This window comes from Camellia sinensis, chromosome 5 (assembly GCF_055761805.1).
Source record: "Camellia sinensis isolate YWXY chromosome 5, ASM5576180v1, whole genome shotgun sequence".
NCBI lineage: Eukaryota > Viridiplantae > Streptophyta > Magnoliopsida > Ericales > Theaceae > Camellia > Camellia sinensis.
In genome coordinates this window covers 124760-196848 of record NC_138965.1, presented here as the reverse complement: position 1 = coordinate 196848, position 72089 = coordinate 124760, and positions in this window count along the sequence as shown.

Below are 72089 nucleotides of genomic sequence, written 5' to 3'. Positions count from 1 at the left end.
GTTTACACAGAGAGACTTGAATCTGAGGCAGAGGAGATGGATGGAGTTCATCGAGGATTATGATTTTGAGCTGCATTATCATCCGGGAAAGGCCAATGTTGTGGCCGATGCCCTTAGTAGGAAAACCATTAGTGATGTAGCTTGTATAGCCATCCGGGAATGGGTGATGTTGGGAGCACTTGGCGAGTTTGATTTGCTACTGGGCGAATCTGTCGAGGCTGCGGCCTTGTTTTCTGTTGTTGCACAGCCTACACTTGTGATTAGAGTGTTAGAGGCACAGAGAGGTGACCTTGAGGTAGAATCCCTTCGAGAGAAGATCTCCAGTGGGAAAGTTGAGAAGGGTTTGACGGTGTATCCCGACCTGAGTGTGAGATACCGAAACCGTTTGTTTGTACCGGAGTCTTGCCGAGAGGAAGTACTCCGAGAGTTTCATCATTCGCGCCTTACGGTGCATCCGGGAGGTACTAAGATGTATCAGGATTTGGGTCGCCAATTTTGGTGGCGGGGTATGAAGAGAGATGTGGCTGTTTTCGTATCGAAGTGCCTTACTTGCCAGCAAGTGAAGGCCGAGCATCAGAGGCCAGCGGGTTTGTTGCAACCCTTGCCTATTGCCGAGTGGAAGTGGGAGCATGTCACTATGGACTTCGTTGTAGGTCTTCCGAGGACTCAGCGGGGTAGTGATGCTATTTGGGTGGTTGTAGACCGGTTGACTAAGTCGGCGCACTTTATTCCTATGCGCGTGAGAGATTCGGTAGATCATCTTGCCGATTTGTATATTCGGGATGTAGTGAGATTGCACGGGGTCCCAGCGACGATCGTCTCAGATAGAGATCCTCGTTTTACTGCTAGGTTGTGGCAGAGTTTGCAGAGTGCCTTGGGCACTAAGTTGACCTTTAGTACGGCTTATCATCCTCAGACTAACGGGCAGTCCGAGCGTACTATTCAAATCCTCGAGGATATGCTTCGGGGTTGTGTCCTGGATTTCAGTGGGACGTGGGAGAGGCACTTGCCATTGGTAGAGTTTGCCTACAACAACAGTTTTCAGTCTAGCATCGGTATGGCACCGTTTGAGGCCTTGTATGGCCGACCGTGTAGGTCTCCAGTTTGTTGGGCCGAGGTGGGTGATGCACCTTTGTTGGGTCCGGAGTTGGTTAGGGAGACGACGGAGAAAGTTGAGCTTATCCGTAGGAGGCTTGTTACAGCCCAGAGTCGACAAAAGAGTTATGCCGACCGTAGGAGGAGGCCTTTGGCGTTTGAGGTAGGTGATCATGTCTTTCTGAAAATATCACCTAGGCGAGGCCTGATGAGGTTTGGGAAGAGTGGGAAATTATCCCCTCGGTTTATTGGTCCTTTTGAGATCCTTGAGAAGATAGGTGAGGTTGCTTATCGGTTAGCCTTACCGCCGCAGTTGTCCGGAGTGCATGACGTGTTTCATGTGAGTATGCTTCGGAAGTATGAGCCAGATCCATCACATGTGCTGGATTGGAGCGATTTAGAGGTAGATGAGGATGCCTCGTATGAGGAGAGACCGGTTCGGGTCATGGATAGGCGGGATCAGGTCCTGCGTGGCAAGACCATTCCTTTGGTGAAAGTCTTGTGGAAACATCACGGAGTGGAGGAAGCCACTTGGGAACGTGAGTTGGAAGTCCGTGAGAAATATCCGGACTTGTTTGTTGATGTGTGATATTGTATTTAAATTTTACATTATGTTGAACTTAAGAGCTTTTATATATGTCCTAAGTTGTGAAACATTGAGAATGTTTTGATTATTGGAAGCATGTCTTGGAACTTGCCTCATATGGTAGTTGGATGTAACACTATATATGTTGAATATATTGTTGACATTGGAAAGTTAGTGCATAATGTTGGTGCATGTTAATAATACATATGTTGTTTACATATTGTGATATGTCTCTTGTTAAAGGGATGGGATGACCGGTAATGGGTCGAATTGTTGAATGTTCAAGTGTAACGTTGTTTAAAATGAAGAAAAACTTGTTTTTGAAAACTTGTGCTTAATTTCGGGGACGAAATTCTTTAAGGGGGGGAGGTTATAGTGATCCCAGGCTTACCCTTGTTGTACAGTGATCCGGACATGTGTCCGTGAATGTTGATAGTTGTTTATTTTCTAGTTTGCATCCTCTTCCTTTGTATATTGAGTTATAAGATGCGTTGGGCAGGTTTGTTTCAGGTTGGTTGCGTTTGGGAGCCTAGTGTTGCTGCCCAGATTTTTGGTCCTTCGCTCGAGCGAGGAGTATGTCGCTCGAGCGAGAGTGGTGTTGCGTCTGGTTCTGGACCTGAGAGTTGCATTTCCTGGCTCGAGCGAGCTTTTCGTGGCTCGAGCGGTCTGGGTTTTTCTTCGCTCGATCGAGAACTTCTTGGCTCGAGCGAGAGTTTTCTGTGTCTGGTCGCTCGAGCGACCAATCCTTCGCTCGAGCGAGCGTGTTTTATATCAGCGCACAGCAGCGTCTAAAACATCACTTTTTCACTTCTTTTCTTTGAGCAAACCCTTAATCCGACACTCTCTCTCTCTCTAAACTTGCACTCTCTCTAAGGTTTGATCTCCCTAGGGTGTGAATCTAGCCTAGGGCCCTTGTTAAAAAGATAGAGGGCGTTGAGAGCTTCGATTTAATCTGAAAAAGTTTGGATTTGGAGCAAGTTGATCTTGGAGTCTTCATCTCCTTTTGGGCTAAAACTTCAAGGTAGGGATATCCTACTCCTCTCTATGGGTTTTGTCTTTAAATTTTGGTATTTTGAGATGTTGGTCTTGGTTTGGTAATTTTGTGAAAGTTTGGGGCTTTTGTGTAATTTTACAAAAGTTGGGGTTTTATTCATAATAAACCTAGATGCATGTTTGGCATAGAAAAATGGAATGATTGTTGAATCATTGATGAAAATGGGACCTAAGGGTTGAAATGGTAATTATGGAAAATGGCCTAATTACATTGTTTAATTAATTGGGATAATTAATTGTTGAGAAATGAGGAAATGAAATGTTGATTGAATATCCATTTGCGCATTTATTTTCTGTTTTAGAAATAACTGCTTTGGGCTATCGGTGGAGGATAGTCGAGATTGTTGTAGACAATGCATGATGATTACGTAAACGGAAACTAATCAATGGAATGTGTCATGGAACTTGACGGTTGATAGAATACATTAATTGTGTGTATTGTATGATTGTATATAGAACCAATGTGTTTATATACGTTATGTGTAGAGGAGGAGATAGGGGATGTACTCCGCGGTTTAGGGGAAGATAGGGGATGTACCTCTAAACCGGATAGGTATTGGGAGGAGATAGGGGATGAACTCCGTAGACAGAGCTCATATGCTTGTCTAGAGAAGTGAAGATTGAGCTCATATGCTTATCTTTGTGAAGTGTGGATACAGCTTGTATGCTTATCTGTTGTAGAGTGTGGATACAGCTTGAATGCTTATCTGTGGATATTGTTGATATACATATCTGTTGAGAATGTGGATATAGCTTTTATGCTTATCTGAATGTAAGATATAGTTTTTATACATATCTGTGGAAATGATGATAGAGCTAGCATGCTTATCTGTTGAAAAAGGGAAAATGAAAAGTAATTGGGACTTGTAAGTCGTTGACATAAATATGTAGTTTATGTGATTGTATCAGTGTTGACCAACTATCAATTGCTAATGTTTTAGTCATTGTCCATGGTTGGTTTAGTGTATTTCTACTGGGCTGTGGCTCACCCTATATGGGAATATCATTTTCAGGTACATGAAGCATGCCACCTCCAAGGACATAGCTGGGAGGCTAGTGGCGGGCATAGTTTTGTCGTTTTACTTTTGATGTATTACATGTAATTTCAAGCCAAGGGCTTAATGTGTAAACGAGTTAGAACTCTTTGTTGTAACCAAGTGTTAACTTGGAAAGCTGTAAGCCCGTAGGGCATTTTGTTATGAGATTAACATGTAATACTTATGTCTTGGAATTCTAATGAATGAAAGGGATGCGGTTAGATTAAATGTAAATGCATGTCTTATCTGATGGGTTTATTGTTTTTATTTTGAGGGCGTTACACAAGTAATTTGCAGAAAACTGTGCGATGAGGTGCGCAAGACAGGGGGATAAAATGCATGCAAAATGAAAGTAATGTGCCGAAAAAAGTGCGATGAGGTGCGCAAGATAGCGCGACAAAATGCATGTAAAATGCAAGTAATGTGCAGAAAACAGTGCGATGAGGTGCGCAAGATAGCGCGATAAAATGCATGCAAAATGCAAGTAATGTGCCGAAAAAAGTGCGATGAGGTGCGCAAGATAGCGCGATAAAATGCATGCAAAATGCAAGTAATGTTCAGAAAACAGTGCGATGACGTGCGCAAGATAGCGCGATAAAATGCATGGAAAATCCAAGGAATGTGCAGAAAGCTGTGCGATGAGGTGCGCAAGATAGCGCGACAAAATGCATGCACAATGCAAGTAACGTGCAGAAAATAGTGCGATGAGGTGCGCAAGATAGCGCGAGAAAATGCATGCAAAATGCAAGTAATATGCAGAAAACAATGCGATGAGGGGCGCAAGATAGCGCGATAAAGTGCATGCAAAATGTAAGTAATGGTCACAGCGCAAAATAGCGCGATGCGCAAGATAGTGCGACAAAATGCATGCAAAATGCAAGTAATGCACAGAAAACAGTGCGATGAGGTGCGCAAGATAGCGCGACAAAATGCATGCAAAATGCAAGTAATGTGCAGAAAACAGTGCGACGAGGAGCGCAAGATACCGCGATAAAGTGCATGCAAAATGTAAGTAATGGTCACAGCGCAAAATAGCGCGATGCGCAAGATAGCGCGATAAAATGCATGCAAAATGCAAGTAATGTGCAGAAAACAGTGCGATGAGGTGCGCAAGATAGCGCGATAAAATGCATGCAAAATGCAAGTAATGTGCAGAAAAAAGTGCGATGAGGTGCGCAAGATAGGGCGATATAATGCATGCAAAATGCAAGTAATGTGTCGAAAAAAGTGTGATGAGGTGCGTAAGATAGCGCGACAAAATGCATGCAAAATGCAAGTAATGTGCAGAAAACAGTGCGATGAGGTGCGCAAGATAGGGCGATAAAATGAATGCAAAATGCAAGTAATGTGCCGAAAAAAGTGCGATGAGGTGCGCAAGATAGCGCGATAAAATGCATGCAAAATGCAAGAAATGTGCAAAAAATATTGCGATAAGGTGCGCAAGATAGCGCGATAAAATGCATGCAAAATGCAAGTAATGTGCCGAAAAAAGTGCGATGAGGTGCGCAAGATAGCGCGACAAAATGCATGCAAAATGCAAGTAATGGCCACAGCGCAAAATAGCGCGATGCGCAAGATAGCGCGATAAAATGCATGCAAAATGCAAGTAATGTCCAGAAAACAGTGCGATGAGGGGCGCAAGATAGCGCGATAAAATGCAAGCGAAATGCAAGTAATGTGCAGGAAACAGTGCGATGTGGTGCGCAAGATAGCGCGATAAAATGCATGCAAAATGCGAGTAATGTGTAGAAAACAGTGCGATGAGGTGCGCAAGATAGCGCGATAAAATGCATGGAAAATGCAAGCAATGTGCAGAAAACAGTGCGATGAGGTGCACAAGATAGCGCGATAAAATACATTCAAAATGCAAGTAATGTGGAGAAAACAATGCGATGAGGTGCGCAAGATAGCGCGATAAAATGCAAGCAAAATACATGTAATGTGCAGAAAACAGTGCGATGAGGTGCGCAAGATAGCGCGACAAAATGCACGCAAAATGCAAGTAATGTGCCGAAAAAAGTGCGATGAGGTGCGCAAGATAGCGCGACAAAATACATGCAAAATGCAAGTAATGTGCAGAAAACAGTGCGATGAGGTGCGCAAGATAGCGCGATAAAATGCATGCAAAATGCAAGTAATGTGTAGAAAACAGTGCGATGAGGTACGCAAGATAAGGCGATAAATTGCATGCAAAATGCAAGTAATGTGCCGAAAAAAGTGTGATGAGGTGCGCAAGATAGCGCGACAAAATGCATGCAAAATGCAAGTAATGTGCAGAAAACAGTGCGATGAGGTGCGCAAGATAGCGCGTTAAAATGCGTGGAAAATGAAAGTAATGGTCATAGCGCAAAATAGCCCGATAAAATACATGCAAAATGCATGTAATGTGCAGAAAAAAGTGGGATGAGGTGCGCAAGATAGCGCGACAAAATGCATGCAAAATGCAAGTAATGTGCAGAAAACAATGCGGTGAGGTGCGCAAGATAGCGCGACAAAATGCATGCAAAATGCAAGTAATGGTCACTGCGCAAAATAGCGCGATGCGCAAGATAGAGCGATAAAATGCATGCAAAATGCAAGTAATGTGCAGAAAACAGTGCAATGAGGTACGCAAGATAGCGCGATAAAATGCACGCAAAATGCAAGTAATGTGCAGAAAACAGTGCGATGAGGTGCGCAAGATTGCGCGATAAAATACATGCAAAATGCAATTAATGGTCACAGCGCAAAATAGCGCGATGCGCAAGATAGCGCGATAAAATGCATGCAAAATGCAAGTAATGTGCAGAAAACAGTGCGATGAGGTGCGCAAGATAGCGCGATAAAATGCATGCAAAATGTAAGTAGTGTGCAGAAAACAGTGCGATGAGGTGCGCAAGATAGCGCGATAAAATGCATGCAAAATGCAAGTAATGGTCACAGCGCAAAATAGAGCGATGCACAAGATAGCGCTATAAAATGAATGCAAAATGCAAGTAATGTGCAGAAAACAGTGCGATGAGGTGCGCAAGATAGCGCGACAAAATGCATGCAAAATGCAAGTAAGGGTCACAGCGCAAAATAGCGCGATGCGCAAGATAGCGCGATAAAATGCATGCAAAATGCAAGTAATGTGCAGAAAACAGTGTGATGTGGTCCGCAAGATAGCGCGATAAAATGCAGGCAAAATGCAAGTAATTTGCAGAAAACTGTGCGATGAGGTGCGCAAGACAGGGTGATAAAATGCATGCAAAATGAAAGTAATGTGCCGAAAAAAGTGCGATGAGGTGCGCAAGATAGAGCGACAAAATGCATGCAAAATGCAAGTAATGTGCAGAAAACAGTGCGATGAGGTGCACAAGATAGCGCGATAAAATGCATGCAAAATGCAAGTAATGTGCCGAAAAAAGTGCGATGAGGTGCGCAAGATAGCGCGACAAAATGCATGCAAAATGCAAGTAATGTGCAGAAAACAGTGCGATGAGGTACGCAAGATAGCGCGATAAAATGCATGCAAAATGCAAGTAATGTTCAGAAAACAGTGCGATGAGGTGCGCAAGATAGCGCGATAAAATGCGTGGAAAATCCAAGGAATGTGCCGAAAGCTGTGCGATGAGGTGCGCAAGATAGCGCGAGAAAATGCATGCAAAATGCAAGTAATGTGCAGAAAACAGTGCGATGAGGTGCGCAAGATAGCGCGATAAAGTGCATGCAAAATGTAAGTAGTGGTCACAGCGCAAAATAGCGCGATGCGCAAGATAGTGTGACAAAATGCATGCAAAATGCAAGTAATGTGCAGAAAACCGTGTGATGAGTTGCGCAAGATAGCGCGACAAAATGCATGCAAAATGCAAGTAATGTGCAGAAAACAGTGCGATGAGGTGCGCAAGATAGCGCGACAAAATGCATGGAAAATGCAAGTAATGTGCAGAAAACAGTACGATGAGGAGCGCAAGATACCGTGATAAAGTGCATGCAAAATGTAAGTAATGGTCACAGCGCAAAATAGCGCGATGCGCAAGATAGCGCGATAAAATGCATGCAAAAGGCAAGTAATGTGCAGAAAACAGTGCGATGAGGTGCGCAAGATAGCGCGATAAAATGCATGCAAAATGCAAGTAATGTGCAGAAAACAGTGCGATGAGGTGCGCAAGATAGGGCGATAAAATGCATGCAAAATGCAAGTAATGTGCCGAAGAAAGTGTGATGAGGTGCGCAAGATAGCGCGACAAAATGCATGCAAAATGCAAGTAATGTGCAGAAAACAGTGCGATGAGGTGCGCAAGATAGCGTGATAAAATGCATGCAAAATGCAAGTAATGTGCCCAAAAAAGTGCGATGAGGTGCGCAAGATAGCGCGATAAAATGCATGGAAAATGCAAGTAATGTGCAGAAAACAGTGCGATGAGGTGCACAAGATAGCGCGATAAAATACATTCAAAATGCAAGTAATGTGGAGAAAACAATGCGATGAGGTGCGCAAAATAGCGCGATAAAATGCAAGCAAAATACATGTAATGTGCAGAAAACAGTGCGATGAGGTGCGCAAGATAGCGGGACAAAATGCATGCAAAATGCAAGTAATGGTCACTGCGCAAAATAGCGCGATGCGCAAGATAGCGCGATAAAATGCATGCAAAATGCAAGTAATGTGCAGAAAACAGTGCAATGAGGTACGCAAGATAGCGCGATAAAATGCACGCAAAATGCAAGTAATGTGCAGAAAACAGTGCGATGAGGTGCGCAAGATTGCGCGATAAAATACATGCAAAATGCAATTAATGGTCACAACGCAAAATAGCGCGATGCGCAAGATAGCGCGATAAAATGCATGCAAAATGCAAGTAATGTGCAGAAAACAGTGCGATGAGGTGCGCAAGATAGCGCGATAAAATGCATGCAAAATGTAAGTAGTGTGCAGAAAACAGTGCGATGAGGTGCGCAAGATAGCGCGATAAAATGCATGCAAAATGCAAGTAATGGTCACAGCGCAAAATAGCGCGATGCACAAGATAGCGCTATAAAATGAATGCAAAATGCAAGTAATGTGCAGAAAACAGTGCGATGAGGTGCGCAAGATAGCGCGACAAAATGCATGCAAAATGCAAGTAAGGGTCACAGCGCAAAATAGCGCGATGCGCAAGATAGCGCGATAAAATGCATGCAAAATGCAAGTAATGTGCAGAAAACAGTGTGATGTGGTCCGCAAGATAGCGCGATAAAATGCATGCAAAATGCAAGTAATTTGCAGAAAACTGTGCGATGAGGTGCGCAAGACAGGGTGATAAAATGCATGCAAAATGAAAGTAATGTGCCGAAAAAAGTGCGATGAGGTGCGCAAGATAGAGCGACAAAATGCATGCAAAATGCAAGTAATGTGCAGAAAACAGTGCGATGAGGTGCACAAGATAGCGCGATAAAATGCATGCAAAATGCAAGTAATGTGCCGAAAAAAGTGCGATGAGGTGCGCAAGATAGCGCGACAAAATGCATGCAAAATGCAAGTAATGTGCAGAAAACAGTGCGATGAGGTACGCAAGATAGCGCGATAAAATGCGTGGAAAATCCAAGGAATGTGCCGAAAGCTGTGCGATGAGGTGCGCAAGATAGCGCGATAAAATGCATGCAAAATGCAAGTAATGTTCAGAAAACAGTGCGATGAGGTGCGTAAGATAGCGCGATAAAATGCGTGGAAAATCCAAGGAATGTGCCGAAAGCTGTGCGATGAGGTGCGCAAGATAGCGCGACAAAATGCATGCAAAATGCAAGTGATGTGCAGAAAATAGTGCGATGAGGTGCGCAAGATAGCGCGAGAAAATGCATGCAAAATGCAAGTAATGTGCAGAAAACAGTGCGATGAGGTGCGCAAGATAGCGCGATAAAGTGCATTCAAAATGTAAGTAGTGGTCACAGCGCAAAATAGCGCGATGCGCAAGATAGTGTGACAAAATGCATGCAAAATGCAAGTAATGTGCAGAAAACCGTGTGATGAGTTGCGCAAGATAGCGCGACAAAATGCATGCAAAATGCAAGTAATGTGCAGAAAACAGTGCGATGAGGTGCGCAAGATAGCGCGACAAAATGCATGCAAAATGCAAGTAATGTGCAGAAAACAGTGCGATGAGGAGCGCAAGATACCGTGATAAAGTGCACGCAAAATGTAAGTAATGGTCACAGCGCAAAATAGCGCGATGCGCAAGATAGCGCGATAAAATGCATGCAAAAGGCAAGTAATGTGCCGAAGAAAGTGCGATGAGGTGCGCAAGATAGCGCGATAAAATGCATGCAAAATGCAAGTAATGTGCCCAAAAAAGTGCGATGAGGTGCGCAAGATAGCGCGATAAAATGCATGGAAAATGCAAGTAATGTGCAGAAAACAGTGCGATGAGGTGCACAAGATAGCGCGATAAAATACATTCAAAATGCAAGTAATGTGGAGAAAACAATGCGATGAGGTGCGCAAGATAGCGCGATAAAATGCATGCAAAATGCAAGTAATGTGCAGAAAACAGTGCGATGAGGAGCGCAAGATACCGTGATAAAGTGCATGCAAAATGTAAGTAATGGTCACAGCGCAAAATAGCGCGATGCGCAAGATAGCGCGATAAAATGCATGCAAAAGGCAAGTAATGTGCAGAAAACAGTGCGATGAGGTGCGCAAGATAGCGCGATAAAATGCATGCAAAATGCAAGTAATGTGCAGAAAACAGTGCGATGAGGTGCGCAAGATAGGGCGATAAAATGCATGCAAAATGCAAGTAATGTGCCGAAGAAAGTGTGATGAGGTGCGCAAGATAGCACGACAAAATGCATGCAAAATGCAAGTAATGTGCAGAAAATAGTGCGATGAGGTGCGCAAGATAGCGCGATAAAATGCATGCAAAATGCAAGTAATGTGCCGAAAAAAGTGCGATGAGGTGCGCAAGATAGCGCGATAAAATGCATGCAAAATGCAAGTAATGTGCAAAAAATAGTGCGATGAGGTGCGCAGAATAGCGCGATAAAATGCATGCAAAATGCAAATAATGTGCAGAAAATAGTGCGATGAGTTGCGCGAGATAGCGCGATAAAATGCATGCAAAATGTAAGTAATGGTCACAGCGCAAAATAGCGCGATGCACAAGATAGCGTGATAAAATGCAGGCAAAATGCAACTAATGTGCAGAAAACAGTGCGATGAGGTGCGCAAGATAGCGCGAGAAAACGCATGCAAAATGCAAGTAATGTACAGAAAACAGTGCGATGAGGTGCGCAAGATAGCGCGATAAAATGCATGCAAAATGCAAGTAATGTGCCGAAAAAAGTGCGATGAGGTGCGCAAGATAGCGCGACAAAATGCATGCAAAATGCAAGTAATGGTCACAGCGCAAGATAGCGCGATGCGCAAGATAGCGCGATAAAATGCATGCAAAATGCAAGTAATGTCCAGAAAACAGTGCGATGAGGTGCGCAAGATAGCGCGATAAAATGCATGCAAAATGCAAGTAATGTGCAGAAAACAGTGCGATGAGGTGCGCAAGATAGCGCGATAAAATGCATGGAAAATGCAAGTAATGTGCAGAAAACAGTGCGATGAGGTGCGCAAGATAGCGCGATAAAATGCATGGAAAATGCAAGTAATGTGCAGAAAATAGTGCGGTGAGGTGCGCAAGATAGCGCGATAAAATGCATGCAAAATGCAAGTAATGTGCAGAAAATAGTGCGATGAGGTGTGCAAGATAGCGCGATAAAATGCATGGAAAATGCAAGTAATGTGCAGAAAACAATGCGATGAGGTGCGCAAGATAGCGCGATAAAATGCCTGCAAAATGCAAGTAATGGTCACAGCACAAGATAGCGCGATGCGCAAGATAGCGCGATAAAATGCATGCTAAATGCAAGTAATGTGCTTAAAATAGTGCGATGAGGTGCGCAAGCTAGCCCGATAAAATGCATGCGAAATGTAAGTAATGTGCAGAAAATAGTGCGATGAGGTGCGCAAGATAGCGCGACAAAACGCATGCAAAATGCAAGTAATGGTCACAGCGCAAAATATCGCGATGCGCAAGATACCGCGATAAAATACATGCAAAATGCAAGTAATGTGGAGAAAACAGTGCGATGAGGTGTGCAAGATAGTGCGATAAAATGCATGCAAAATGCAAGTAATGGTCACAGCGCAAAATAGCGCGATGCGCAAGATAGCGCGATAAAATGCATGCAAAATGCAAGTAATGTGCAGAAAACAGTGCGATGAGGTGCGCAAGATAGCGCGATAAAATGCATTCAAAATGCAAGTAATGTGCCGAAAAAAGTGCGATGAGGTGCGAAAGATAGGGGGACAAAATACATGCAAAATGCAGGTAATGTGCAGAAAACAGTGCAATGAGGTGCGCAAGATAGCGCGACAAAGTGCATGCAAAATGCAAGTAATGGGCACAGCGCAAAATAGCGCGATGCACAAGATAGCGTGAAAAAATGCATGCAAAATGCAAGTAATGGGCGGAAAATAGTGCGATGGGGTGCGCAAGATAGCGCGATAAAATGCATGCAAAATGCAAGTAATGTGCCGAAAAAAGGGTGATAAGGTGCGCCAGATAGCGCGACAAAATGCATGCAAAATGCAAGTAATGGACGCAGCGCAAAATAGCACGACGCGCAAGATAGCGCGATAAAACGCATGCAAAATGCAAGTAATGTGCAGAAAACAGTGCGATGAGGTGCGCAAGATAGCGCGATAAAATGCATGCAAAATGCAAGTAATGTGCAGAAAACAGTGCGATGAGGTGCGCAAGATAGCGCGATAAAGTGCATGCAAAATAAAAGTAATTGTCACAGCGCAAGATAGCGCGATAAAGTGCATGCAAAATGCAAGTAATGTGCAGAAAACAGTGCGATGAGGTGCGCAAGATAGAGCGAGAAAATGCATGCAAAATGCAAGTAACGTGCAGAAAACAGTGCGATGAGGTGCGCAAGAAAGCGCGATAAAATGCATGCAAAATGCAAGTAACATGCAGAAAACAGTGCGATGAGGTGCGCAAGATAGCGCGATAAAATGCATGCAAAATGCAAGTAATGTGTCGAAAAAAGTGCGATGAGGTGCGCAAGATAGCGCGACAAAATGCAAGCAAAATGCAATTAATGTGCAGAAAACAGTGCGATGAGGTGCGCAAGATAGTGCTACAAAATGCATGCAAAATGCAAGTAATGGTCACAGCGCAAAATAGCGTGATGCGCAAGATTACGCGATAAAACGCATGCAAAATGCAAGTAATGTGCCGAAAGTAGTGCGATGAGGTGCGCAAGATAGCGCGATAAAATGCATGGAAAATGCAAGTAATGTGCAGAAAACTGTGAGACGAGGTGCGCAAGATAGCGCGATAAAATGCCTGCAAAATGCAAGTAATGATCACAGCGCAAGATAGCGTGATGCGCAAGATAGCGCGATAAAATGCATGCTAAATGCAAGTAATGTGCAGAAAACAGTGCGATGAGGTGCGCAAGATAGCGCGATAAAATGCATGCGAAATGCAATTAATGTGCAGAAAACAGTGCGATGAGGTGCGCAAGATAGCGCGACAAAATGCATGTAAAGTGCAAGTAATGGTCACAGCGCAAAATATCGCGATGCGCAAGACACCGCGATAAAATGCATGCAAAACTCAAGTAATGTCGAGAAAACAGTACGATGAGGTGCGCAAGATAGCGCGATAAAATGCATTGAAAAGGCAAGTAATGTGCAGAAAACAGTGCGATGAGGTGCGCAAGATAGCGCGATAAAATGCATGCAAAATGCGAGTAATGTGCAGAAAACAGTGCAATGAGGTGCGCAAGATAGCGCGATAAAATGCATGCAAAATACAAGTAAAGGTCACAGCGCAAAATAGCGCGATGCGCAAGATAGCGCGATAAAATGCATGCAAAATGCAAGTAATGTGCCAAAAAAAGTGCGATGGGGTGCGCAAGATAGCGCGACAAAATACGTGCAAAATGAAAGTAATGTGCGGAAAACAGTGCAATGAGGTGCGTAAGATAGCGCGACACAATGTTTGCAAAATGCAAGTAATGGTCACAGCGCAAAATAGCGCGATGCGCAAGATAGCGCGATAAAATGCATGCAAAATGCAAGTAATGTTCAGAAAACAATGCGATAAGGTGTGCAAGATAGCGCGATAAAATGCATGGAAAATGCAAGTAATGTGTCGAAAAAAGTGCGATGAGGTGCGCAAGATAGCGCGACAAAATACATGCAAAATGCAACTAATGTGCAGAAAACAGTGCGATGAGATGCGCAAGATAGCGCGTTAAAATGCGTGGAAAATGCAAGTAATGGTCACAGCACAAAATAGCCCGATAAAATACATGCAAAATGCAAGTAATGTGCAGAAAAAAGTGCGATGAGGAGCGCAAGATAGCGCGACAAAATGCATGCAAAATGCAAGTAATGTGCAGAAAACAGTGCGATGAGGTGCGCAAGATAGCGCGACAAAATGCATGCAAAATGCAAGTAATGGTCACTGCGCAAAATAGCGCGATGCGCAAGATAGCGCGATAAAATGCATGCAAAATGCAAGTAAAGTGCAGAAAATAGTGCAATGAGGTACGCAAGATAGCGCGATAAAATGCATGCAAAATGCAAGTAATGTGCAGAAAACAGTGCGATGAGGTGCGCAAGATAGCGCGATAAAATGCATGGAAAATGCAAGTAATGTGCAGAAAACAGTGCGATGAGGTCCGCAAGATTGCGCGATAAAATACATGCAAAATGCAATTAATGGTCACAGCGCAAAATAGCGCGATGCGCAAGATAGCGCGATAAAATGCATGCAAAATGCAAGTAATGTTCAGAAAACAATGCGATAAGGTGTGCAAGATAGCGCGATAAAATGCATGGAAAATGCAAGTAATGTGTCGAAAAAAGTGCGATGAGGTGCGCAAGATAGCGCGACAAAATACATGCAAAATGCAACTAATGTGCAGAAAACAGTGCGATGAGATGCGCAAGATAGCGCGTTAAAATGCGTGGAAAATGCAAGTAATGGTCACAGCACAAAATAGCCCGATAAAATACATGCAAAATGCAAGTAATGTGCAGAAAAAAGTGCGATGAGGAGCGCAAGATAGCGCGACAAAATGCATGCAAAATGCAAGTAATGTGCAGAAAACAGTGCGATGAGGTGCGCAAGATAGCGCGACAAAATGCATGCAAAATGCAAGTAATGGTCACTGCGCAAAATAGCGCGATGCGCAAGATAGCGCGATAAAATGCATGCAAAATGCAAGTAAAGTGCAGAAAATAGTGCAATGAGGTACGCAAGATAGCGCGATAAAATGCATGCAAAATGCAAGTAATGTGCAGAAAACAGTGCGATGAGGTGCGCAAGATAGCGCGAAAAAATGCATGGAAAATGCAAGTAATGTGCAGAAAACAGTGCGATGAGGTCCGCAAGATTGCGCGATAAAATACATGCAAAATGCAATTAATGGTCACAGCGCAAAATAGCGCGATGCGCAAGATAGCGCGATAAAATGCATGCAAAAAGCAAGCAATGTGCGAAAAATAGTGCAATGAGGTGCGCAAGATAGCGCGATAAAATGCCTGCAAAATATAAGTAATGTGCAGAAAACAGTGCGATGAGGTGCGCAAGATAGCGCGATAAAATGCATGCAAAATGCAAGTAATGGTCACAGCACAAAATAGCGCGATGCGCAAGATAGCGCTATAAAATGAATGCAAAATGGAAGTAATGTGCAGAAAACAGTGCGACGAGGTGCGCAAGATAGCGCGACAAAATGCATGCAAAATGCAAGTAAGGGTGACAGCGCAAAATAGCGCGATGCGCAAGATAGCGCGATAAAGTGCATGCAAATTGCAAGTAAAGTGCAGATAACAGTGCGATGAGGCGCGCAAGATAGCGCGATAAAATGCATGCAAAATGCAAGTAATGTGCAGAAAACAGTGCGATGAGGTGCGCAAGATAGGGCGATAAAACGCATGCAAAATGCAAGTAATGTGCAGAAAACAGTGCGATGTGGTGCGCAAGATGGCACGATAAAATGCATGCGAAATGCAAGTAATGTGCAGAAAACAGTGCGATGAGGTGCGCAAGATAGCGCGACAAAATGCATGCAAAGTGCAAGTAATGGTCACAGCGCAAAATATCGCGATGCGCAAGACACCGCGATAAAATGCATGCAAAACTCAAGTAATGTCGAGAAAACAGTACGATGAGGTGCGCAAGATAGCGCGATAAAATGCATTGAAAAGGCAAGTAATGTGCAGAAAACAGTGCGATGAGGTGCGCAAGATAGCGCGATAAAATGCATGCAAAATGCGAGTAATGTGCAGAAAACAGTGCAATGAGGTGCGCAAGATAGCGCGATAAAATGCATGCAAAATACAAGTAAAGGTCACATCGCAAAATAGCGCGATGCGCAAGATAGCGCGATAAAATGCATGCAAAATGCAAGTAATGTGCCAAAAAAAGTGCGATGGGGTGCGCAAGATAGCGCGACAAAATACGTGCAAAATGAAAGTAATGTGCGGAAAACAGTGCAATGAGGTGCGTAAGATAGCGCGACACAATGCTTGCAAAATGCAAGTAATGGTCACAGCGCAAAATAGCGCGATGCGCAAGATAGCGCGATAAAATGCATGCAAAATGCAAGTAATGTTCAGAAAACAATGCGATGAGGTGTGCAAGATAGCGCGATAAAATGCATGGAAAATGCAAGTAATGTGTCGAAAAAAGTGCGATGAGGTGCGCAAGATAGCGCGACAAAATACATGCAAAATGCAACTAATGTGCAGAAAACAGTGCGATGAGATGCGCAAGATAGCGCGTTAAAATGCGTGGAAAATGCAAGTAATGGTCACAGCACAAAATAGCCCGATAAAATACATGCAAAATGCAAGTAATGTGCAGAAAAAAGTGCGATGAGGAGCGCAAGATAGCGCGACAAAATGCATGCAAAATGCAAGTAATGTGCAGAAAACAGTGCGATGAGGTGCGCAAGATAGCGAGACAAAATGCATGCAAAATGCAAGTAATGGTCACTGCGCAAAATAGCGCGATGCGCAAGATAGCGCGATAAAATGCATGCAAAATGCAAGTAAAGTGCAGAAAATAGTGCAATGAGGTACGCAAGATAGCGCGATAAAATGCATGCAAAATGCAAGTAATGTGCAGAAAACAGTGCGATGAGGTGCGCAAGATAGCGCAAAAAAATGCATGGAAAATGCAAGTAATGTGCAGAAAACAGTGCGATGAGGTGCGCAAGATTGCGCGATAAAATACATGCAAAATGCAATTAATGGTCACAGCGCAAAATAGCGCGATGCGCAAGATAGCGCGATAAAATGCATGCAAAAAGCAAGCAATGTGCGAAAAATAGTGCAATGAGGTGCGCAAGATAGCGCGATAAAATGCCTGCAAAATATAAGTAATGTGCAGAAAACAGTGCGATGAGGTGCGCAAGATAGCGCGATAAAATGCATGCAAAATGCAAGTAATGGTCACAGCACAAAATAGCGCGATGCGCAAGATAGCGCTATAAAATGAATGCAAAATGGAAGTAATGTGCAGAAAACAGTGCGACGAGGTGCGCAAGATAGCGCGACAAAATGCATGCAAAATGCAAGTAAGGGTGACAGCGCAAAATAGCGCGATGCGCAAGATAGCGCGATAAAATGCATGCAAATTGCAAGTAAAGTGCAGAAAACTGTGCGATGAGGCGCGCAAGATAGCGCGATAAAATGCATGCAAAATGCAAGTAATGTGCAGAAAACAGTGCGATGAGGTGCGCCAGATAGGGCGATAAAACGCATGCAAAATGCAAGTAATGTGCCGAAAAAAGTGCGATGAGGTGCGCAAGATAGCGCGACAAAATGCATGCAAAATGCCAGTAATATGTAGAAAACAGTGCGATGAGGTGCGCAAGATAGCGCGATAAAATGCATGCAAAATGCAAGTAATGTGCCGAAAAAAGTGCGATGAGGTGCGCAAGATAGCGCGACAAAATGCATGCAAAATGCAAGTAATGTGCAGAAAACAGTGCGATGAGGTACGGAAGATAGCGCGATAAAATGCATGCAAAATGCAAGTAATGTGCAGAAAACAGTGCGATGAGGTGCGCAAGATAGCGCCATAAAATGCATGGAAAAGGCAAGGAATGTGCAGAAAGCTGTGCGATGAGCTGCGCAAGATAGCGCGATAAAATGCGTGCAAAATACAAGTAATGTGCAGAAAACAGTGCGATGAAGTGCGCAAGATAGCGCGAAAATGCATGCAAAATGCAAGTAATGTGCAGAAAACAGTGCGATGAGGGGCGCAAGATAGCGCGATAAAGTGCATGCAAAATGTAAGTAATGGTCACAGCGCAAAATAGCGTGATGCGCAAGATAGCGCGACAAAATGCATGCAAAATGCAAGTAATGTGCAGAAAACAGTGCGATGAGGTGCGAAAGATAGCACGACAAAATGCATGCAAAATGCAAGTAATGTGCAGAAAATAGAGCGATGAGGAGCGCAAGATAGCGCGATAAAGTGCATGCAAAATGTAAGTAATGCTCACAGCGCAAAATAGCGCGATGCGCAAGATAGCGCGATAAAATGCATGCAAAATGCAAGTAATGTGTAGAAAACAGTACGATGAGGTGCGCAATATAGCGCGATAAAATGCATGCAAAATGCTAGTAATGTGCAGAAAATAGTGCGTTGAGGTGACAAGATAGGGCGATAAAATGCATGCAAAATGCAAGTAATGTGCCGAAAAAAGTGGGATGAGGTGCACAAGATAGCGCGACAAAATGCATGCAAAATACAAGTAATGTGCAGAAAATAGTGCGATGAGGTGCGCAAGATAGCGCGTTAAAATGCGTGGAAAATGCAAGTAATGGTCACAGCGCAAAATAGCCCGATAAAATACATGCAAAATGCAAGTAATGTGCAGAAAAAAGTGCGATGAGGTGCGCAAGATAGCGCGATAAAAAGCATGCAAAATGCAAGTAATGTGCAGAAAACAGTGCGATGAGGTGCGCAAGATAGCGCGACAAAATGCATGCAAAATGCAAGTAATGGTCACTGCGCAAGATAGCGCGATAAAATGCATGCAAAATGCAAGTAATGTGCAGAAAACAGTGCAATGAGGTATGCAAGATAGCGCGATAAAATGCATGCAAAATGCAAGTAATGTGCAGAAAACAGTGCGATGAGGTGCGCAAGATAGCGCGAAAAAATGCATGGAAAATGCAAGTAATGTGCAGAAAACAGTGCGATGAGGTACGCAAGATTGCGCGATAAAATACATGCAAAATGCAATTAATGGTCACAGCGCAAAATAGCGCGATGCGCAAGATAGCGCGGTAAAATGAATGCAAAATGCAAGTAATGTGCAGAAAACAGTGCGATGAGGTGCGCAAGATAGCGCGATAAGATACATGCAAAATGCAAGTAATGATCACAGCGCAAAATAGCGCGATGCGCAAGATAGCGCTATAAAATGAATGCATAATGCAAGTAATGTGCAGAAAACAGTGCGATGAGGTGCGCAAGATAGCGCGACAAAATGCATGCAAAATGCAAGTAAGGGTCACAGCGCAAAATAGCGCGATGCGCAAGATAGCGCGATAAAATGCATGCAAAATGCAAGTAATGTACAGAAAACAGTGCGATGAGGTGCGCAAGATAGGGCGATAAAATGCATGCAAAATGCAAGTAATGTGCCGAAAAAAGTGTGATGAGGTGCGCAAGATAGCGCGACAAATTGCATGCAAAATGCAAGTAATGTGCAGAAAACAGTGCGATGAGGTGCGCAAGATAGCGCGATAAAATGCATGAAAAATGCAAGAAATGTGCCGAAAAAAGTGCGATGAGGTGCGCAAGATAGCGCGATAAAATGCATGCAAAATGCAAGTAATGTGCAAAAAATAGTGCGATGAGGTTCGCAAGATAGCGCGATAAAATGCATGCAAAATGCAAGTAATGTGCAGAAAATATTGCGATGAGGTGCGCAAGATAGCGCGATAAAATGCATGCAAAATGTAAGTAATGGTCACAGCGCAAAATAGCGCGATGCACAAGATAGCGTGATAAAATGCAGTCAAAATGCAAGTAATGTGCAGAAAACAGTGCGATGAGGTGCGCAAGATAGCGCGAGAAAACGCATGCAAAATGCAAGTAATGTACAGAAAACAGTGCGATGAGGTGCGCAAGATAGGGCGATAAAATGCATGCAAAATGCAAGTAATGTGCCGAAAAAAATGTGATGAGGTGCGCAAGATAGCGCGACAAAATGCATGCAAAATACAAGTAATGTGCAGAAAATAGTGCGATGAGGTGCGCAAGATAGCGCGATAAAATGCATGCAAAATGCAAGTAATGTGCCGAAAAAAGTGCGATGAGGTGCGCAAGATAGCGCGATAAAATGCATGCAAAATGCAAGTAATGTGCAAAAAATAATGCGATGAGGTGCGCAAGATAGCGCGATAAAATGCATGCAAAATGCAAGTAATGTGCAGAAAATAGTGCGATGAGGTGCGCAAGATAGCGCGATAAAGTGCATGCAAAATGTAAGTAATGCTCACAGCGCAAAATAGCGCGATGCGCAAGATAGCGCGATAAAATGCATGCAAAATGCAAGTAATGTGTAGAAAACAGTACGATGAGGTGCGCAATATAGCGCGATAAAATGCATGCAAAATGCTAGTAATGTGCAGAAAATAGTGCGTTGAGGTGACAAGATAGGGCGATAAAATGCATGCAAAATGCAAGTAATGTGCCGAAAAAAGTGGGATGAGGTGCACAAGATAGCGCGACAAAATGCATGCAAAATACAAGTAATGTGCAGAAAATAGTGCGATGAGGTGCGCAAGATAGCGCGTTAAAATGCGTGGAAAATGCAAGTAATGGTCACAGCGCAAAATAGCCCGATAAAATACATGCAAAATGCAAGTAATGTGCAGAAAAAAGTGCGATGAGGTGCGCAAGATAGCGCGATAAAAAGCATGCAAAATGCAAGTAATGTGCAGAAAACAGTGCGATGAGGTGCGCAAGATAGCGCGACAAAATGCATGCAAAATGCAAGTAATGGTCACTGCGCAAGATAGCGCGATGCGCAAGATAGCGCGATAAAATGCATGCAAAATGCAAGTAATGTGCAGAAAACAGTGCAATGAGGTATGCAAGATAGCGCGATAAAATGCATGCAAAATGCAAGTAATGTGCAGAAAACAGTGCGATGAGGTGCGCAAGATAGCGCGAAAAAATGCATGGAAAATGCAAGTAATGTGCAGAAAACAGTGCGATGAGGTACGCAAGATTGCGCGATAAAATACATGCAAAATGCAATTAATGGTCACAGCGCAAAATAGCGCGATGCGCAAGATAGCGCGATAAAATGCATGCAAAATGCAAGTAATGTGCAAAAAATAATGCGATGAGGTGCGCAAGATAGCGCGATAAAATGCATGCAAAATGCAAGTAATGTGCAGAAAATAGTGCGATGAGGTGCGCAAGATAGCGCGATAAAATGGATGCAAAATGTAAGTAATGGTCACAGCGCAAAATAGCGCGATGCACAAGATAGCGTGATAAAATGCAGTCAAAATGCAAGTAATGTGCAGAAAACAGTGCGATGAGGTGCGCAAGATAGCGCGAGAAAACGCATGCAAAATGCAAGTAATGTACAGAAAACAGTACGATGAGGTGCGCAAGATAGGGCGATAAAATGCATGCAAAATGCAAGTAATGTGCTGAAAAAAGTGGGATGAGGTGCGCAAGATAGCGCGACAAAATGCATGCAAAATACAAGTAATGTGCAGAAAATAGTGCGATGAGGTGCGCAAGATAGCGCGTTAAAATGCGTGGAAAATGCAAGTAATGGTCACAGCGCAAAATAGCCCGATAAAATACATGCAAAATGCAAGTAACGTGAAGAAAAAAGTGCGATGAGGTGCGCAAGATAGCGCGATAAAATGCATGCAAAATGCAAGTAATGTGCAGAAAACAATGCGATGAGGTGCGCAAGATAGCGCGACAAAATGCATGCAAAATGCAAGTAATGGTCACTGCGCAAGATAGCGCGATGCGCAAGATAGCGCGATAAAATGCATGCAAAATGCAAGTAATGTGCAGAAAACAGTGCAATGAGGTATGCAAGATAGCGCGATAAAATGCATGCAAAATGCAAGTAATGTGCAGAAAACAGTGCGATGTGGTGCGCAAGATAGCGCGAAAAAATGCACGGAAAATGCAAGTAATGTGCAGAAAACAGTGCGATGAGGTACGCAAGATTGCGCGATAAAATACATGCAAAATGCAATTAATGGTCACAGCGCAAAATAGCGCGATGCGCAAGATAGCGCGATAAAATGAATGCAAAATGCAAGTAATGTGCAGAAAATAGTGCGATGAGGTGCGCAAGATAACGCGATAAAATGCATGCAAAATGCAAGTAATGATCACAGCGCAAAATAGCGCGATGCGCAAGATAGCGCTATAAAATGAATGCATAATGCAAGTAATGTGCAGAAAACAGTGCGATGAGGTGCGCAAGATAGCGCGACAAAATGCATGCAAAATGCAAGTAAGGGTCACAGCGCAAAATAGCGCGATGCGCAAGATAGCGCGATAAAATGCATGCAAAATGCAAGTAATGTGCAGAAAACAGTGCGATGAGGTGCGCAAGATAGCGCGATAAAATGCATGCAAAATGCAAGTAATGTACAGAAAACAGTGCGATGAGGTGCGCAAGATAGGGCGATAAAATGCATGAAAAATGCAAGTAATGTGCCGAAAAAAGTGTGATGAGGTGCGCAAGATAGCGCGACAAATTGCATGCAAAATGCAAGTAATGTGCAGAAAACAGTGCGATGAGGTGCGCAAGATAGCGCGATAAAATGCATGAAAAATGCAAGAAATGTGCCGAAAAAAGTGCGATGAGGTGCGCAAGATAGCGCGATAAAATGCATGCAAAATGCAAGTAATGTGCAAAAAATAGTGCGATGAGGTTCGCAAGATAGCGCGATAAAATGCATGCAAAATGCAAGTAATGTGCAGAAAATATTGCGATGAGGTGCGCAAGATAGCGCGATAAAATGCATGCAAAATGTAAGTAATGGTCACAGCGCAAAATAGCGCGATGCACAAGATAGCGTGATCAAATGCAGTCAAAATGCAAGTAATGTGCAGAAAACAGTGCGATGAGGTGCGCAAGATAGCGCGAGAAAACGCATGCAAAATGCAAGTAATGTACAGAAAACAGTGCGATGAGGTGCGCAAGATAGGGCGATAAAATGCATGCAAAATGCAAGTAATGTGCAGAAAACAGTGCGATGAGGTGCGCAAGATAGCGCGAAAAAATGCATGGAAAATGCAAGTAATGTGCAGAAAACAGTGCGATGAGGTACGCAAGATTGCGCGATAAAATACATGCAAAATGCAATTAATGGTCACAGCGCAAAATAGCGCGATGCGCAAGATAGCGCGATAAAATGCATGCAAAATGCAAGTAATGTGCAAAAAATAATGCGATGAGGTGCGCAAGATAGCGCGATAAAATGCATGCAAAATGCAAGTAATGTGCAGAAAATAGTGCGATGAGGTGCGCAAGATAGCGCGATAAAATGGATGCAAAATGTAAGTAATGGTCACAGCGCAAAATAGCGCGATGCACAAGATAGCGTGATAAAATGCAGTCAAAATGCAAGTAATGTGCAGAAAACAGTGCGATGAGGTGCGCAAGATAGCGCGAGAAAACGCATGCAAAATGCAAGTAATGTACAGAAAACAGTGCGATGAGGTGCGCAAGATAGGGCGATAAAATGCATGCAAAATGCAAGTAATGTGCCGAAAAAAATGTGATGAGGTGCGCAAGATAGCGCGACAAAATGCATGCAAAATACAAGTAATGTGCAGAAAATAGTGCGATGAGGTGCGCAAGATAGCGCGATAAAATGCATGCAAAATGCAAGTAATGTGCCGAAAAAAGTGCGATGAGGTGCGCAAGATAGCGCGATAAAATGCATGCAAAATGCAAGTAATGTGCAAAAAATAATGCGATGAGGTGCGCAAGATAGCGCGATAAAATGCATGCAAAATGCAAGTAATGTGCAGAAAATAGTGCGATGAGGTGCGCAAGATAGCGCGATAAAGTGCATGCAAAATGTAAGTAATGCTCACAGCGCAAAATAGCGCGATGCGCAAGATAGCGCGATAAAATGCATGCAAAATGCAAGTAATGTGTAGAAAACAGTACGATGAGGTGCGCAATATAGCGCGATAAAATGCATGCAAAATGCTAGTAATGTGCAGAAAATAGTGCGTTGAGGTGACAAGATAGGGCGATAAAATGCATGCAAAATGCAAGTAATGTGCCGAAAAAAGTGGGATGAGGTGCACAAGATAGCGCGACAAAATGCATGCAAAATACAAGTAATGTGCAGAAAATAGTGCGATGAGGTGCGCAAGATAGCGCGTTAAAATGCGTGGAAAATGCAAGTAATGGTCACAGCGCAAAATAGCCCGATAAAATACATGCAAAATGCAAGTAATGTGCAGAAAAAAGTGCGATGAGGTGCGCAAGATAGCGCGATAAAAAGCATGCAAAATGCAAGTAATGTGCAGAAAACAGTGCGATGAGGTGCGCAAGATAGCGCGACAAAATGCATGCAAAATGCAAGTAATGGTCACTGCGCAAGATAGCGCGATGCGCAAGATAGCGCGATAAAATGCATGCAAAATGCAAGTAATGTGCAGAAAACAGTGCAATGAGGTATGCAAGATAGCGCGATAAAATGCATGCAAAATGCAAGTAATGTGCAGAAAACAGTGCGATGAGGTGCGCAAGATAGCGCGAAAAAATGCATGGAAAATGCAAGTAATGTGCAGAAAACAGTGCGATGAGGTACGCAAGATTGCGCGATAAAATACATGCAAAATGCAATTAATGGTCACAGCGCAAAATAGCGCGATGCGCAAGATAGCGCGATAAAATGCATGCAAAATGCAAGTAATGTGCAAAAAATAATGCGATGAGGTGCGCAAGATAGCGCGATAAAATGCATGCAAAATGCAAGTAATGTGCAGAAAATAGTGCGATGAGGTGCGCAAGATAGCGCGATAAAATGGATGCAAAATGTAAGTAATGGTCACAGCGCAAAATAGCGCGATGCACAAGATAGCGTGATAAAATGCAGTCAAAATGCAAGTAATGTGCAGAAAACAGTGCGATGAGGTGCGCAAGATAGCGCGAGAAAACGCATGCAAAATGCAAGTAATGTACAGAAAACAGTACGATGAGGTGCGCAAGATAGGGCGATAAAATGCATGCAAAATGCAAGTAATGTGCTGAAAAAAGTGGGATGAGGTGCGCAAGATAGCGCGACAAAATGCATGCAAAATACAAGTAATGTGCAGAAAATAGTGCGATGAGGTGCGCAAGATAGCGCGTTAAAATGCGTGGAAAATGCAAGTAATGGTCACAGCGCAAAATAGCCCGATAAAATACATGCAAAATGCAAGTAACGTGAAGAAAAAAGTGCGATGAGGTGCGCAAGATAGCGCGATAAAATGCATGCAAAATGCAAGTAATGTGCAGAAAACAATGCGATGAGGTGCGCAAGATAGCGCGACAAAATGCATGCAAAATGCAAGTAATGGTCACTGCGCAAGATAGCGCGATGCGCAAGATAGCGCGATAAAATGCATGCAAAATGCAAGTAATGTGCAGAAAACAGTGCAATGAGGTATGCAAGATAGCGCGATAAAATGCATGCAAAATGCAAGTAATGTGCAGAAAACAGTGCGATGTGGTGCGCAAGATAGCGCGAAAAAATGCACGGAAAATGCAAGTAATGTGCAGAAAACAGTGCGATGAGGTACGCAAGATTGCGCGATAAAATACATGCAAAATGCAATTAATGGTCACAGCGCAAAATAGCGCGATGCGCAAGATAGCGCGATAAAATGAATGCAAAATGCAAGTAATGTGCAGAAAATAGTGCGATGAGGTGCGCAAGATAACGCGATAAAATGCATGCAAAATGCAAGTAATGATCACAGCGCAAAATAGCGCGATGCGCAAGATAGCGCTATAAAATGAATGCATAATGCAAGTAATGTGCAGAAAACAGTGCGATGAGGTGCGCAAGATAGCGCGACAAAATGCATGCAAAATGCAAGTAAGGGTCACAGCGCAAAATAGCGCGATGCGCAAGATAGCGCGATAAAATGCATGCAAAATGCAAGTAATGTGCAGAAAACAGTGCGATGAGGTGTGCAAGATAGCGCGATAAAATGCATGCAAAATGCAAGTAATGTACAGAAAACAGTGCGATGAGGTGCGCAAGATAGGGCGATAAAATGCATGAAAAATGCAAGTAATGTGCCGAAAAAAGTGTGATGAGGTGCGCAAGATAGCGCGACAAATTGCATGCAAAATGCAAGTAATGTGCAGAAAACAGTGCGATGAGGTGCGCAAGATAGCGCGATAAAATGCATGAAAAATGCAAGAAATGTGCCGAAAAAAGTGCGATGAGGTGCGCAAGATAGCGCGATAAAATGCATGCAAAATGCAAGTAATGTGCAAAAAATAGTGCGATGAGGTTCGCAAGATAGCGCGATAAAATGCATGCAAAATGCAAGTAATGTGCAGAAAATATTGCGATGAGGTGCGCAAGATAGCGCGATAAAATGCATGCAAAATGTAAGTAATGGTCACAGCGCAAAATAGCGCGATGCACAAGATAGCGTGATCAAATGCAGTCAAAATGCAAGTAATGTGCAGAAAACAGTGCGATGAGGTGCGCAAGATAGCGCGAGAAAACGCATGCAAAATGCAAGTAATGTACAGAAAACAGTGCGATGAGGTGCGCAAGATAGGGCGATAAAATGCATGCAAAATGCAAGTAATGTGCCGAAAAAAATGTGATGAGGTGCGCAAGATAGCGCGACAAAATGCATGCAAAGTGCAAGTAATGTGCAGAAAACAGTGCGATGAGGTGCGCAAGATAGCGCGATAAAATGCATGCAAAATGCAAGTAATGTGCCGAAAAAAGTGCGATGAGGTGCGCAAGATAGCGCGATAAAATGCATGCAAAATGTAAGTAATGTGCAAAAAATAGTGCGATGAGGTGCGCAAGATAGCGCGATAAAATGCATGCAAAATGCAAGTAATGTGCAGAAAATAGTGCGATGAGGTGCGCAAGATAGCGCGATAAAATGCATGCAAAATGTAAGTAATGGTCACAGCGCAAAATAGCGCGATGCACAAGATAGCGTGATAAAATGCAGTCAAAATGCAAGTAATGTGCAGAAAACAGTGCGATGAGGTGCGCAAGATAGCGCGAGAAAACGCATGCAAAATGCAAGTAATGTACAGAAAACAGTACGATGAGGTGCGCAAGATAGGGCGATAAAATGCATTCAAAATGCAAGTAATGTGCCGAAAAAAGTGGGATGAGGTGCGCAAGATAGCGCGACAAAATGCATGCAAAATACAAGTAATGTGCAGAAAATAGTGCGATGAGGTGCGCAAGATAGCGCGTTAAAATGCGTGGAAAATGCAAGTAATGGTCACAGCGCAAAATAGCCCGATAAAATACATGCAAAATGCAAGTAACGTGAAGAAAAAAGTGCGATGAGGTGCGCAAGATAGCGCGATAAAATGCATGCAAAATGCAAGTAATGTGCAGAAAACAATGCGATGAGGTGCGCAAGATAGCGCGACAAAATGCATGCAAAATGCAAGTAATGGTCACTGCGCAAGATAGCGCGATGCGCAAGATAGCGCGATAAAATGCATGCAAAATGCAAGTAATGTGCAGAAAACAGTGCAATGAGGTATGCAAGATAGCGCGATAAAATGCATGCAAAATGCAAGTAATGTGCAGAAAACAGTGCGATGTGGTGCGCAAGATAGCGCGAAAAAATGCACGGAAAATGCAAGTAATGTGCAGAAAACAGTGCGATGAGGTACGCAAGATTGCGCGATAAAATACATGCAAAATGCAATTAATGGTCACAGCGCAAAATAGCGCGATGCGCAAGATAGCGCGATAAAATGAATGCAAAATGCAAGTAATGTGCAGAAAATAGTGCGATGAGGTGCGCAAGATAACGCGATAAAATGCATGCAAAATGCAAGTAATGATCACAGCGCAAAATAGCGCGATGCGCAAGATAGCGCTATAAAATGAATGCATAATGCAAGTAATGTGCAGAAAACAGTGCGATGAGGTGCGCAAGATAGCCCGACAAAATGCATGCAAAATGCAAGTAAGGGTCACAGCGCAAAATAGCGCGATGCGCAAGATAGCGCGATAAAATGCATGCAAAATGCAAGTAATGTGCAGAAAACAGTGCGATGAGGTGCGCAAGATAGCGCGATAAAATGCATGCAAAATGCAAGTAATGTGCAGAAAACAATGCGATGAGGTGTGCAAAATAGGGCGATAAAATGCATGCAAAATGCAAGTAATGTGCCGAAAAAAGTGCGATGAGGTGCGCAAGATAGCGCGACAAAATGCATGCAAAATGCAAGTAATGTGCAGAAAACAGTGCGATGAGGTGCGCAAGATAGGGCGATAAAATGCATGCAAAATGCAAGTAATGTGCCGAAAAAAGTGTGATGAGGTGCGCAAGATAGCACGACAAAATGCATGCAAAATGCAAGTAATGTGCAGAAAACAGTGCGATGAGGTGCGCAAGATAGCGCGATAAAATGCATGCAAAATGCAAGAAATGTGCCGAAAAAAGTGCGATGAGGTGCGCAAGATAGCGCGATAAAATGCATGCAAAATGCAAGTAATGTGCAAAAAATAGTGCGATGAGGTGCGCAAGATAGCGCGATAAAATGCATGCAAAATGCAAGTAATGTGCAGAAAATATTGCGATGAGGTGCGCAAGATAGCGCGATAAAATGCATGCAAAATGTAAGTAATGGTCACAGCGCAAAATAGCGCGATGCACAAGATAGCGTGATAAAATGCAGTCAAAATGCAAGTAATGTGCAGAAAACAGTGCGATGAGGTGCGCAAGATAGCGCGAGAAAACGCATGCAAAATGCAAGTAATGTACAGAAAACAGTGCGATGAGGTGCGCAAGATAGCGCGATAAAATGCGTGCAAAATGCAAGTAATGTGCCGAAAAAAGTGCGATGAGGTGCGCAAGATAGCGCGACAAAATGCATGCAAAATGCAAGTAATGTGCAGAAAACAGTGCGATGAGGTACGGAAGATAGCGCGATAAAATGCATGCAAAATGCAAGTAATGTGCAGAAAACAGTGCGATGAGGTGCGCAAGATAGCGCGATAAAATGCATGGAAAAGGCAAGGAATGTGCAGAAAGCTGTGCGATGAGCTGCGCAAGATAGCGCGATAAAATGCGTGCAAAATACAAGTAATGTGCAGAAAACAGTGCGATGAAGTGCGCAAGATAGCGCGAAAATGCATGCAAAATGCAAGTAATGTGCAGAAAACAGTGCGATGAGGGGCGCAAGATAGCGCGATAAAGTGCATGCAAAATGTAAGTAATGGTCACAGCGCAAAATAGCGTGATGCGCAAGATAGCGCGACAAAATGCATGCAAAATGCAAGTAATGTGCAGAAAACAGTGCGATGAGGTGCGAAAGATAGCACGACAAAATGCATGCAAAATGCAAGTAATGTGCAGAAAACAGAGCGATGAGGAGCGCAAGATAGCGCGATAAAGTGCATGCAAAATGTAAGTAATGCTCACAGCGCAAAATAGCGCGATGCGCAAGATAGCGCGATAAAATGCATGCAAAATGCAAGTAATGTGTAGAAAACAGTACGATGAGGTGCGCAATATAGCGCGATAAAATGCATGCAAAATGCTAGTAATGTGCAGAAAACAGTGCGTTGATGTCACGCCCCCAAACCGCCCCTAGTAGTTTGGTGCCGTGATGGCCAGTAACCCGAGGTTACCGAAGGCCGTCTTACCAAAAATCACACACAATCAGAGTATGAAATATGGGGCTTACAAGAGCGGAAGCAAAATATACATATAAACCGAGTTTGTCCATGAGAGCCGTGCATAAGTCCAATGGAATGCCATACATCAAACATCTTTACAAGTCTTACAATTTAAATACAACAAGAATGAGATACAAAACACATCCTGACCAAAAGGCTTCTCAAGCCGACATATGCCAAAAACAAACAAAGAAAACATAAGCCGAGAAGCATAATCTTCAAGACGATGCAAAACGCAAATCCAAAACATGTCGGCAAAGCACCCAAAACACATCGGCAATCACGTCTAGGCCTCAATGCCTTCTTGTTCATCACCTACATATATATATAGAGAGGGTGAGCTTGGATACTCAGTGAATGATACTAGAAATAAAGGTTTTGCATGATTGATATCCAAGATTTCTTTCAAAACTATACATAGCATACTTTTCGATCAAGAGGGGAAATCAAGTTCATTTGCCGGCTTTCATGTTCCTTGGATGTTATTAACATCTACTTATTTCAAGGGGTGATGACATATCAAGACAAAAGTTTCAAGACAAGCTGTGCTGCGAAAGTTTAAAGTCCTCTAGCACTAAGGACTGTCAAGACAAGCTGTGCTGCGAAAGTTTAGAGTCCTCTAGCACTAAGGACTGTCAAGACAAGCTGTGCTGCGAAAGTTTAGAGTCCTCTAGCACTAAGGACTGTCAAGACAAGCTGTGCTGCGAAAGTTTAGAGTCCTCTAGCACTAAGGACTGTCAAGACAAGCTGTGCTGCGAAAGTTTAGAGTCCTCTAGCACTAAGGACTGTCAAGACAAGTCATCAAAACAAGATAGCATTTGATATACAAAAATAGGGATAGTCATTCATGCTAGATCAAGTACTTTTCAAAACAAGGCAAAACAAGATTTATCAAAACAAGTGTAACATAGCTTTATTAGAAATACCACTCACATCGTTTCTTCACACGTCGGGGTCGAGACAAGCCCAAGTCCTACAACACATGGCAAAGCCTATTGAATGCGCTTTCAAACAAGTCTCTCATGTACACAAATGTTTTCGGAAAACATGCTGGGCACCAACCAGGTCCAGGCCGAGGTTCCACACCTCCTTGCCGAGGTGTGTTCCCGAGGCCACATGCAAGGAAAGAGGTCGGGAAACTCTGGGTTTCCCTCTGCTGATGAACATGAAGAACATGGGTGTGAAAACATGAAAAATACGAATGTTTGATCATAATCTGTCATCACAAATCTGAGGTTTTCGTGCTATGAGTTTGAAAACATGGACCTGGGCACCCGTACTTGGAAATCATGCAAGAACAAACACAAAACGTGAATCTAGGCATAAAGCTTTCGGATCAAAACAAGACTTTCTTGAAGAACACATGAATGCCATTTTCTCTTTCTAGAATCGAGCTTCAAAACGATGCATGGCTTACAAATCATTTTCAATCGTGCAATGCAATAACATAAACATAAAGAACATCACGAGTAGATCAAGAATCTAACCTTAGAACGCGGATCTAACGGTTGGATCTCTAGAAATCAAGCTTGAAGATCTACTCTCTCTCAAGAACTCTTCTCCCTCTTCTAGAGCTTCTCTCTCTACTCTTCAAAACAATATACAACAAATGATGGGTTTCTCTCTCTGCCGGCTGACTTAACTCTCAGCTCGGACACGTGGCAACGGTTGGTTGGTTCTCTTCAAAAAGGTGATGGATTGACAAGACAAGGTTCTGACAAGGCGTATCTAACAAGCTACTCGGGATGGCACTCCGGCAAGTGGTGACATCGGCTAACCACAAGACTTCGGCAACTAGGGTGACAATGACCTCGGCTAGGAGGGACAACACTTGACTAAGCTGTGCCACATCTTGGCCTAGATGCACCACACCTCGGCCTAGGTCATACCACTTCCAGGACGAGATCACTTGGTGCAAGATAACATCTCGGCTAATGTGGTCAAGGCAAGGACTGAGATCGACAAGGGGTTTCAAGATACTAATACTAGACTGAGGATGACTTCGGCTTGGAATAACATCGGCTAGCATAACTCAGGCAAGGCGTAACCTAGGTTTCGCATTAAGGGAGAAACAAGACAAGCACACTACACTTAGACAAATCACAAGGCTTCAAAACAAGGCATGGATCTCACTCACTAAAGCAAAACAAGCCACAACATACACATGCAAGCTAAACAAGTCATAATCATACAAATGCTCATGAACATGATCAAGATGGAAAATGCGGGTTCTTACAGTCTACCCTCCTTAAGGAAGTTTGGTCCCCAAACTTAAGTTACCTTGTCCTACGAATAACTCTGGGTAATAGATTTTCATTTCCTCTTCCTTTTCCCACGTGGCCTCCCTGCCATAATGCTTCTCCCATTCGATCTTTACCATCGATATCGACTTGTTTCTCAACTGTCTCACTTGTCTGTCAATAATCCTCATCGGCTTCTCTTCGTAGCCCAAGTCTTCATTAACTACAACCCCGGAGTAATCTATTACATGCAGTGGGTCTCGGATATATTTTCTCAGCATCGAAACATGGAACACACTGTGGACTCGACTCAAATCTGGTGGCAAAGCAAGCCTGTAAGCAACGGTGTTAATCCTCTCAAGAATTTCAAATGGCCCAACGTATCGGGGTGCAAGTTTGCCCTTCTTCCCAAATCTCGTAACTCCTGTCATCGGCGAGACCTTCAAAAATACATGATCCCCAATTTCAAATTCTAACTCCCTCCTTCTTCGGTCGGCATAACACTTCTGTCGACTCTGTGCAGTCTTAATCCTCTGCTGAATGAGTTTGATCTTTTCCGTTGTCATCCGAACCAATTCGGGGCCAATTAGAGCTTCGTCTCCCACTTCAGTCCAACATATCGGCGATCTGCACTCCCTTCCATACAAAGCTTCATACGGCGCCATGCCTATGCTGGCTTGATAACTGTTGTTGTACGCGAACTCCACTAATGGAAAATGCGATTCCCAGCTTCCTTGAAAATCTAGCACGCACAATCTGAGCATGTCTTCGAGTGTCTGAATCATTCTTTCTGTCTGCCCGTCGGTCTGGGGGTGAAAGGCTGTGCTAAATCTCAACTCGGTTCCCAAGGCTCCTTGTAGACTCTGCCAAAATCTAGAAACGAACTTCGGATCTCGGTCTGACACAATGGACATCGGCACACCATGAAGTCTAACGATCTCATTCACGTACAATTCGGCAAGTCGGTCGGCATTGAATGTGGTCTTGACAGGCAAGAAGTGAGCTGACTTAGTAAGCCTGTCGACTATAACCCAAATGGAATCCATACTTCTTTGCGTCCTCGGCAAACCCACTACGAAATCCATGGAGATGTGCTCCCATTTCCACTCAGGAATTGACAAGGGTTGAAGAAGTCCTGCTGGTCTCTGGTGTTCTGCTTTCACTCGCTGACAACTCAGACACTGAGATACAAACTCGGCTATCTCCCTTTTCATGTTTGGCCACCAAAAGGTCCGCTTTACGTCCCGATACATCTTGGTGCTCCCTGGATGAATGGCGAATTTGGAACTATGGGCCTCTTGCAAAATCTTCCTTTTTAACTCTGGTACGTCGGCCACGCACAATCTTCCTTCAAACTTAAGCACTTGATTCTCCATAGTGTATCCCGGCCTCGGCTTGGTGACGAATTCATCAATTACCTTCTCGAGGAATTTATCCTCCCTCTGTCTGGTCTTCGCTTCCTCAATAATGGTTGGTTCCACCGAAACCGTTGTCAGGCACGCCAAACTTCCAACTAACTTCCTGCTCAATGCGTCGGCTACGGAATTTGCCTTACCTGGGTGGTACTGAATCTGCATGTCATAATCTTTCAGTAGCTCGAGCCATCTTCTCTGCCTCATATTTAACTCTTTCTGAGTGAACAAGTATTTCAGACTCTTGTGGTCGGTGAAAACTTGGCAAGATGTTCCGTACAGGTAATGACGCCAGATCTTCAGAGCAAAAACCACGGCAGCTAACTCCAGGTCATGGGTAGGATAATTCTTTTCATTGGGCTTCAATTGACGAGACGCGTACGCTATGACTTTACCCTCTTGCATTAACACGCAACCCAAACCTTTATGTGAAGCATCACTGTAAATCTGAAATTCCTCATTAGCTAATGGTAGTACTAGAACTGGTGCTGTGACTAACCTCGTCTTCAATTCCTGGAAAGCTGATTCCCTTTCATTGGTCCATTCATAAGCTGCTCCCTTCTTGGTTAGTTGTGTCAATGGCACTGCAATCCTCGAGAAGTCCTTCACAAACTTTCTGTAATAACCTGCCAAACCCAGAAAACTACGAACCTCGGACACGTTGGTCGGCGTCGGCCAATTCACAACGGCTTCAATCTTACTGGGGTCAACTGATATACCGTCTTCATTAATCACATGTCCTAGAAATGAAATGCTGGAAAGCCAAAACTCGCATTTACTTAACTTGGCGTACAACTTCTTATCTCTCAAGGTCTGTAGGGCAAGTCTCAGATGATTCTCGTGCTCGCTCGCACTCCCGGAATAAATCAATATGTCGTCGATAAAAATAATGACGAATTCATCTAGGTACGGCTTAAAGACTCTGTTCATCAGGTCCATGAATGCTGCTGGGGCATTGGTTACTCCGAAGGGCATTACCAAGAATTCGTAGTGGCCATATCTTGTCCGAAAAGCAGTTTTCTCAATGTCCTCAGCCTTAACCCTCAACTGGTGATAGCCCGACCTAAGGTCAATCTTGGAAAAGACTCGTGCTCCTCGTAGTTGATCAAGCAAATCGTCGATTCTAGGCAATGGGTACTTGTTCTTGATGGTCACCTTATTAAGTTCTCTGTAGTCAATGCAAAGACGAAGTGTGCCGTCCTTTTTCTTAACAAATAAAACGGGTGCTCCCCACGGTGAAGTGCTCGGCCTGACGAATCCCTTATCCAACAATTCTTGTAATTGCGACTTCAGTTCTCTAAGTTCAGCTGGAGCCATTCTGTAGGGTGTTTTGGAGATAGGTTGTGTTCCTGGCAAGACGTCCACAGTAAACTCTATTTCTCTATCGACAAGGTGGCCAGGCAACTCAGTCGGAAAGACGTCGGAGAATTCCTCCACAACGGGTATGTCGGCTAACTCAACATTTCCATTCAGATCACTTAGTATACTGCATAAGTAACCCTTACATCCTTTTTGGATCAACTTGTAGGCCTTCATGGATGAGATTAAGTAAGGTGGGGGTACAACTCCTTTACCCTGGAAAATGACCTCGGCTTCACTTGGGGTCTTCAATGTGACGTTCTTAGTAACACAATTAATGGATGCATGATTCGCCGCTAACCAGTCCATTCCCAATATAACATCGAAGTGAGTTATGTTTAATGGCATCAAATCAACTAACAATTCTACACTCTCAATCATAGCAATACACGCCCTATAAATGGATGTAACAATCATATTTCTCCCAGATGGGGTGGACACAGATAACACATAATCAAGGGGTTCTAATTCTCTATCCAACTTCTCGGCGAATATAGTGGACACAAATGAATGCGTAGAACCCGAATCAATCAGTACGTATGCATCTTGAGAACAGATTGAGAGGGTACCTGACACCACTGTTTCAGCATTCTGGGCGTCTCCTGGCAACAATGCGAAAACTCTGCCCTGCCTCGCCTGTACTCCCCCGATGTTATTCTTCTGTGCAGAGCCCGAGGTGCTTCCAGTCCTCTTCCCATCATCGGTCCTTGCTTTCGGGCAGTCCTTCACGCGATGACCTATCTCGCCGCACTCATAACAAGCTCCTGTTGCCCAACGACAAACCCCGAAATGTTGCTTTCCACAACTCGCGCACATCGGCTTGGCGTTACCTTCCTGATTTGAGTTGCTGGAACTGTCTGTGCTTATCTTCTTCTTGGCATTGAACGGAACTCGGCGATTGTCATAACTCTGTCTCTTCCTCTGACCCTCACCTGAACTCTGGTATCGGTTCAAGTTAGCTTCAGCCAGGATGGCCTTGTCCAGTACTCCGGCGTACGTCGGCATATTGAGCATATTGACCCGATCTTGTATCGGCCCACGCAACCCACTTTCGAACTTCCTCGCCTTTCGATACTCGTCATCAACCATATGAGGCGCATATCTCGCTAGTTCAGTAAAGGCACGATCGTATTCTGCGACCGTCTTGTTCCCTTGGGCCAGATTCTGAAACTCCGTGGTCTTTCGGTCTCGGACGCTGAGGGGGAAATGCTTGTTGTAGAACAACTCCAAAAATTTTGCCCAAGTCAAACCCGGATTGCTTTCTCGGACCATCATCCACCACCTACGAGCATCGTCGTCTAACGTGAATGCTGCCTGAGATACCTTCTGAGCGTCTGTACTGGGGAAAACTTCAAACAACTTCTCCATCTCTAAAACCCATGCCTCGGCTTTCATTGGTTCTATGCCTCCCTGAAATCTCGGCGGTTTCATCTTCTTGAACTCTCTGATTAGAGTTATCGTGTCGTTCCCATACAAAGCTTGCTGCGGAGGCACTTGTGGCACCGGAGGGGGTGGAGCTGCATATCGGCCATTCGTTTGTTCGGCATGCATAGAAGTGGTACCAGTATCCTGCGGCCTAGATTGCCTCTGCTCACGAACCAAGCCTTCGACTAACCTTTCCAATCTCTCCAACCTGTCTTCCGATCGATCTCGGCCAACCGGGGGTCTACCTCTCCTCATGATGCTAGGGGGGATGCAAGATGAGACTTTAAAACAACTAAACAAATAACACATACGCAAGTAACGAGCGTCTAAGCCACAACGATGAACACATAGTCAAGTAGCAAGCAATATGATGCAATCTTAACCTTCTTCTAAGGGAAATCCTAGGCTCTCTAGAACTCAAGGTGTGTGATTAACGTACTACAAGGAACTTGTGCTCTGATACCAATCTGTCACGCCCCCAAACCGCCCCTAGTAGTTTGGTGCCGTGATGGCCAGTAACCCGAGGTTACCGAAGGCCGTCTTACCAAAAATCACACACAATCAGAGTATGAAATATGGGGCTTACAAGAGCGGAAGCAAAATATACATATAAACCGAGTTTGTCCATGAGAGCCGTGCATAAGTCCAATGGAATGCCATACATCAAACATCTTTACAAGTCTTACAATTTAAATACAACAAGAATGAGATACAAAACACATCCTGACCAAAAGGCTTCTCAAGCCGACATATGCCAAAAACAAACAAAGAAAACATAAGCCGAGAAGCATAATCTTCAAGACGATGCAAAACGCAAATCCAAAACATGTCGGCAAAGCACCCAAAACACATCGGCAATCACGTCTAGGCCTCAATGCCTTCTTGTTCATCACCTACATATATATATAGAGAGGGTGAGCTTGGATACTCAGTGAATGATACTAGAAATAAAGGTTTTGCATGATTGATATCCAAGATTTCTTTCAAAACTATACATAGCATACTTTTCGATCAAGAGGGGAAATCAAGTTCATTTGCCGGCTTTCATGTTCCTTGGATGTTATTAACATCTACTTATTTCAAGGGGTGATGACATATCAAGACAAAAGTTTCAAGACAAGCTGTGCTGCGAAAGTTTAAAGTCCTCTAGCACTAAGGACTGTCAAGACAAGCTGTGCTGCGAAAGTTTAGAGTCCTCTAGCACTAAGGACTGTCAAGACAAGCTGTGCTGCGAAAGTTTAGAGTCCTCTAGCACTAAGGACTGTCAAGACAAGCTGTGCTGCGAAAGTTTAGAGTCCTCTAGCACTAAGGACTGTCAAGACAAGCTGTGCTGCGAAAGTTTAGAGTCCTCTAGCACTAAGGACTGTCAAGACAAGTCATCAAAACAAGATAGCATTTGATATACAAAAATAGGGATAGTCATTCATGCTAGATCAAGTACTTTTCAAAACAAGGCAAAACAAGATTTATCAAAACAAGTGTAACATAGCTTTATTAGAAATACCACTCACATCGTTTCTTCACACGTCGGGGTCGAGACAAGCCCAAGTCCTACAACACATGGCAAAGCCTATTGAATGCGCTTTCAAACAAGTCTCTCATGTACACAAATGTTTTCGGAAAACATGCTGGGCACCAACCAGGTCCAGGCCGAGGTTCCACACCTCCTTGCCGAGGTGTGTTCCCGAGGCCACATGCAAGGAAAGAGGTCGGGAAACTCTGGGTTTCCCTCTGCTGATGAACATGAAGAACATGGGTGTGAAAACATGAAAAATACGAATGTTTGATCATAATCTGTCATCACAAATCTGAGGTTTTCGTGCTATGAGTTTGAAAACATGGACCTGGGCACCCGTACTTGGAAATCATGCAAGAACAAACACAAAACGTGAATCTAGGCATAAAGCTTTCGGATCAAAACAAGACTTTCTTGAAGAACACATGAATGCCATTTTCTCTTTCTAGAATCGAGCTTCAAAACGATGCATGGCTTACAAATCATTTTCAATCGTGCAATGCAATAACATAAACATAAAGAACATCACGAGTAGATCAAGAATCTAACCTTAGAACGCGGATCTAACGGTTGGATCTCTAGAAATCAAGCTTGAAGATCTACTCTCTCTCAAGAACTCTTCTCCCTCTTCTAGAGCTTCTCTCTCTACTCTTCAAAACAATATACAACAAATGATGGGTTTCTCTCTCTGCCGGCTGACTTAACTCTCAGCTCGGACACGTGGCAACGGTTGGTTGGTTCTCTTCAAAAAGGTGATGGATTGACAAGACAAGGTTCTGACAAGGCGTATCTAACAAGCTACTCGGGATGGCACTCCGGCAAGTGGTGACATCGGCTAACCACAAGACTTCGGCAACTAGGGTGACAATGACCTCGGCTAGGAGGGACAACACTTGACTAAGCTGTGCCACATCTTGGCCTAGATGCACCACACCTCGGCCTAGGTCATACCACTTCCAGGACGAGATCACTTGGTGCAAGATAACATCTCGGCTAATGTGGTCAAGGCAAGGACTGAGATCGACAAGGGGTTTCAAGATACTAATACTAGACTGAGGATGACTTCGGCTTGGAATAACATCGGCTAGCATAACTCAGGCAAGGCGTAACCAAGGTTTCGCATTAAGGGAGAAACAAGACAAGCACACTACACTTAGACAAATCACAAGGCTTCAAAACAAGGCATGGATCTCACTCACTAAAGCAAAACAAGCCACAACATACACATGCAAGCTAAACAAGTCATAATCATACAAATGCTCATGAACATGATCAAGATGGAAAATGCGGGTTCTTACAGTTGAGGTGACAAGATAGGGCGATAAAATGCATGCAAAATGCAAGTAATGTGCCGAAAAAAGTGGGATGAGGTGCACAAGATAGCGCGACAAAATGCATGCAAAATACAAGTAATGTGCAGAAAATAGTGCGATGAGGTGCGCAAGATAGCGCGTTAAAATGCGTGGAAAATGCAAGTAATGGTCACAGCGCAAAATAGCCCGATAAAATACATGCAAAATGCAAGTAATGTGCAGAAAAAAGTGCGATGAGGTGCGCAAGATAGCGCGACAAAATGCATGCAAAATGCAAGTAATGTGCAGAAAACAGTGCGATGAGGTGCGCAAGATAGCGCGACAAAATGCATGCAAAATGCAAGTAATGGTCACTGCGCAAGATAGCGCGATGCGCAAGATAGCGCGATAAAATGCATGCAAAATGCAAGTAATGTGCAGAAAACAGTGCAATGAGGTATGCAAGATAGCGTGATAAAATGCATGCAAAATGCAAGTAATGTGCAGAAAACAGTGCGATGAGGTGCGCAAGATAGCGCGAAAAAATGCATGGAAAATGCAAGTAATGTGCAGAAAACAGTGCGATGAGGTACGCAAGATTGCGCGATAAAATACATGCAAAATGCAATTAATGGTCACAGCGCAAAATAGCGCGATGCGCAAGATAGCGCGATAAAATGAATGCAAAATGCAAGTAATGTGCAGAAAACAGTGCGATGAGGTGCGCAAGATAGCGCGATAAAATGCATGCAAAATGCAAGTAATGATCACAGCGCAAAATAGCGCGATGCGCAAGATAGCGCTATAAAATGAATGCATAATGCAAGTAATGTGCAGAAAACAGTGCGATGAGGTGCGCAAGATAGCGCGACAAAATGCATGCAAAATGCAAGTAAGGGTCACAGCGCAAAATAGCGCGATGCGCAAGATAGCGCGATAAAATGCATGCAAAATGCAAGTAATGTACAGAAAACAGTGCGATGAGGTGCGCAAGATAGCGCGATAAAATGCATGCAAAATGCAAGTAATGTGCAGAAAACAGTGCGATGAGGTGTGCAAAATAGGGCGATAAAATGCATGCAAAATGCAAGTAATGTGCCGAAAAAAGTGCGATGAGGTGCGCAAGATAGCGCGACAAAATGCATGCAAAATGCAAGTAATGTGCAGAAAACAGTGCGATGAGGTGCGCAAGATAGGGCGATAAAATGCATGCAAAATGCAAGTAATGTGCCGAAAAAAGTGTGATGAGGTGCGCAAGATAGCGCGACAAATTGCATGCAAAATGCAAGTAATGTGCAGAAAACAGTGCGATGAGGTGCGCAAGATAGCGCGATAAAATGCATGAAAAATGCAAGAAATGTGCCGAAAAAAGTGCGATGAGGTGCGCAAGATAGCGCGATAAAATGCATGCAAAATGCAAGTAATGTGCAAAAAATAGTGCGATGAGGTGCGCAAGATAGCGCGATAAAATGCATGCAAAATGCAAGTAATGTGCAGAAAATATTGCGATGAGGTGCGCAAGATAGCGCGATAAAATGCATGCAAAATGTAAGTAATGGTCACAGCGCAAAATAGCGCGATGCACAAGATAGCGTGATAAAATGCAGTCAAAATGCAAGTAATGTGCAGAAAACCGTGCGATGAGGTGCGCAAGATAGCGCGAGAAAACGCATGCAAAATGCAAGTAATGTACAGAAAACAGTGCGATGAGGTGCGCAAGATAGGGCGATAAAATGCATGCAAAATGCAAGTAATGTGCCGAAAAAAATGTGATGAGGTGCGCAAGATAGCGCGACAAAATGCATGCAAAATGCAAGTAATGTGCAGAAAACAGTGCGATGAGGTGCGCAAGATAGCGCGATAAAATGCATGCAAAATGCAAGTAATGTGCCGAAAAAAGTGCGATGAGGTGCGCAAGATAGCGCGATAAAATGCATGCAAAATGCAAGTAATGTGCAAAAAATAGTGCGATGAGGTGCGCAAGATAGCGCGATAAAATGCATGCAAAATGCAAGTAATGTGCAGAAAATAGTGCGATGAGGTGCGCAAGATAGCGCGATAAAATGCATGCAAAATGTAAGTAATGGTCACAGCGCAAAATAGCGCGATGCACAAGATAGCGTGATAAAATGCAGTCAAAATGCAAGTAATGTGCAGAAAACAGTGCGATGAGGTGCGCAAGATAGCGCGAGAAAACGCATGCAAAATGCAAGTAATGTACAGAAAACAGTACGATGAGGTGCGCAAGATAGGGCGATAAAATGCATGCAAAATGCAAGTAATGTGCCAAAAAAAGTGGGATGAGGTGCGCAAGATAGCGCGACAAAATGCATGCAAAATACAAGTAATGTGCAGAAAATAGTGCGATGAGGTGCGCAAGATAGCACGTTAAAATGCGTGGAAAATGCAAGTAATGGTCACAGCGCAAAATAGCCCGATAAAATACATGCAAAATGCAAGTAATGTGAAGAAAAAAGTGCGATGAGGTGCGCAAGATAGCGCGATAAAATGCATGCAAAATGCAAGTAATGTGCAGAAAACAATGCGATGAGGTGCGCAAGATAGCGCGACAAAATGCATGCAAAATGCAAGTAATGTGCAGAAAACAGTGCGATGAGGTGCGCAAGATAGCGCGATAAAATGCATGCAAAATGCAAGTAATGTGCCGAAAAAAGTGCGATGAGGTGCGCAAGATGGCGCGATAAAATGCATGCAAAATGCAAGTAATGTGCAAAAAATAGTGCGATGAGGTGCGCAAGATAGCGCGATAAAATGCATGCAAAATGCAAGTAATGTGCAGAAAATAGTGCGATGAGGTGCGCAAGATAGCGCGATAAAATGCATGCAAAATGTAAGTAATGGTCACAGCGCAAAATAGCGCGATGCACAAGATAGCGTGATAAAATGCAGTCAAAATGCAAGTAATGTGCAGAAAACAGTGCGATGAGGTGCGCAAGATAGCGCGAGAAAACGCATGCAAAATGCAAGTAATGTACAGAAAACAGTACGATGAGGTGCGCAAGATAGGGCGATAAAATGCATGCAAAATGCAAGTAATGTGCCGAAAAAAGTGGGATGAGGTGCGCAAGATAGCGCGACAAAATGCATGCAAAATACAAGTAATGTGCAGAAAATAGTGCGATGAGGTGCGCAAGATAGCGCGTTAAAATGCGTGGAAAATGCAAGTAATGGTCACAGCGCAAAATAGCCCGATAAAATACATGCAAAATGCAAGTAATGTGAAGAAAAAAGTGCGATGAGGTGCGCAAGATAGCGCGATAAAATGCATGCAAAATGCAAGTAATGTGCAGAAAACAATGCGATGAGGTGCGCAAGATAGCGCGACAAAATGCATGCAAAATGCAAGTAATGGTCACTGCGCAAGATAGCGCGATGCGCAAGATAGCGCGATAAAATGCATGCAAAATGCAAGTAATGTGCAGAAAACAGTGCAATGAGGTATGCAAGATAGCGCGATAAAATGCATGCAAAATGCAAGTAATGTGCAGAAAACAGTGCGATGAGGTGCGCAAGATAGCGCGAAAAAATGCACGGAAAATGCAAGTAATGTGCAGAAAACAGTGTGATGAGGTACGCAAGATTGCGCGATAAAATACATGCAAAATGCAATTAATGGTCACAGCGCAAAATAGCGCGATGCGCAAGATAGCGCGATAAAATGAATGCAAAATGCAAGTAATGTGCAGAAAACAGTGCGATGAGGTGCGCAAGATAACGCGATAAAATGCATGCAAAATGCAAGTAATGATCACAGCGCAAAATAGCGCGATGCGCAAGATAGCGCTATAAAATGAATGCATAATGCAAGTAATGTGCAGAAAACAGTGCGATGAGGTGCGCAAGATAGCGCGACAAAATGCATGCAAAATGCAAGTAAGGGTCACAGCGCAAAATAGCGCGATGCGCAAGATACCGCGATAAAATGCATGCAAAATGCAAGTAATGTGCAGAAAACAGTGCGATGAGGTGCGCAAGATAGCGCGATAAAATGCATGCAAAATGCAAGTAATGTGCAGAAAACAGTGCGATGAGGTGTGCAAAATAGGGCGATAAAATGCATGCAAAATGCAAGTAATGTGCCGAAAAAAGTGCGATGAGGTGCGCAAGATAGCGCGACAAAATGCATGCAAAATGCAAGTAATGTGCAGAAAACAGTGCGATGAGGTGCGCAAGATAGGGCGATAAAATGCATGCAAAATGCAAGTAATGTGCCGAAAAAAGTGTGATGAGGTGCGCAAGATAGCACGACAAAATGCATGCAAAATGCAAGTAATGTGCAGAAAACAGAGCGATGAGGAGCGCAAGATAGCGCGATAAAGTGCATGCAAAATGTAAGTAATGCTCACAGCGCAAAATAGCGCGATGCGCAAGATAGCGCGATAAAATGCATGCAAAATGCAAGTAATGTGTAGAAAACAGTACGATGAGGTGCGCAATATAGCGCGATAAAATGCATGCAAAATGCTAGTAATGTGCAGAAAACAGTGCGTTGAGGTGACAAGATAGGGCGATAAAATGCATGCAAAATGCAAGTAATGTGCCGAAAAAAGTGGGATGAGGTGCACAAGATAGCGCGACAAAATGCATGCAAAATACAAGTAATGTGCAGAAAATAGTGCGATGAGGTGCGCAAGATAGCGCGTTAAAATGCGTGGAAAATGCAAGTAATGGTCACAACGCAAAATAGCCCGATAAAATACATGCAAAATGCAAGTAATGTGCAGAAAAAAGTGCGATGAGGTGCGCAAGATAGCGCGACAAAATGCATGCAAAATGCAAGTAATGTGCAGAAAACAGTGCGATGAGGTGCGCAAGATAGCGCGACAAAATGCATGCAAAATGCAAGTAATGGTCACTGCGCAAGATAGCGCGATGCGCAAGATAGCGCGATAAAATGCATGCAAAATGCAAGTAATGTGCAGAAAACAGTGCAATGAGGTATGCAAGATAGCGTGATAAAATGCATGCAAAATGCAAGTAATGTGCAGAAAATAGTGCGATGAGGTGGGCAAGATAGCGCGAAAAAATGCATGGAAAATGCAAGTAATGTGCAGAAAACAGTGCGATGAGGTACGCAAAATTGCGCGATAAAATACATGCAAAATGCAATTAATGGTCACAGCGCAAAATAGCGCGATGCGCAATATAGCGCGATAAAATGAATGCAAAATGCAAGTAATGTGCAGAAAACAGTGCGATGAGGTGCGCAAGATAGCGCGATAAAATGCATGCAAAATGCAAGTAATGATCACAGCGCAAAATAGCGCGATGCGCAAGATAGCGCTATAAAATGAATGCATAATGCAAGTAATGTGCAGAAAACAGTGCGATGAGGTGCGCAAGATAGCGCGACAAAATGCATGCAAAATGCAAGTAAGGGTCACAGCGCAAAATAGCGCGATGCGCAAGATAGCGCGATAAAATGCATGCAAAATGCAAGTAATGTACAGAAAACAGTGCGATGAGGTGCGCAAGATAGCGCGATAAAATGCATGCAAAATGCAAGTAATGTGCAGAAAACAGTGCGATGAGGTGTGCAAAATAGGGCGATAAAATGCATGCAAAATGCATGTAATGTGCCGAAAAAAGTGCGATGAGGTGCGCAAGATAGCGCGACAAAATGCATGCAAAATGCAAGTAATGTGCAGAAAACAGTGCGATGAGGTGCGCAAGATAGGGCGATAAAATGCATGCAAAATGCAAGTAATGTGCCGAAAAAAGTGTGATGAGGTGCGCAAGATAGCGCGACAAATTGCATTCAAAATGCAAGTAATGTGCAGAAAACAGTGCGATGAGGTGCGCAAGATAGCGCGATAAAATGCATGAAAAATGCAAGAAATGTGCCGAAAAAAGTGCGATGAGGTGCGCAAGATAGCGCGATAAAATGCATGCAAAATGCAAGTAATGTGCAAAAAATAGTGCGATGTGGTGCGCAAGATAGCGCGATAAAATGCATGCAAAATGCAAGTAATGTGCAGAAAATATTGCGATGAGGTGCGCAAGATAGCGCGATAAAATGCATGCAAAATGTAAGTAATGGTCACAGCGCAAAATAGCGCGATGCACAAGATAGCGTGATAAAATGCAGTCAAAATGCAAGTAATGTGCAGAAAACCGTGCGATGAGGTGCGCAAGATAGCGCGAGAAAACGCATGCAAAATGCAAGTAATGTACAGAAAACAGTGCGATGAGGTGCGCAAGATAGGGCGATAAAATGCATGCAAAATGCAAGTAATGTGCCGAAAAAAATGTGATGAGGTGCGCAAGATAGCGCGACAAAATGCATGCAAAATGCAAGTAATGTGCAGAAAACAGTGCGATGAGGTGCGTAAGATAGCGCGATAAAATGCATGCAAAATGCAAGTAATGTGCCGAAAAAAGTGCGATGAGGTGCGCAAGATAGCGCGATAAAATGCATGCAAAATGCAAGTAATGTGCAAAAAATAGTGCGATGAGGTGCGCAAGATAGCGCGATAAAATGCATGCAAAATGCAAGTAATGTGCAGAAAATAGTGCGATGAGGTGCGCAAGATAGCGCGATAAAATGCATGCAAAATGTAAGTAATGGTCACAGCGCAAAATAGAGCGATGCACAAGATAGCGTGATAAAATGCAGTCAAAATGCAAGTAATGTGCAGAAAACAGTGCGATGAGGTGCGCAAGATAGCGCGAGAAAACGCATGCAAAATGCAAGTAATGTACAGAAAACAGTACGATGAGGTGCGCAAGATAGGGCGATAAAATGCATGCAAAATGCAAGTAATGTGCCGAAAAAAGTGGGATGAGGTGCGCAAGATAGCGCGACAAAATGCATGCAAAATACAAGTAATGTGCAGAAAATAGTGCGATGAGGTGCGCAAGATAGCGCGTTAAAATGCGTGGAAAATGCAAGTAATGGTCACAGCGCAAAATAGCCCGATAAAATACATGCAAAATGCAAGTAATGTGAAGAAAAAAGTGCGATGAGGTGCGCAAGATAGCGCGATAAAATGCATGCAAAATGCAAGTAATGTGCAGAAAACAATGCGATGAGGTGCGCAAGATAGCGCGACAAAATGCATGCAAAATGCAAGTAATGTGCAGAAAACAGTGCGATGAGGTGCGCAAGATAGCGCGATAAAATGCATGCAAAATGCAAGTAATGTGCCGAAAAAAGTGCGATGAGGTGCGCAAGATGGCGCGATAAAATGCATGCAAAATGCAAGTAATGTGCAAAAAATAGTGCGATGAGGTGCGCAAGATAGCGCGATAAAATGCATGCAAAATGCAAGTAATGTGCAGAAAATAGTGCGATGAGGTGCGCAAGATAGCGCGATAAAATGCATGCAAAATGTAAGTAATGGTCACAGCGCAAAATAGCGCGATGCACAAGATAGCGTGATAAAATGCAGTCAAAATGCAAGTAATGTGCAGAAAACAGTGCGATGAGGTGCGCAAGATAGCGCGAGAAAACGCATGCAAAATGCAAGTAATGTACAGAAAACAGTACGATGAGGTGCGCAAGATAGGGCGATAAAATGCATGCAAAATGCAAGTAATGTGCAGAAAATAGTGCGATGAGGTGCGCAAGATAGCGCGATAAAATGCATGCAAAATGCAAGTAATGTGCCGAAAAAAGTGCGATGAGGTGCGCAAGATAGCGCGATAAAATGCATGCAAAATGCAAGTAATGTGCAAAAAATAGTGCGATGAGGTGCGCAAGATAGCGCGATAAAATGCATGCAAAATGCAAGTAATGTGCAGAAAATAGTGCGATGAGGTGCGCAAGATAGCGCGATAAAATGCATGCAAAATGTAAGTAATGGTCACAGCGCAAAATAGAGCGATGCACAAGATAGCGTGATAAAATGCAGTCAAAATGCAAGTAATGTGCAGAAAACAGTGCGATGAGGTGCGCAAGATAGCGCGAGAAAACGCATGCAAAATGCAAGTAATGTACAGAAAACAGTACGATGAGGTGCGCAAGATAGGGCGATAAAATGCATGCAAAATGCAAGTAATGTGCCGAAAAAAGTGGGATGAGGTGCGCAAGATAGCGCGACAAAATGCATGCAAAATACAAGTAATGTGCAGAAAATAGTGCGATGAGGTGCGCAAGATAGCGCGTTAAAATGCGTGGAAAATGCAAGTAATGGTCACAGCGCAAAATAGCCCGATAAAATACATGCAAAATGCAAGTAATGTGAAGAAAAAAGTGCGATGAGGTGCGCAAGATAGCGCGATAAAATGCATGCAAAATGCAAGTAATGTGCAGAAAACAATGCGATGAGGTGCGCAAGATAGCGCGACAAAATGCATGCAAAATGCAAGTAATGTGCAGAAAACAGTGCGATGAGGTGCGCAAGATAGCGCGATAAAATGCATGCAAAATGCAAGTAATGTGCCGAAAAAAGTGCGATGAGGTGCGCAAGATGGCGCGATAAAATGCATGCAAAATGCAAGTAATGTGCAAAAAATAGTGCGATGAGGTGCGCAAGATAGCGCGATAAAATGCATGCAAAATGCAAGTAATGTGCAGAAAATAGTGCGATGAGGTGCGCAAGATAGCGCGATAAAATGCATGCAAAATGTAAGTAATGGTCACAGCGCAAAATAGCGCGATGCACAAGATAGCGTGATAAAATGCAGTCAAAATGCAAGTAATGTGCAGAAAACAGTGCGATGAGGTGCGCAAGATAGCGCGAGAAAACGCATGCAAAATGCAAGTAATGTACAGAAAACAGTACGATGAGGTGCGCAAGATAGGGCGATAAAATGCATGCAAAATGCAAGTAATGTGCCGAAAAAAGTGGGATGAGGTGCGCAAGATAGCGCGACAAAATGCATGCAAAATACAAGTAATGTGCAGAAAATAGTGCGATGAGGTGCGCAAGATAGCGCGTTAAAATGCGTGGAAAATGCAAGTAATGGTCACAGCGCAAAATAGCCCGATAAAATACATGCAAAATGCAAGTAGTGTGAAGAAAAAAGTGCGATGAGGTGCGCAAGATAGCGCGATAAAATGCATGCAAAATGCAAGTAATGTGCAGAAAACAATGCGATGAGGTGCGCAAGATAGCGCGACAAAATGCATGCAAAATGCAAGTAATGGTCACTGCGCAAGATAGCGCGATGCGCAAGATAGCGCGATAAAATGCATGCAAAATGCAAGTAATGTGCAGAAAACAGTGCAATGAGGTATGCAAGATAGCGCGATAAAATGCATGCAAAATGCAAGTAATGTGCAGAAAACAGTGCGATGAGGTGCGCAAGATAGCGCGAAAAAATGCACGGAAAATGCAAGTAATGTGCAGAAAACAGTGTGATGAGGTACGCAAGATTGCGCGATAAAATACATGCAAAATGCAATTAATGGTCACAGCGCAAAATAGCGCGATGCGCAAGATAGCGCGATAAAATGAATGCAAAATGCAAGTAATGTGCAGAAAACAGTGCGATGAGGTGCGCAAGATAACGCGATAAAATGCATGCAAAATGCAAGTAATGTGCCGAAAAAAGTGCGATGAGGTGCGCAAGATAGCGCGATAAAATGCATGCAAAATGCAAGTAATGTGCAAAAAATAGTGCGATGAGGTGCGCAAGATAGCGCGATAAAATGCATGCAAAATGCAAGTAATGTGCAGAAAATAGTGCAATGAGGTATGCAAGATAGCGCGATAAAATGCATGCAAAATGCAAGTAATGTGCAGAAAACAGTGCGATGAGGTGCGCAAGATAGCGCGAAAAAATGCACGGAAAATGCAAGTAATGTGCAGAAAACAGTGTGATGAGGTACGCAAGATTGCGCGATAAAATACATGCAAAATGCAATTAATGGTCACAGCGCAAAATAGCGCGATGCGCAAGATAGCGCGATAAAATGAATGCAAAATGCAAGTAATGTGCAGAAAACAGTGCGATGAGGTGCGCAAGATAACGCGATAAAATGCATGCAAAATGCAAGTAATGTGCCGAAAAAAGTGCGATGAGGTGCGCAAGATAGCGCGATAAAATGCATGCAAAATGCAAGTAATGTGCAAAAAATAGTGCGATGAGGTGCGCAAGATAGCGCGATAAAATGCATGCAAAATGCAAGTAATGTGCAGAAAACAGTGCGATGAGGTGCGCAAGATAGCGCGAAAAAATGCACGGAAAATGCAAGTAATGTGCAGAAAACAGTGTGATGAGGTACGCAAGATTGCGCGATAAAATACATGCAAAATGCAATTAATGGTCACAGCGCAAAATAGCGCGATGCGTAAGATAGCGCGATAAAATGCATGCAAAATGCAAGTAATGTGCCGAAAAAAGTGCGATGAGGTGCGCAAGATAGCGCGATAAAATGCATGCAAAATGCAAGTAATGTGCAAAAAATAGTGCGATGAGGTGCGCAAGATAGCGCGATAAAATGCATGCAAAATGCAAGTAATGTGCAGAAAATAGTGCGATGAGGTGCGCAAGATAGCGCGATAAAATGCATGCAAAATGTAAGTAATGGTCACAGCGCAAAATAGAGCGATGCACAAGATAGCGTGATAAAATGCAGTCAAAATGCAAGTAATGTGCAGAAAACAGTGCGATGAGGTGCGCAAGATAGCGCGAGAAAACGCATGCAAAATGCAAGTAATGTACAGAAAACAGTACGATGAGGTGCGCAAGATAGGGCGATAAAATGCATGCAAAATGCAAGTAATGTGCCGAAAAAAGTGGGATGAGGTGCGCAAGATAGCGCGACAAAATGCATGCAAAATACAAGTAATGTGCAGAAAATAGTGCGATGAGGTGCGCAAGATAGCGCGTTAAAATGCGTGGAAAATGCAAGTAATGGTCACAGCGCAAAATAGCCCGATAAAATACATGCAAAATGCAAGTAATGTGAAGAAAAAAGTGCGATGAGGTGCGCAAGATAGCGCGATAAAATGCATGCAAAATGCAAGTAATGTGCAGAAAACAATGCGATGAGGTGCGCAAGATAGCGCGACAAAATGCATGCAAAATGCAAGTAATGTGCAGAAAACAGTGCGATGAGGTGCGCAAGATAGCGCGATAAAATGCATGCAAAATGCAAGTAATGTGCCGAAAAAAGTGCGATGAGGTGCGCAAGATGGCGCGATAAAATGCATGCAAAATGCAAGTAATGTGCAAAAAATAGTGCGATGAGGTGCGCAAGATAGCGCGATAAAATGCATGCAAAATGCAAGTAATGTGCAGAAAATAGTGCGATGAGGTGCGCAAGATAGCGCGATAAAATGCATGCAAAATGTAAGTAATGGTCACAGCGCAAAATAGCGCGATGCACAAGATAGCGTGATAAAATGCAGTCAAAATGCAAGTAATGTGCAGAAAACAGTGCGATGAGGTGCGCAAGATAGCGCGAGAAAACGCATGCAAAATGCAAGTAATGTACAGAAAACAGTACGATGAGGTGCGCAAGATAGGGCGATAAAATGCATGCAAAATGCAAGTAATGTGCCGAAAAAAGTGGGATGAGGTGCGCAAGATAGCGCGACAAAATGCATGCAAAATACAAGTAATGTGCAGAAAATAGTGCGATGAGGTGCGCAAGATAGCGCGTTAAAATGCGTGGAAAATGCAAGTAATGGTCACAGCGCAAAATAGCCCGATAAAATACATGCAAAATGCAAGTAGTGTGAAGAAAAAAGTGCGATGAGGTGCGCAAGATAGCGCGATAAAATGCATGCAAAATGCAAGTAATGTGCAGAAAACAATGCGATGAGGTGCGCAAGATAGCGCGACAAAATGCATGCAAAATGCAAGTAATGGTCACTGCGCAAGATAGCGCGATGCGCAAGATAGCGCGATAAAATGCATGCAAAATGCAAGTAATGTGCAGAAAACAGTGCAATGAGGTATGCAAGATAGCGCGATAAAATGCATGCAAAATGCAAGTAATGTGCAGAAAACAGTGCGATGAGGTGCGCAAGATAGCGCGAAAAAATGCACGGAAAATGCAAGTAATGTGCAGAAAACAGTGTGATGAGGTACGCAAGATTGCGCGATAAAATACATGCAAAATGCAATTAATGGTCACAGCGCAAAATAGCGCGATGCGCAAGATAGCGCGATAAAATGAATGCAAAATGCAAGTAATGTGCAGAAAACAGTGCGATGAGGTGCGCAAGATAACGCGATAAAATGCATGCAAAATGCAAGTAATGATCACAGCGCAAAATAGCGCGATGCGCAAGATAGCGCTATAAAATGAATGCATAATGCAAGTAATGTGCAGAAAACAGTGCGATGAGGTGCGCAAGATAGCGCGACAAAATGCATGCAAAATGCAAGTAAGGGTCACAGCGCAAAATAGCGCGATGCGCAAGATACCGCGATAAAATGCATGCAAAATGCAAGTAATGTGCAGAAAACAGTGCGATGAGGTGCGCAAGATAGCGCGATAAAATGCATGCAAAATGCAAGTAATGTGCAGAAAACAGTGCGATGAGGTGTGCAAAATAGGGCGATAAAATGCATGCAAAATGCAAGTAATGTGCCGAAAAAAGTGCGATGAGGTGCGCAAGATAGCGCGACAAAATGCATGCAAAATGCAAGTAATGTGCAGAAAACAGTGCGATGAGGTGCGCAAGATAGGGCGATAAAATGCATGCAAAATGCAAGTAATGTGCCGAAAAAAGTGTGATGAGGTGCGCAAGATAGCACGACAAAATGCATGCAAAATGCAAGTAATGTGCAGAAAACAGTGCGATGAGGTGCGCAAGATAGCGCGATAAAATGCATGCAAAATGCAAGAAATGTGCCGAAAAAAGTGCGATGAGGTGCGCAAGATAGCGCGATAAAATGCATGCAAAATGCAAGTAATGTGCAAAAAATAGTGCGATGAGGTGCGCAAGATAGCGCGATAAAATGCATGCAAAATGCAAGTAATCTGCAGAAAATATTGCGATGAGGTGCGCAAGATAGCGCGATAAAATGCATGCAAAATGTAAGTAATGGTCACAGCGCAAAATAGCGCGATGCACAAGATAGCGTGATAAAATGCAGTCAAAATGCAAGTAATGTGCAGAAAACAGTGCGATGACGTGCGCAAGATAGCGCGAGAAAACGCATGCAAAATGCAAGTAATGTACAGAAAATAGTGCGATGAGGTGCGCAAGATAGCGCGATAAAATGCATGCAAAATGCAAGTAATGTGCCGAAAAAAGTGCGATGAGGTGCGCAAGATAGCGCGACAAAATGCATGCAAAATGCAAGTAATGTGCAGAAAACAGTGCGATGAGGTACGGAAGATAGCGCGATAAAATGCATGCAAAATGCAAGTAATGTGCAGAAAACAGTGCGATGAGGTGCGCAAGATAGCGCGATAAAATGCATGGAAAAGGCAAGGAATGTGCAGAAAGCTGTGCGATGAGCTGCGCAAGATAGCGCGATAAAATGCGTGCAAAATACAAGTAATGTGCAGAAAACAGTGCGATGAAGTGCGCAAGATAGCGCGAAAATGCATGCAAAATGCAAGTAATGTGCAGAAAACAGTGCGATGAGGGGCGCAAGATAGCGCGATAAAGTGCATGCAAAATGTAAGTAATGGTCACAGCGCAAAATAGCGTGATGCGCAAGATAGCGCGACAAAATGCATGCAAAATGCAAGTAATGTGCAGAAAACAGTGCGATGAGGTGCGAAAGATAGCACGACAAAATGCATGCAAAATGCAAGTAATGTGCAGAAAACAGAGCGATGAGGAGCGCAAGATAGCGCGATAAAGTGCATGCAAAATGTAAGTAATGCTCACAGCGCAAAATAGCGCGATGCGCAAGATAGCGCGATAAAATGCATGCAAAATGCAAGTAATGTGTAGAAAACAGTACGATGAGGTGCGCAATATAGCGCGATAAAATGCATGCAAAATGCTAGTAATGTGCAGAAAACAGTGCGTTGAGGTGACAAGATAGGGCGATAAAATGCATGCAAAATGCAAGTAATGTGCCGAAAAAAGTGGGATGAGGTGCACAAGATAGCGCGACAAAATGCATGCAAAATACAAGTAATGTGCAGAAAATAGTGCGATGAGGTGCGCAAGATAGCGCGTTAAAATGCGTGGAAAATGCAAGTAATGGTCACAGCGCAAAATAGCCCGATAAAATACATGCAAAATGCAAGTAATGTGCAGAAAAAAGTGCGATGAGGTGCGCAAGATAGCGCGATAAAATGCATGCAAAATGCAAGTAATGTGCAGAAAACAATGCGATGAGGTGCGCAAGATAGCGCGACAAAATGCATGCAAAATGCAAGTAATGGTCACTGCGCAAGATAGCGCGATGCGCAAGATAGCGCGATAAAATGCATGCAAAATGCAAGTAATCTGCAGAAAACAGTGCAATGAGGTATGCAAGATAGCGCGATAAAATGCATGCAAAATGCAAGTAATGTGCAGAAAACAGTGCGATGAGGTGCGCAAGATAGCGCGAAAAAATGCATGGAAAATGCAAGTAATGTGCAGAAAACAGTGCGATGAGGTACGCAAGATTGCGCGATAAAATACATGCAAAATGCAATTAATGGTCACAGCGCAAAATAGCGCGATGCGCAAGATAGCGCGATAAAATGAATGCAAAATGCAAGTAATGTGCAGAAAACAGTGCGATGAGGTGCGCAAGATAGCGCGATAAAATGCATGCAAAATGCAAGTAATGATCACAGCGCAAAATAGCGCGATGCGCAAGATAGCGCTATAAAATGAATGCATAATGCAAGTAATGTGCAGAAAACAGTGCGATGAGGTGCGCAAGATAGCGCGACAAAATGCATGCAAAATGCAAGTAAGGGTCACAGCGCAAAATAGCGCGATGCGCAAGATAGCGCGATAAAATGCATGCAAAATGCAAGTAATGTACAGAAAACAGTGCGATGAGGTGCGCAAGATAACGCGATAAAATGCATGCAAAATGCAAGTAATGTGCAGAAAACAGTGCGATGAGGTGTGCAAAATAGGGCGATAAAATGCATGCAAAATGCAAGTAATGTGCCGAAAAAAGTGCGATGAGGTGCGCAAGATAGCGCGACAAAATGCATGCAAAATGCAAGTAATGTGCAGAAAACAGTGCGATGAGGTGCGCAAGATAGGGCGATAAAATGCATGCAAAATGCAAGTAATGTGCCGAAAAAAGTGTGATGAGGTGCGCAAGATAGCGCGACAAAATGCATGCAAAATGCAAGTAATGTGCAGAAAACAGTGCGATGAGGTGCGCAAGATAGCGCGATAAAATGCATGAAAAATGCAAGAAATGTGCCGAAAAAAGTGCGATGAGGTGCGCAAGATAGCGCGATAAAATGCATGCAAAATGCAAGTAATGTGCAAAAAATAGTGCGATGAGGTGCGCAAGATAGCGCGATAAAATGCATGCAAAATGCAAGTAATGTGCAGAAAATATTGCGATGAGGTGCGCAAGATAGCGCGATAAAATGCATGCAAAATGTAAGTAATGGTCATAGCGCAAAATAGCGCGATGCACAAGATAGCGTGATAAAATGCAGTCAAAATGCAAGTAATGTGCAGAAAACAGTGCGATGAGGTGCGCAAGATAGCGCGAGAAAACGCAAGCAAAATGCAAGTAATGTACAGAAAACAGTGCGATGAGGTGCGCAAGATAGGGCGATAAAATGCATGCAAAATGCAAGTAATGTGCCGAAAAAAATGTGATGAGGTGCGCAAGATAGCGCGACAAAATGCATGCAAAATGCAAGTAATGTGCAGAAAACAGTGCGATGAGGTGCGCAAGATAGCGCGATAAAATGCATGCAAAATGCAAGTAATGTGCCGAAAAAAGTGCGATGAGGTGCGCAAGATAGCGCGATAAAATGCATGCAAAATGCAAGTAATGTGCAAAAAATAGTGCGATGAGGTGCGCAAGATAGCGCGATAAAATGCATGCAAAATGCAAGTAATGTGCAGAAAATAGTGCGATGAGGTGCGCAGGATAGCGCGATAAAATGCATGCAAAATGTAAGTAATGGTCACAGCGCAAAATAGCGCGATGCACAAGATAGCGTGATAAAATGCAGTCAAAATGCAAGTAATGTGCAGAAAACAGTGCGATGAGGTGCGCAAGATAGCGCGAGAAAACGCATGCAAAATGCAAGTAATGTACAGAAAACAGTACGATGAGGTGCGCAAGATAGCGCGATAAAATGCATGCAAAATGCAAGTAATGTGCCGAAAAAAGTGCGATGAGGTGCCCAAGATAGCGCGACAAAATGCATGCAAAATGCAAGTAATGGTCACAGCGCAAAATAGCGCGATGCGCAAGATAGCGCGATAAAATTCATGCAAAATGCAAGTAATGTCCGGAAAACAGTGCGATGAGGTGCGCAAGATAGCGCGACAAAATGCATGCAAAATGTAAGTAATGTGCGGGAAACAGTGCGATGAGGTGCGCAAGATAGCGCGATAAAATGCATGCAAAATGCAAGTATTGTGCAGAAAACAGTGCGATGAGGTGCACAAGATAGGGCGATAAAATGCATGGAAAATGCAAGTAATGTGCAGAAAACAGTGCGATGAGGTGCACAAGATAGCGCGATAAAATACATGCAAAATGCAGGTAATGTGGAGAAAACAATGCGATGAGGTGCGCAAGATAGCGCGATAAAATGCAAGCAAAATGCTTGTAATGTGCAGAAAACAGTGTGATGAGGTGCGCAAGATAGCGCGATAAAATGCATGCAAAATGCAAGTAATGTGCCGAAAAAAGTGCGATGAGGTGCCCAAGATAGCGCGACAAAATGCATGCAAAATGCAAGTAATGGTCACAGCGCAAAATAGCGCGATGCGCAAGATAGCGCGATAAAATTCATGCAAAATGCAAGTAATGTCCGGAAAACAGTGCGATGAGGTGCGCAAGATAGCGCGACAAAATGCATGCAAAATGTAAGTAATGTGCGGGAAACAGTGCGATGAGGTGCGCAAGATAGCGCGATAAAATGCATGCAAAATGCAAGTAATGTGCAGAAAACAGTGCGATGAGGTGCGCAAGATAGCGCGATAAAATGCATGAAAAATGCCAGTAATGTGCCGAAAAAAGTGCGATGAGGTGCGCAAGATAGCGCGACAAAATACATGCAAAATGCAAGTAATGTGCAGAAAACAGTGCGATGAGGAGCGCAAGATAGCGCGATAAAGTGCATGCAAAATGTAAGTAATGGTCACAGCGCAAAATAGCGTGATGCGCAAGATAGCGCGACAAAATGCATGCAAAATGCAAGTAATGTGCAGAAAACAGTGCGATGAGGTGCGAAAGATAGCACGACAAAATGCATGCAAAATGCAAGTAATGTGCAGAAAACAGTGCGATGAGGAGCGCAAGATAGCGCGATAAAGTGCATGCAAAATGTAAGTAATGCTCACAGCGCAAAATAGCGCGATGCGCAAGATAGCGCGATAAAATGCATGCAAAATGGAAGTAATGTGCAGAAAACAGTACGATGAGGTGCGCAATATAGCGCGATAAAATGCATGCAAAATGCTAGTAATGTGCAGAAAACAGTGCATTGAGGTGACAAGATAGGGCGATAAAATGCATGCAAAATGCAAGTAATGTGCCGAAAAAAGTGGGATGAGGTGCGCAAGATAGCGCGACAAAATGCATGCAAAATACAAGTAATGTGCAGAAAATAGTGCGATGAGGTGCGCAAGATAGCGCGTTAAAATGCGTGGAAAATGCAAGTAATGGTCACAGCGCAAAATAGCCCGATAAAATACATGCAAAATGCAAGTAATGTGCAGAAAAAAGTGCGATGAGGTGCGCAAGATAGCGCGATAAAATGCATGCAAAATGCAAGTAATGTGCAGAAAACAGTGCGATGAGGTGCGCAAGATAGCGCGACAAAATGCATGCAAAATGCAAGTAATGGTCACTGCGCAAGATAGCGCGATGCGCAAGATAGCGCGATAAAATGCATGCAAAATGCAAGTAATGTGCAGAAAACAGTGCAATGAGGTATGCAAGATAGCGCGATAAAATGCATGCAAAATGCAAGTAATGTGCAGAAAACAGTGCGATGAGGTGCGCAAGATAGCGCGAAAAAATGCATGGAAAATGCTAGTAATGTGCAGAAAACAGTGCGATGAGGTACGCAAGATTGCGCGATAAAATACATGCAAAATGCAAGTAATGATCACAGCGCAAAATAGCGCGATGCGCAAGATAGCGCTATAAAATGAATGCATAATGCAAGTAATGTGCAGAAAACAGTGCGATGAGGTGCGCAAGATAACGCGACAAAATGCATGCAAAATGCAAGTAATGTGCAGAAAACAGTGCGATGAGGTGCGCAAGATAGGGCGATAAATTGCATGCAAAATGCAAGTAATGTGCCGAAAAAAGTGCGATGAGGTGCGCAAGATAGCGCGACAAAATGCATGCAAAATGTAAGTAATGTGCAGAAAACAGTGCGATGAGGTGCGCAAGATAGGGCGATAAAATGCATGCAAAATGCAAGTAATGTGCCGAAAAAAGTGTGATGAGGTGCGCAAGATAGCGCGACAAAATGCATGCAAAATGCAAGTAATGTGCCGAAAAAAGTGCGATGAGGTGCGCAAGATAGCGCGATAAAATGCATGCAAAATGCAAGTATTGTGCAGAGAACAGTGCGATGAGGTGCGCAAGATAGGGCGATAAAATGCATGGAAAATGCAAGTAATGTGCAGAAAACAGTGCGATGAGGTGCGCAAGATAGCGCGACAAAATGCATGGAAAATGCAAGTAATGTGCAGAAAACAGTGCGATGAGGTGCGCAAGATAGCGCGAAAAAATGCATGGAAAATGCAAGTAATGTGCAGAAAACAGTGCGATGAGGTACGCAAGATTGCGCGATAAAATACATGCAAAATGCAAGTAATGATCACAGCGCAAAATAGCGCGATGCGCAAGATAGCGCTATAAAATGAATGCATAATGCAAGTAACGTGCAGAAAACAGTGCGATGAGGTGCGCAAGATAACGCGACAAAATGCATGCAAAATGCAAGTAATGTGCAGAAAACAGTGCGATGAGGTGCGCAAGATAGGGCGATAAAATGCATGCAAAATGCAAGTAATGTGCCGAAAAAAGTGTGATGAGGTGCGCAAGATAGCGCGACAAAATGCATGCAAAATGCAAGTAATGTGCCGAAAAAAGTGCGATGAGGTGCGCAAGATAGCGCGACAAAATGCATGCAAAATGCAAGTAATGGTCACAGCGCAAAATAGCGCGATGCGCACGATAGCGCGATAAAATGCATGCAAAATGCAAGTAATGTCCAGAAAACAGTGCGATGAGGTGCGCAAGATAGCGCGATAAAATGCATGCAAAATGCAAGTAATGTGCCGAAAAAAGTGCGATGAGGTGCGCAAGATAGCGCGACAAAATGCATGCAAAATGCAAGTAATGGTCACAGCGCAAAATAGCGCGATGCGCAAGATAGCGCGATAAAATGCATGCAAAATGCAAGTAATGTCCAGAAAACAGTGCGATGAGGTGCGCAAGATAGCGCGATAAAATGCATGCAAAATGTAAGTAATGTGCGGGAAACAGTGCGATGAGGTGCGCAAGATAGCACGATAAAATGCATGCAAAATGCAAGTATTGTGCAGAAAACAGTGCGATGAGGTGCGCAAGATAGCGCGATAAAATGCATGGAAAATGCAAGTAATGTGCAGAAAACAGTGCGATGAGGTGCACAAGATAGCGCGATAAAATACATGCAAAATGCAAGTAATGTGGAGAAAACAATGCGATGAGGTGCACAAGATAGCGCGATAAAATGCAAGCAAAATGCATGTAATGTGCAGAAAACAGTGCGATGAGGTGCGCAAGATAGCACGACAAAATGCATGCAAAATGCAAGTAATGTGCAGAAAAAAGTGCGATGAGGTGCGCAAGATAGCACGACAAAATGCATGCAAAATGCAAGTAATGTGCAGAAAACAGTGCAATGAGGTTCGCAAGATAGCGCGACAAAATGCATTCAAATTCCAAGTAATGGTCAGAAAACAGTGCAATGAGGTGCGCAAGATAGCGCGACAAAATGCATTCAAATTCCAAGTAATTGTCACAGCGCAAAATAGCCCGATGCGCAAGATAGCGCGATAAAATGCATGCAAAATGCAACTAATGTGCAGAAAACAGTGCGATGAGGTGCGCAAGATAGCGCGATAAAATGCAATCAAAATGCATGTAATGTGTAGAAAACAGTGCGATGAGGTGCGCAAGATAGCGCGACAAAATGCATGCAAAATGCCAGTAATGTGCCGAAAAAAGTGCGATGAGGTGCACAAGATAGCGCGGCAAAATACATGCAAAATGCAAGTAATGTGCAGAAAACAGTGCAATGAGGTGCGCAAGATAGCGCGACAAAATGCATTCAAATTCCAAGTAATGGTCACAGCGCAAAATAGCGCGATGCGCAAGATAGCGCGATAAAATGCATGCAAAATGCAACTAATGTGCAGAAAACAGTGCGATGAGTTGCGCAAGATAGCGCGATAAAATGCATGCCAAATGCAAGTAATGTGCAGAAAATAGTGCGGTGAGGTGCGCAAGATAGCGCGATAAAATGCATGGAAAATGCAAGTAATGTGCAGAGAACAATGCGATGAGGTGCGCAAGATAGCGCGATAAAATGCATGCAAAATGCAAGTAATGTGCCGAAAAAAGTGCGATGAGGTGCGCAAGATAGCGCGATAAAATGAATGCAAAATGCAAGTAATGTGCAAAAAATAGTGCGATGAGGTGCGCAAGATAGCGCGATAAAATGCATGCAAAATGCAAGTAATGTGCAGAAAATATTGCGATGAGGTGCGCAAGATAGCGCGATAAAATGCATGCAAAATGTAAGTAATGGTCACAGCGCAAAATAGCGCGATGCACAAGATAGCGTGATAAAATGCAGTCAAAATGCAAGTAATGTGCAGAAAGCAGTGCGATGAGGTGCGCAAGATAGCGCGAGAAAACGCATGCAAAATGCAAGTAATGTACAGAAAACAGTGCGATGAGGTGCGCAAGATAGCGCGATAAAATGCATGCAAAATGCAAGTAATGTGCCGAAAAAAGTGCGATGAGGTGCGCAAGATAGCGCGACAAAATGCATGCAAAATGCAAGTAATGGTCACAGCGCAAAATTGCGCGATGCGCAAGATAGCGCGATAAAATGCATGCAAAATGCAAGTAATGTCCAGAAAACAGTGCGATGAGGTGCGCAAGATAGCGCGGTAAAATGCATGCAAAATGTAAGTAATGTGCGGGAAACAGTGCGATGAGGTGCGCAAGATAGCGCGATAAAATGCATGCAAAATGCAAGTATTGTGCAGAAAACAGTGCGATGAGGTGCGCAAGATAGCGCGATAAAATGCCTGGAAAATGCAAGTAATGTGCAGAAAACAGTGCGATGAGGTGCACAAGATAGCGGGATAAAATACATGCAAAATGCAAGTAATGTGGAGAAAACAATGCGATGAGGTGCGCAAGATAGCGCGATAAAATGCAAGCAAAATGCATGTAATGTGCAGAAAACAGTGCGATGAGGTGCGCAAGATAGCGCGACAAAATGCATGCAAAATGCAAGTAATGTGCCGAAAAAAGTGCGATGAGGTGCGCAAGATAGCGCGACAAAATACATGCAAAATGCAAGTAATGTGCAGAAAACAGTGCAATGAGGTGCGCAAGATAGCGCGACAAAATGCATTCAAATTCCAAGTAACGGTCACAGCGCAAAATAGCGCGATGCGCAAGATAGCGCGATAAAATGCATGCAAAATGCAACTAATGTGCAGAAAACAGTGCGATGAGGTGCGCAAGATAGCGCGATAAAATGCATGCAAAATGCAAGTAATGTGCAGAAAATAGTGCGGTGAGGTGCGCAAGATAGCGCGATAAAATGCATGGAAAATGCAAGTAATGTGCAGAGAACAATGCGATGAGGTGCGCAAGATAGCGCGATAAAATGCATGCAAAATGCAAGTAATGTGCCGAAAAAAGTGCGATGAGGTGCGCAAGATAGCGCGATAAAATGAATGCAAAATGCAAGTAATGTGCAAAAAATAGTGCGATGAGGTGCGCAAGATAGCGCGATAAAATGCATGCAAAATGCAAGTAATGTGCAGAAAATATTGCGATGAGGTGCGCAAGATAGCGCGATAAAATGCATGCAAAATGTAAGTAATGGTCACAGCGCAAAATAGCGCGATGCACAAGATAGCGTGATAAAATGCAGTCAAAATGCAAGTAATGTGCAGAAAGCAGTGCGATGAGGTGCGCAAGATAGCGCGAGAAAACGCATGCAAAATGCAAGTAATGTACAGAAAACAGTGCGATGAGGTGCGCAAGATAGCGCGATAAAATGCATGCAAAATGCAAGTAATGTGCCGAAAAAAGTGCGATGAGGTGCGCAAGATAGCGCGACAAAATGCATGCAAAATGCAAGTAATGGTCACAGCGCAAAATTGCGCGATGCGCAAGATAGCGCGATAAAATGCATGCAAAATGCAAGTAATGTCCAGAAAACAGTGCGATGAGGTGCGCAAGATAGCGCGGTAAAATGCATGCAAAATGTAAGTAATGTGCGGGAAACAGTGCGATGAGGTGCGCAAGATAGCGCGATAAAATGCATGCAAAATGCAAGTATTGTGCAGAAAACAGTGCGATGAGGTGCGCAAGATAGCGCGATAAAATGCCTGGAAAATGCAAGTAATGTGCAGAAAACAGTGCGATGAGGTGCACAAGATAGCGGGATAAAATACATGCAAAATGCAAGTAATGTGGAGAAAACAATGCGATGAGGTGCGCAAGATAGCGCGATAAAATGCAAGCAAAATGCATGTAATGTGCAGAAAACAGTGCGATGAGGTGCGCAAGATAGCGCGACAAAATGCATGCAAAATGCAAGTAATGTGCCGAAAAAAGTGCGATGAGGTGCGCAAGATAGCGCGACAAAATACATGCAAAATGCAAGTAATGTGCAGAAAACAGTGCAATGAGGTGCGCAAGATAGCGCGACAAAATGCATTCAAATTCCAAGTAACGGTCACAGCGCAAAATAGCGCGATGCGCAAGATAGCGCGATAAAATGCATGCAAAATGCAACTAATGTGCATAAAACAATGCGATGAGGTGCGCAAGATAGCGCGATAAAATGCAATCAAAATGCATGTAATGTGCAGAAAACGTTGCGATGAGGTGCGCAAGATAGCGCGACAAAATGCATGCAGAATGCTAGTAATGTGCCGAAAAAAGTGCGATGAGGTGCGCAAGATAGCGCGACACAATACATGCAAAATGCAAGTAATGTGCAGAAAACAGTGCAATGAGGTGCGCAAGATAGCGCGACAAAATGCATTCAAATTCCAAGTAATGGTCACAGCGCAAAATAGCGCGATGCGCAAGATAGCGCGATAAAATGCATGCAAAATGCAACTAATGTGCAGAAAACAGTGCGATGAGGTGCGCAAGATAGCGCGATAAAACGCATGCAAAATGCAAGTAATGTGCAGAAAATAGTGCGGTGAGGTGCGCAAGATAGCGCGATAAAATGCATGGAAAATGCAAGTAATGTGCAGAGAACAATGCGATGAGGTGCGCAAGATAGCGCGATAAAATGCCTGCAAAATGCAACTAATGGTCACAGCGCAAGATAGCGCGATGCGCAAGATAGCGCGATAAAATGCATGCTAAATGCAAGTAATGTGCATAAAATAGTGCGATAAGGTGCGCAAGATAGCGCGATAAAATGCATGCGAAATGTGAGTAATGTGCAGAAAACAGTGCGATGAGGTGCGCAAGATAGCGCGAGAAAACGCATGCAAAATGCAAGTAATGTACAGAAAACAGTGCGATGAGGTGCGCAAGATAGCGCGATAAAATGCATGCAAAATGCAAGTAATGTGCCGAAAAAAGTGCGATGAGGTGCGCAAGATAGCGCGACAAAATGCATGCAAAATGCAAGTAATGGTCACAGCGCAAAATAGCACGATGCGCAAGATAGCGCGATAAAATGCATGCAAAATGCATGTAATGTCCAGAAAACAGTGCGATGAGGTGCACAAGATAGCGCGGTAAAATGCATGCAAAATGTAAGTAATGTGCGGGAAACAGTGCGATGAGGTGCGCAAGATAGCGCGATAAAATGCATGCAAAATGGAAGTATTGTGCAGAAAACAGTGCGATGAGGTGCGCAAGATAGCGCGATAAAATGCCTGGAAAATGCAAGTAATGTGCAGAAAACAGTGCGATGAGGTGCACAAGATAGCGGGATAAAATACATGCAAAATGCAAGTAATGTGGAGAAAACAATGCGATGAGGTGCGCAAGATAGCGCGATAAAATGCAAGCAAAATGCATGTAATGTGCAGAAAACAGTGCGATGAGGTGCGCAAGATAGCGCGACAAAATGCATGCAAAATGCAAGTAATGTGCCGAAAAAAGTGCGATGAGGTGCGCAAGATAGCGCGACAAAATACATGCAAAATGCAAGTAATGTGCAGAAAACAGTGCAATGAGGTGCGCAAGATACCGCGACAAAATGCATTCAAATTCCAAGTAACGGTCACAGCGCAAAATAGCGCGATGCGCAAGATAGCGCGATAAAATGCATGCAAAATGCAACTAATGTGCAGAAAACAATGCGATGAGGTGCGCAAGATAGCGCGATAAAATGCAATCAAAATGCATGTAATGTGCAGAAAACATTGCGATGAGGTGCGCAAGATAGCGCGACAAAATGCATGCAGAATGCTAGTAATGTGCCGAAAAAAGTGCGATGAGGTGCGCAAGATAGCGCGACACAATACATGCAAAATGCAAGTAATGTGCAGAAAACAGTGCAATGAGGTGCGCAAGATAGCGCGACAAAATGCATTCAAATTCCAAGTAATGGTCACAGCGCAAAATAGCGCGATGCGCAAGATAGCGCGATAAAATGCATGCAAAATGCAACTAATGTGCAGAAAACAGTGCGATGAGGTGCGCAAGATAGCGCGATAAAACGCATGCAAAATGCAAGTAATGTGCAGAAAATAGTGCGGTGAGGTGCGCAAGATAGCGCGATAAAATGCATGGAAAATGCAAGTAATGTGCAGAGAACAATGCGATGAGGTGCGCAAGATAGCGCGATAAAATGCCTGCAAAATGCAACTAATGGTCACAGCGCAAGATAGCGCGATGCGCAAGATAGCGCGATAAAATGCATGCTAAATGCAAGTAATGTGCATAAAATAGTGCGATAAGGTGCGCAAGATAGCGCGATAAAATGCATGCGAAATGTGAGTAATGTGCAGAAAACAATGCGATGAGGTGCGCAAGATAGCGCGACAAAACGCATGCAAAATGTATGTAATGGTCACAGCGCAAAATATCGCGATGCCCAAGATACCGCGATAAAATACATGCAAAAGACAAGTAATGTGGAGAAAACAGTGCGATGAGGTGCGCAAGATAGCGCGATAAAATGCATGCAAAATGCAAGTAATAGTCACAGCGCAAAATAGCGCGATATGCAAGATAGCGCGATAAAATGCAAGCAAAATGCAAGTAATGTGCAGAAAACAGTGCGATGTGGTGCGCAAGATAGCGCGATAAAATGCATTCAAAATGCAAGTAATGTGCTGAAAAAAGTGCGATGAGGTGCGCAAGATAGGGGGACAAAATACATTCAAAATGCAGGTAATGTGCAGAAAACAGTGCAATGAGGTGCGCAAGATAGCACGACAAAGTGCATGCAAAATGCAAGTAATGGGCACAGCGCAAAATAGCGCGATGCACAAGATAGCGCGATAAAATGCATGCAAAATGCAAGTAATGGGCGGAAAATAGTGCGATGAGGTGCGCAAGATAGCGCGATAAAATGCATGCAAAATGCAAGTAATGTGCCGAAAAAAGTGCGATAAGGTGCGCAAGATAGCGTGACAAAATGCACGCAAAATGCAAGTAATGTGCAGAAAACAGTGCGATGAGATGCGCAAGATAGCGCGACAAAATGCTTGTTAAATGCAAGTAATGGACGCAGCGCAAAATAGCGCGATGCAAAAGATAGCGCGATAAAACGCATGCAAAATGCAAGTAATGTGCAGAAAACAGTGCGATGAGGTGCGCAAGATAGCGCGATAAAATGCATGCAAAATGCAAGAAATGTGCAGAAAACAGTGCGATGAGGTGCGCAAGATAGCGCGATAAAATGCATGCAAAATGCAAGTAATGTGCAGAAAACAGGGCGATGAGGTGCGCAAGATAGCGCGATAAAATGCATGGAAAATGCAAGTAATGTGCAGAAAACAGTGCGGTGAGGTGCGCAAGATAGCGCGATAAAATGCTTGGAAAATGCAAGTAATGTGCAGAAAACAGTGCAATGTGGGGCGCAAGATAGCGTGATAAAATGCATACATAATGCAAGTAATGGTCGAAGCGCAAAATAGCGCGATACGAAAGATAGCGCTATAAAATGCATGCAAAATGCAAGTAATGTGCAGAAAACAGTGCGATGAGATGCGCAAGATAGCGCGATAAAATGCATGCAAAATGCAAGTAATGTGCCGAAAAAAGTGCGATGAAGTGCGCAAGATAGCGCAACAAAATACATGCAAAATGCAAGTAATGTGCAGAAAACAGTGCGATGAGGTGCGCAAGATAGCGCGACAAAATGCATGCAAAATGCAAGTAATGGTCACAGCGCAAAATAGCGCGTTGCGCAAGATAGCGCGATAAAATGCATGCAAAATGCAAATAATTTGCAGAAAACAGTGCGATGAGGTGCGCAAGATAGCGCAATAAAATGCATGCAAAATGCAAGTAATGTGCAGAAAACAGTGCGATGAGGTGCGCAAGATAGCCCGATAAAATGCATGCAAAATGCAACTAATGTGCAGAAAACAGCGCGGTGAGGTGCGCAAGATAGCGCGATAAAAAGCATGCAAAATGCAAGTAATGTGCAGAAAACAGTGCGATGAGGTACGCAAGATAGCGCGATAAAATGCATGGAAAATGCAAGAAATGTGCAGAAAACAGTGCGGTGAGGTGCGCAAGATAGCGCGATAAAATTCATGGAAAATGCAAGTATTGTGCAGAAAACAGTGCGATGACGTGCGCAAGATAGCGCGATAAAATGCATGGAAAATGCAAGTAATGTGCAGAAAACAGTGCGATGAGGTGCGCAAGATAGCGCGATAAAATGCATGAAAAATGCAAGTAATGGTCACAGCGGAAAATATCGCGATGCGCAAGATACAGCGATAAAATGCATGCAAAATGCAAGTAATGTGGAGAAAACAGTGCGATGAGGTGCGCAAGATAGCGCGACAAAGTGCATGGAAAATGAAAGTAATGTGCAGAAAACAGTGCGATGAGGTGCGCAGGATGGCGCGATAAAATGCATGCAAAATGCAAGTAATGGTCACAACGCAAAATAGCGCGATGCGCAAGATAGCGCGATAAAATGCATTCAAAATGCAAGTAATGTACAGAAAACAGTGCGATGAGTTGCGCAAGATACAGCGATAAAATGCATGCAAAATGCAAGTAATGTGCCGAAAAAAGTGCGATGAGGTGCGCAAGATAGCGCGACAAAATACATGCAAAATACAAGTAATGAGCAGAAAACAGTGCAGTGAGGTGCGCAAGATAGCGCGACAAAATGCATGCAAAATGCAAGTAATGGTCACAGCGCAAAATAGCGCGATGCGCAAGATAGTGTGATAAAATGCATGCTAAACGCAAGTAATGTGCAGAAAATTGTGCGATGAGGTGCGCAAGATAGCGCGATAAAATGCTTGCAAAATACAAGTAATGTGAAGAAAACAGTGCGATGAGATGCGCAAGATAGCGCGATAAAATGCATGCAAAATGCAAGTAATGTGCAGAAAACAGTGCGATGAGGTGCGCAAGAGAGCGCAAGAAAATGCATGCAAAATGCAAGTAATGTGCAGAAAACAGTGCGATGAGGTACGCAAGATCGCGCGATAAAATGCTTGCAAAATGCAAGTATTGGGCCGAAAAAAGTGCGATGAGGTGCGCCAGATAGGGCGACAAAATGCATGCAAAATGCAAGTAATGTGCAGAAAACAGTGCGATGAGGTGCGCAAGATAGCGCGACAAAATGCATGCAAAATGCAAGTAATGGTCACTGCGCAAGATAGCGCGATGCACAAGATAGCGCGATAAAATGCATGCAAAATGCAAGTAATGTGCAGAACACAGTGTGATGAGGTGCGCAAGATAGGCGATAAAATGCTTGCAAAATGCTAGTAATGTGCGTTAAACAGTGCGATGAGGTGCGCAAGACAGCGCGATAAAATGCTTGGAAAATGCAAGTAATGTGCAGAAAACAGTGCGATGAGGTGCGCAAGATAGCGTGATAAAATGCCTGCAAAATGCAACTAATGGTCACAGCGCAAGATAGCGCGCTGCGCAAGATAGCGCGATAAAATGCATGCTAAATGCAAGTAATGTGCAGAAAACAGTACGATGAGGTGCGCAAGATAGCGCGATAAAATGCATGCGAAATGCAAGTAATGTGCAGAAAACAGTGCGATGAGGTGCGCAAGACAGCGCGACAAAATGCATGCAAAATGCAAGTAACGGTCACAGCGGAAAATATCGCGATGCGCAAGATACCGCGATAAAATGCATACAAAATGCAAGTAATGTGGAAAAAACTTTGCGATGAGGTGCGCAAGATAGCGCGATAAAATGCATGGAAAATGCAAGTCATGTGCAGAAAACTGTGCGATGAGGTGCGCAAGATAGCGCGACAAAATGCATGGAAAATGCAAGTAATGTGCAGAAAACAGTGCAATGTGGTGCGCAAGATAGCGCGATAAAATGCATGCATAATGCAAGTAATGGTCAAAGCGCAAAATAGCGCGATGCGCAAGATAGCGCGATAAAATGCACGCAAAATGCAAGTAATGTGCAGAAAACAGTGCGATGAGATGCGCAAGATAGCGCGTTAAAATGCATGCAAAAAGCAAGTAATGTGCCGAAAAAAGTGCGATGAGGTGCGCAAGATAGCGCAACAAAATACATGCAAAATGCAAGTAATGTGCAGAAAACAGTGCGGTGAAGTGCGCAAGATAGCGCGATAAAATGCATGCAAAATGCAAGTAATGTGCAGAAAACAATGCGATGAGGTGCGCAAGATCGCGCGATAAAATGCTTGCAAAATGCAAGTATTGGGCCGAAAAAAGTGCGATGAGGTGCGCCAGATAGGGCGACAAAATGCATGCAAAATGCAAGTAATGTGCAGAAAACAGTGCGATGAGATGCGCAAGATAGCGCGACAAAATGCATGCAAAATGCAAGTAATGGTCACTGCGCAAGATAGCGCGATGCACAAGATAGCGCGATAAAATGCATGCAAAATGCAAGTAATGTGCAGAACACAGTGCGATGAGGTGCGCAAGATAGGCGATAAAATGCTTGCAAAATGCAAGTAATGTGCAGAAAACAGTGCGATGAGGTGCGCAAGACAGCGCGATAAAATGCTTGGAAAATGCAAGTAATGTGCAGAAAACAGTGCGATGAGGTGCGCAAGATAGCGCGACAAATGCCTGCAAAATGCAACTAATGGTCACAGCGCAAGATAGCGCGCTGCGCAAGATAGCGCGATAAAATGCATGCTAAATGCAAGTAATGTGCAGAAAGCAGTACGATGAGGTGCGCAAGATAGCGCGATAAAATGCATGCGAAATGCAAGTAATGTGCAGAAAACAGTGCGATGAGGTGCGCAAGACAGCGCGACAAAATGCATGCAAAATGCAAGTAACGGTCACAGCGGAAAATATCGCGATGCGCAAGATACCGCGATAAAATGCATACAAAATGCAAGTAATGTGGAAAAAACTTTGCGATGAGGTGCGCAAGATAGCGCGATAAAATGCATGGAAAATGCAAGTCATGTGCAGAAAACTGTGCGATGAGGTGCGCAAGATAGCGCGACAAAATGCATGGAAAATGCAAGTAATGTGCAGAAAACAGTGCAATGCGGTGCGCAAGATAGCGCGATAAAATGCATGCATAATGCAAGTAATGGTCAAAGCGCAAAATAGCGCGATGCGCAAGATAGCGCGATAAAATGCACGCAAAATGCAAGTAATGTACAGAAAACAGTGCGATGAGATGCGCAAGATAGCGCGTTAAAAAGCATGCAAAAAGCAAGTAATGTGCCGAAAAAAGTGCGATGAGGTGCGCAAGATAGCGCAACAAAATACATGCAAAATGCAAGTAATGTGCAGAAAACAGTGCGGTGAGGTGCGCAAGATAGCGCGATAAAATGCATGCAACATGCAAGTAATGTGCAGAAAACAGTGCGATGAGGTGCGCATGACAGCGCGATAAAATGCATTGAAAATGCAAGTAATGTGCAGAAAACAGTGCGGTGAGGTGCGCAAGATAGTGCGATAAAATTCATGCAAAATGCAAGTAATGTGCAGAAAACAGTGCGATGAGGTGCGCAACATAGCGCCATAAAATGCATGGAAAATGCAAGTAATGGTCACAATGCAAAATAGCGTGATGCGCAAGATAGCGCGATAAAATGAATGCAAAATGCAAGTAATGTGCAGAAAACAGTGCGATGAGTTGCGCAAGATACAGCGACAAAATGCATGCAAAATGCAAGTAATGTGCCGAAAAAAGTGCGATGAGGTGCGCAAGATAGCGCGACAAAATACATGCAAAATGCAAGTAATGAGCAGAAAACAGTGCAATGAGGTGCGCAAGATAGCGCGACAAAATGCATGCAAAATGCAAGTAATGGTCACAGCGCAAAATAGCGCGATGCGCAAGATAGCGTGATAAAATGCATGCTAAATGCAAGTAATGTGTAGAAAACAGTGCGATGAGGTGCGCAAGATAGCGCGACAAAATGCATGCAAAATGCAAGTAATGGTCACTGCGCAAGATAGCGCGATGCACAAGATAGCGCGATAAAATGCATGCAAAATGCAAGTAATGTGCAGAACACAATGCGATGAGGTGCGCAAGATAGGCGATAAAATGCATGCAAAATGCAAGTAATGTGCCGAAAAAAGTGTGATGAGGTGCGCAGGATAGCGCGACAAAATGCATGCAAAATGCAAGTAATGTGCAGAAAACAGTGCGATGAGGTGCGCAACATAGCGCGATAAAATGCATGCAAAATGCAAGTAATGTGCCGAAAAAAGTGCGATGAGGTGCGCAAGATAGCGCGATAAAATGCATGCAAAATGCAAGTAATGTGCAAAAAATAGTGCGATGAGGTGCGCAAGATAGCGCGATAAAATGCATGCAAAATGCATGTAATGTGCAGAAAATAGTGCGATGAGGTGCGCAAGATAGCGCGATAAAATGCATGCAAAATGTAAGTAATGGTCACAGCGAAAAATAGCGCGATGCACAAGATAGCGTGATAAAATGCAGTCAAAGTGCAAGTAATGTGCAGAAAACAGTGCGATGAGGTGCGCAAGATAGCGCGAGAAAACGCATGCAAAATGCAAGTAATGTACAGAAAACAGTGCGATGAGGTGCGCAAGATAGAGCGATAAAATGCATGCAAAATGCAAGTAATGTGCCGAAAAAAGTGCGATGAGGTGCGCAAGATAGCGCGACAAAATGCATGCAAAATGCAAGTAATGGTCACAGCGCAAAATAGCGCGTTGCGCAAGATAGCGCGATGCGCAAGATAGCGCGATAAAATGCATGCAAAATGCAAGTAATGTCCGGAAAACAGTGCGATGAGGTGCGCAAGATAGCGCGATAAAATGCATGCAAAATGTAAGTAATGTACGGGAAACAGTGCGATGAGGTGCGCAAGATAGCGCGATAAAATGCATGCAAAATGCAAGTATTGTGCAGAAAACAGTGCGATGAGGTGCGCAAGATAGCGCGATAAAATGCATGGAAAATGCAAGTAATGTGCAGAAAACAGTGCGATGAGGTGCACAAGATAGCGCGAAAAAATACATGCAAAATGCACGTAATGTGGAGAAAACAATGCGATGAGGTGCGCAAGATAGCGCGATAAAATGCAAGCAAAATGCATGTAATGTGCAGAAAACAGTGCGATGAGGTGCGCAAGATAGCGCGACAAAATGCATGCAAAATGCCAGTAATGTGCCGAAAAAAGTGCGATGAGGTGCGCAAGATAGCGCGACAAAATACATGCAAAATGCAAGTAATGTGCAGAAAACAGTGCGATGAGGAGCGCCAGATAGCGCGATAAAGTGCATGCAAAATGTAAGTAATGGTCACAGCGCAAAATAGCGCGATGCGCAAGATAGCGAGACAAAATGCATGCAAAATGCAAGTAATGTGCAGAAAACAGTGCGATGAGGTGCGCAAGATAGCGCGTTAAAATCCGTGGAAAATGCAAGTAATGGTCACAGCGCAAAATAGCCCGATAAAATACATGCAAAATGCAAGTAATGTGCAGAAAAAAGTGCGATGAGGTGCGCAAGATAGCGCGATAAAATGCATGCGAAATGCAAGTAATGTGCAGAAAACAGTGCGATGAGGTGCGCAAGATAGCGCGACAAAATGCATGCAAAATGCAAGTAATGGTCACTGCGCAAAATAGCGCGATGTGCAAGATAGCGCGATAAAATGCATGCAAAATGCAAGTAATGTGCAGAAAACAGTGCAATGAGGTATGCAAGATAGCGCGATAAAATGCATGCAAAATGCAAGTAATGTGCAGAAAACAGTGCGATGAGGTGCGCAAGATAGCGCGATAAAATGCATGAAAAATGCAAGTAATGGTCACAGCGGAAAATATTGCGAAGCGCAAGATACCGCGATAAAATGCATGCAAAATGGAAGTAATGTGGAGAAAACAGTGCGATGAGGTGCGCAAGATAGCGCGACAAAGTGCATGGAAAATGCAAGTAATGTGCAGAAAACAATGCGATGAGGTGCGCAAGATAGCGCGATAAAATGCATGCAAAATGCAAGTAATGGTCAGAACGCAAAATAGCGTGATGCGCAAGATAGCGCGATAAAATGAATGCAAAATGCAAGTAATGTACAGAAAACAGTGCGATGAGTTACGCAAGATACAGCGATAAAATGCATGCAAAATGCAAGTAATGTGCCGAAAAAAGTGCGATGAGGTGCGCAAGATAGCGCGACAAAATACATGCAAAATGCAGGTAA